At 43.1% G+C, this 72,089-nt stretch overlaps 1 protein-coding gene across 3 annotated transcripts; it reads left to right on the top strand.

Annotated features, from left to right (window-relative positions):
* Positions 1-429: 429 nt before the first annotated feature.
* On the top strand, positions 430-58,664 carry bahcc1a (BAH domain and coiled-coil containing 1a). 3 transcript variants are annotated; one of them, XM_030735705.1, is made up of 28 exons: positions 430-601; positions 26,405-26,587; positions 32,570-32,695; positions 32,863-35,130; positions 35,986-36,100; positions 36,206-36,405; positions 36,626-36,787; positions 38,420-38,703; positions 39,001-39,346; positions 40,208-41,152; positions 42,511-42,680; positions 42,871-43,007; positions 43,213-43,326; positions 45,837-45,942; positions 46,257-46,491; positions 46,585-46,758; positions 47,508-47,681; positions 47,910-48,199; positions 48,433-48,513; positions 48,970-49,093; positions 49,206-49,320; positions 49,890-49,965; positions 53,196-53,304; positions 53,390-53,506; positions 53,615-53,776; positions 54,805-56,048; positions 56,181-56,417; positions 57,449-58,664. In XM_030735705.1, exons 1-28 carry the CDS (start codon positions 430-432, stop codon positions 57,656-57,658), a joined length of 8,676 nt encoding a protein of 2,891 aa, XP_030591565.1. In that variant the 3' UTR covers positions 57,659-58,664. The 3 variants fall into 3 exon arrangements, with proteins under 3 accessions (XP_030591565.1, XP_030591567.1, XP_030591566.1); XM_030735707.1 differs by having other exon boundaries at positions 46,588-46,758; XM_030735706.1 differs by having other exon boundaries at positions 46,260-46,491.
* The last annotated feature ends 13,425 nt before the right edge of the window (positions 58,665-72,089 follow it).

Genomic DNA, 72,089 nt, shown 5'->3' on the forward strand with positions numbered 1-72,089 from the left:
GCTTTTGGTCGCCTCAGCAGCCGTTTGTGTCTGCGGTGACTTATATTCTGCAGTCAGTTTTAAGTCGAAAAGGATACTTTTCAGCAATGTTAAAAATATATATCCTTATTATGACAGGAAGGATATTTCAACAGAAATAAATCAAGCGGTACTGATGATGTGTTTTCTCTCATTTTTATAGTGCTCGACTGCAATAGTGTTTTGCATCGTGTTATCTTATATGGACTTTCAAATTTTTTCCATATAATGAACATTTTTTTGATTTCTCCACTGACAGAAAAGATGATTGGGGGCTACGTTTTTGGCTGGAGAAGCCTGCGATCGACTGAATGCAACACATAGACACGAGGGAAAGGATTATTATATGGGTTGCATTTGATTTTCCTGACCTGCCCTATCCGGATTTCGGATTACTAAACATTCTTCGGAATGGAAGGACGGGATTTCGCTGCTCCGGCGCACCTCCTTTCAGAGCGGGGCGCCCTGGTGCACCGAGCCGCCTCTCGGATCGCTCCCTCGGGCCACAGCTCTGTGCAGCACGCCGGTCACTTCCCGCCGGGGAAATACTACCCCTCACACATACCAATGGCTCCCCACTCAGGTTAGTCAAACATATTGTGTGTGTGTGTGTGTGTGTGTGTGTGTTTTTTCTTTTCCTCTGCACTCTTCACATTTTGTTGCGCCATAAAGCCAGCTATGCATTTATCAGCCTGAATACAAGACGGTGTCGAGCATGTATGGCGTCGTACAAAGCTGATTATTTTTGTGCACAAAAGAGAATAATAGAAGGAGCTTTCTGTTTTTAAAATATGGGCTGCTAAGGTGTGACTGTTTACAGGAATCCACTATGCAAATATCAGCTAATAAATCAAGAGGGATTTGATTTACACAAGGCCTTAAAGCAGGAATTCTGATTAAGCTGAATCAACATTTATCTCAAAGGTAATGACGACATCTTTGTTAAACAAATAGTGATTTGATAAGATGGGTAAATGCCATGTGTTTAAGAGCTGTTTTAGTTTGCACGTAGGAAGCTGGACAGAGCATGCTGACACTGATTTCTTGCTGGCTCGCGAGCTGAATCTGAAATGAGATTTTGTCACTTCACGTTAAATTGTAAAGTGTCACACTGATGCCATCACTTAACCAAAACCCTCGGCCATACCCACAGCCATAAGTACGGAATGGATGGATGAACAGGTCTGCGTGGGTTATAGCGTATGAAGGTTATAGGAAGGAAAGCAATACTAATCCTCCTCCTATATTGGGCTTTGAAGTGTCGGGGTGCAAATGTGTTCACAGTGCATGCATCAGGTTTAACAAGTGACTTGGGTTTCATGTGAACCCAAATGCGAATGTTTTACAAACGTAAGTATGCACATTTGTGTCTGCACAGAGCAGACAAAATTTACAGCCGAACAGAATTATCTCTAACAGCTGATATGTTTTACAAACACAATAAAAGCAAATCCTGCGCAGTCCTGCAGCCCCACAAAACCTCGGAAAACGCTCATATTTGCACGTTTGCTTGATTTGTGATCACTTTTTGTGGCCACATGTTCCGTTTTAAGCACACACGATGCTGGATTTAATTAAATATATAAAGGCAAATTTTCAGTTTAGAATAAGAAGATAATATAATTATATTGCACTGCTGTTTTAATGGATTGGATCACAAAATCCACGTTGCTGCTTTTATTTTGTCCACCCCATGTAAAACAAAAGCCATTTCAATAAGTCAAAACAGAGGCGTATTGATTGCATCAAACAGCTCCACTTCTGAAACAATCTCCTTTGAAAATATGTTAATGCAGTCCTTGAAAACACATGTTTATGATGCAGCTGAGAAGACTTGGGTTACTGGTAAGCAAAGGAATATTTAAATATTTGAACCCTTTAAAGTTATTTTATATACTCTATCTGCTAAAATTATAACGAGCTCAGTGTAGGTGGTAAAAAAAAATTCAGCATGCAAGTCACCCCTGAATATAATTTTGTGTGTGTGTGTCCTGAATTACATAATTTTATGTATTTCAGTTTATTTATGTTTGAGATATTTTAATAAACTCTTCCACTGCAGGCAGTATTGTAATGGGTTAACCAGATCCTAACCAAAATTCTGCATTCATTTGCAAAAATCCTACAAAACATGAGGCATAATTAGCCATTCAGGAGAATTCATGGGTGCTGTTCACCATTCATCTCTCATCATTCACGTGTGGTTTTGGCAGCAGTAACACACACACACACACACACACACACACACACACACACACACACACACACACACACACACACGCACACACACACAGTGCCTGCATCCATATGCCTTTAAAAAATTATTATTATTATTTTTTTTACTATTCCTTCTTACAGATGTTTTGTTGAGAGTACAAAGGCTCAGTGCTGGCTACAGGGCACAGGTGCGCCCCCCCCCACCACATTTAGTGTGTCTTTCGTAGTACTGTGCTACACACACGAAGACCTACCTTCCAAATGTCATCACTGTTCAATGAGCAACACAGGTGGTTTATTGTTCTCCTCAGTCTTGTCAGTAGCGCATGGGTGTGACAGCGGCGCAGTCTAATATCCTCGCGATCTGCAAAATGATTTTATTCTTTATATTTCAAGTATTTGATTGAATTAACATAAAAATAATTTGACATAATTTCAAAATTTTCTCTGGCCTCCATTAGAATGACTTTGTTATTGCACTCTGCTGACATACAGCATTTGATTTATTGTTTCAATAATATCTGAAAATGTCAAGCATGCCATAATGCAAATATGTGGATGAGACATGAAGCATAATTTAACAATTATTTATGGATTTTTTGTTTTCTTTAAATGGCAATTTGTGAAAACATTTCTGTTAAGACTGAAACACTATATGTGGTATCATTTATTATTTTTTATTAATACTATTATTATTATTGAGGAATGTAAAAAAAGAGCAAAAAATATTTGTCAACACCAAAAAAAAAATTATTATTTTTTTTAAATTTTGAACAAATTTAAGAAAGAACAGTGTTTTTTTTTTTAATGCAATTATTTTTCAAGTAAATTGTTTCCATTTTCCCCAAAACAGTAAAGCAAAGTCTTAATATCTAAGAACAGTTAGAAGCTTGTAGGGCGTCGAACCAAACCGTTCCAGACGCTTCTTCTTGACAGGCCAGGTCATTAGTGTCCCTTCAAGTGTCCTGCGTGCTGGCAACATTAGCACAACTGAGCGTGTTGTTTGCTGAGTGTGTTCAGTTTCTCTTCACTTTACCCCCGGGGACTAACTTGCACACTGGTTCACATGAATACTTTACAAAGAGCATGAATATTTCAGCGTTGATGTAAAAATGCATTCAAAGGCGAGTTTCTGATGTGGCTCCTTGAAAGGGCTCCTCTGACGTTGCGGAGGTATTTATTGTGAGCACTCCCTTCACCCTTGTTGCTAAAAAGAGTGATGGCAGTTGCAGCCCTCTCCACTTGCATTGTTCCAAACAGGGTTTTTGGAATTTCAGCATTTATTCTGGGAAAATTTCTTCTTTCTTTTCCACACGCTGGTAATTTTGGTTGCAGTCAGACAAGAACAAACGCACACTTCCACCTTCTTGTCCACTGAACCATGTTACTTTGAGCAGGTAGAGGTTCTGTCAGTTTGCATTTGCCTCTGTCCATCTTCACATACTACAAGCCAGTCATTTGTAATGCATGTCAGGTGGTCGATTTACAGTTTACACTTGCACTGCGTTCTGGGAATCTGACATTGGAGCAACTTCTCTCTGCCTGTACTTGCTGATACAGTTAGACACAGACCTGTAAACTCCTCTAATGCAGTTTAATTCAGCCAGTTCATTTACAAGGACTTTGAAATAGTAATTTTATCTTCCTCTGGCTCCGGTGCAGAGATGGTGACGGTCTTCACTTGGCTGTGAGGCCAAGATTCAGATGTTGGATAGTGTCAGAGCAGGAGACACAGTGGAGCTGTCTTTACTGCTGGCATTTATGGCTGTGGGCTCATCTTTCAGCCATATTGTTCTGATCAGTGTGCTCTGACTGAGGTGTGGCTGTGTGAAAGCAGCAGGGGGTTCAGAGGCTGTCCATGGCTGAGCTCTGCTTTAAACATCCCATGTAATCAAAGGTCATATTTGTGTCATCTCACTCGCTCAGTTGCCTCTTCCTTTGCATTTGCCCTGTCTCCCTTTCCATAGGCTGTCCTCTCTCTCTTTTCCCCTTCCATTTTCAGTCTCCTTTCTTTCCAGCAGGAAGACTCTTGTGTCTGGGAAGTGGTGGTCTTCCTGCCACTTCTGTTTTAGCCACCCTCCCTTGCCCCTGGGCCATTGTTGTAGACCACAGCTTTGTGTGTGTTTTACAGCTGCTGTTAAAGATAAAAAACAGTCCCTTCCACCCCCTTTATTGTTTTCTGGTAGGATGTCCCTGTCATTCCCTTGGTTTTTATGTCCTAGTTGGATATCTGAGCAGCACCCTCCTTCAAAGGTTAGCCATGCTGTCTGGCTTCTCCCATTTTTTTTCCCCCCCAAAGGAGAATAAATAACTTTACTGGGACTTTTATTGAACATCTCATTGCTGGACTGTCCCATGGGTCTGTGGATGCTGGGAAGAGGCTTCAAAGACAAACACAGGTGTTTGGTGGAGTTCGCAAGGGGCTGGTTACAACCGGGGTCTTTAAAACAATAAACTTCAGTGAGTGAGTGAAGGTTGTTTGTGGGAAAAGAGGTTTCTTCTTCTTGGCCTTGTAGTTCTAGTGTTTTGAACACTCACTGGGTTTGTACCCAGCTCCTGTTTGCCTTTACCCACTCCCCTTCCTCGTTGACCCCAGACAAGAGCAGTGGCTGGAGTGTGTTTCATGGTCAGTGTAATTATTTAGCAGCACAGCATCCAGCCTCGCTCAGGCCTGTCCCCAGTCTTTTCTCTGTAAGTCAAAACCTTTTGGGCTAGAGTGACTTCTGAGTGAACATAAATCTTGAATATATTGAGCATTACATTAAAAGGCTACTTGTACAGGAGCCACTGTGGTTGATGTACAGTGACAGAGCATGGGTCTTAGGCCAAGTTCCATTTGGCTTTATGTTGCAGCTCTGCAAAACAGAGTGAGAACCATGTCCTGTTGTTGGGCTCATTTGTGGATTGTTGTGTGATGACACAGTTCAGACATGCTGTCAGTGGAGTCCCCCTGAATAGTGGAGGTGTTGCTTGGCATCCTACACCTGGCTGAAATAGCACCTTGCCCTGTGCAGCTGCCATCTGTCACCTTCCCCCTGACGCTCTCCCTGGAAACCCAGCTGACTGGCAAGGGCAGTCAACTGTCTGTGAAAGGGTAAGCCCCTTACATATTTGCAGATACCTTTGCAAATATGTAACATGCACTTACCAGGTTTTAAGTGTATCTGTATCATTAAAAACGGAGATGAGAATTTTTCTCGCAAATGTTTTGTCACTAACAGCCTCTGGAATTCATTACACTCAGATAACTTGAACAGCTGATTTTAAAGTTGGAGGATTTAAATGTTGTTGCTCATCAGCAAAATTGTCCACAAAAAGTGAAAGCTTTGGGTGCCTGGGAGGAGGAAAGAAAAAAGGGATCTGGCTTTTGAAGAGGATTTTGGTTAGCTAGTGCCCATGTTGCCTCAGATACAGGCGCTTCAGTCAGGCCGCTACCCACACCACACCATGTGGCATGATGCCACAGAACCCCCGCTTCAAGCTTGGGGCGTGTACACAGGACAAGCACAAAGGAGTCCCGTGGGTGACAGTGACTAGCAGGGCAATACCTTCCTGTATTGGATTTCAGGGCACTCGATTTCAAAACTCTCTGGTCTATTTTAACATTCAATGTGAGGAAGTGAAAAGTTGAATTAAGAATCCAGCAAAGCTTTTGCTCACTTCCCACGATGAACACACAGACACACACAACAAAATTCATAAAAAAAAAAGTATTGTTGCAAGCTTAAATAGACTGATGTAGTTGTCCAAAGCCAACCACTGCTATTTTGTTTGTGATTCAGCTCTCTCTCTCTGGTTTATTTTTCCCCCCCTCCTGTCTCTCTGTTCCCCTTGTTCTCCCTCCCTCCTCCTCCTAGTATCAGGCTGCTTCTCATCAGGCAGCCCCAGGCCCACCTCAGCGCATGGCCGTATTGCATGTGACAGCTGTTAGACATTATTAACGGCTCAAGCAGAAAATCCAGATTACTGTTTTTTAATTTCAATTTTATTATTGTAATCGTTCAGTGAAAAGAACAAAAAAGGGCCGTTGCCCTATTGTTGTTAGCAGATTTGTGGTCAGTGACAATACTGCAAGCGCATGAGTGTTATGAATGTGTGTGTGGTTATGTTTGGGTTGGTGGGTGGGTTTGTGTGTGTGTGTGTGTGTGCGTGTCTCGGGCAGTGTTCTTCAGACAACTGCCCCTACCCTCCACCCCCACCCCCACTAGAGCCGAGGCACCCTGTGGTTGGCTGTGAGGCCTAGACAGGTGCATGGTTAACCCTCTAACGTCTGAGTCTGTCCCTGCTGGACCTGATGTTAGTTCTCCTGGCAGAATTTTATGCCCACGACGCAGCTCGTGTAGCGGTCCAAGTTTATGCTGCATTCATAGGAACCAGCACACTGCTCCCATGACTTGTTCTTTCTCCACACAAATTAGGAGTTTTGAAATATGACAGTTTTTCGGGCTCGCTGTGCAGGCTTCACTTTCTGCTTTAGCACTAACGTGTTGCAATGCTTGGAATTTATTTTGAAACAGTGGTGCAATTCATCAACTGATAGTGTTTCTCTTGAATTTGTCTTTATTTCTTTCACTTTATATGTTCTGTGTTTTGAGCTTCCCCATCTCAAATGACTGTAATCTATAAATAATAGTATATGGCAAATTGGTAGATAAACTTTATCCAAGATTCAGGGACTGCCAGTGAAAAGAAGCAGGTGTTTGTGATGTACAGTACTAGAATAATTATAATTTTATATATATATATATATATATATATGTAATATACACACACACGTCATATGCCTCTCAATAATGTGTCAGCCCTTTTGTGAGAAAACAAAGATTAACATCAGGAATTCCATTTTAATAAGTCTCTTGGGAACATCCAACCAGATGCCAAGTCCTCGATCCAAAAGGGACTTGTTGCACTTTCTGTCTCTCTTTCTTATTCTCTTTTCTTCCCCCTCTTGTCTTGCTCTCACTCTTGTATGGATATCGTGAACTTCGCCTGACATTGATCAGATACCCCCCCCCCTTCCTCCGCCTCTGCTTTTTGTTCAAATCATTCATTTTACACCATAAATTCTTTCATGCCTACACGTACGCTCTTTGATGATCCATGTCATACACTTTCTGCCCTTCCCCGCAGCCTCTCCACATCCTCCATTTCCCTCCTTCCCCTTTTACATTCATTGGCCCCACCCCACCCCACCACGACCACCACCTCACCCAGTTCCTTAAAGTGGATGGTTTTTTTGCCCTCTGCTTCTTTCATTTGGTTTATCTCCCCCCCTGCCCCCTCTGCCTGATGTGACCACTAGGCTACACTGCCTCCTCTCTCTGATACAGTATGCGTCCCGTGGATCTGGGGTAAATGACTGGCTTTGCAGCAACAGATGTGTGTATGTCTGCTCTCGCTGCTTGTATTAGATTCCTCTTCTTGCCATGCGTGCCCACTGACCTCCCCTCTGGCGTTAGTGAGTTAAGGTTACTTTGTTTGTTCGAGAAAGAGACAAAGACACACAGAAAGAGGAGTGCGACAGCAAGACTAGATGCACACTGTCAAATGCTGTCATACACTTACTGGTGCATTACAGACACATAAAACGCTAGCATGTGTACACACACACACACACACACACACTCACAATATAAGCACGTCACGCAGACTCTCACATTTTGCTTCCCAGGAGGCCGTGGGGCCAGTGGGACAGAGCAAGCTTGAGAGTCTGGTTCATCTGTTTACATCTAATTATAGAAACAGGACTATTTCTGCAACCACTACTCCAGCTTTTTTCATATTCTAGAGAGAGAGAGAGAGAGAAGGAGGGAGGGAAGGAAGGAGGGAGGGAGGGAGGGAGAGATGGGGAGAGGGAATAAAAGGAGAGAGGGAGAGAGAGAGAAGAAAGAGAAAAAACAAAGCCTTGACAGCCTTTTCTCACAATGGTGAGCGGTTATCTCATCCCCTCAGCACTGCTACAGTCTGCGGTGTCTCAGTACAGTACAACAGGACAGGGAGGGGGAGAGTGTCTTGTATTGTAAGCCCTCTCATCTTCATGTAACATGAATGTGCAAATTTATGAGAAACAAGCAGCAGCAAAACAAGGCAATGTTTATTTTTTTTTGTCCATTAGTCTTGGCAATCACCCCAGCAAAACGAGAATAAATTCTTCACCCATGCCCTGTGGGCTTTCACTTTGACCCAGCAGAAAGTGCTGTCCATCAAAACAGTCAAAACAAAAGGAAGTAAGAGTTGATGCTGGGGATTAACGTTGTATAAAATGTATCTAGTATTAAATGAAAGGGCCAGTGCTGTAGCTAATCCTCAAGCTTGGTGGCTGATATCCAGCAGAGTGGCTGCTGTTTGCCAGGGGGGCCTGGAGGGGGTGGGGAGAAGCTGCAAGGGTGACACTGGGCTTCCCGCCTGGGGATGCCAGGTGAGAGCCAGATCAGGCCAGGGTTGTGCTTTTTTTTTGAGGGGAGGTGGGCAGGTCGCAGCCTCTTGCAGGTGCTTTCATTGCAAAAAAAAGAAGGCGAAAAAAAAAAAGACGCCGAATGCACAGCCTGTGGGATGCAACCTGAGACAGGTTCTCCCCATCCCCCCACCCTAATACATAAACTACTACATAATGGAAATGCTTGCTTGCGTACACCTCACTGCCACCCCCCACTCCTTTTCCTTTATTCTCAGACGTGGCAGGTAAATTAATTGGCTGTGAGTGTGTAACATATATGCCGAGATAAAGGTGCGCTGTCTGGCCGAGGCGTAGCATAACGGCCGTGATGATAGCTCCATTGTGCTTATGTTGAAGGGGGTAGTTAGCGGCACAGCTAGCAGGGCCATTGCTGGAGGGCTGGATAGCCTCTGATTAATAGTGGGGAATGCTTTGAAGTGACACCCAAGTGCATCCGCTCACAGGCTAATGGCAATACCATCAGTATAGGGAGTGCTCCCTCTTCCTCAGTCTTCATTAGCTAAGTTTCCCCAGCACTGTCTTGCCACCCACGCCTTACATGCTTGCCTATTCTATAGACACCCTTTAGGAACACTTATGTTTTTATTCTTCCAGTTGTTTCACAGTTTCACTGTCATTTCTCATTCATTTTTGGTAAGGGGATTTTTTTATTTTCATTTTTTAAGGCAGAGAGGGAAAGTAGAGGCCTTTACTCACAGAGCTCCACCGCACAGGTGAACTGTGGCACAGCCTCTTAGGGCTCATGGGATTGATGTGGCACAAGTGGGACATGGTGGTGGACTGTTCCCAGGATCCACTTTGATCTGCCGTACTGACAGACAAGCTACAGCTGTGGATGTGTGTGTGTGGAGGAAGCTGTAGCAGGGAGGCAAGGTTGGGTCTGTCAGCTGTTGCAGTAAAGTAAACTATTAGTGGTGGGAGAAGGCAGCGTTTCCAGTGAAGAATTAGAACCAGTTCTAATTGCAGTGAGGTTGGGCTATGATTACATGCTGGCTAATGCACTGACAGACCTCTTACTTGGCTGGCTCTCAGAAAGCTGCTGAAATGGCTCGATGCCTTTTGGTTATACAGCATAATGGGAGGGTGTGTGAACACACTTGTGTAAGTGTGTTTGGTATGTGTGGGTGGCTGCCTGTGTGTATCTGTGATTAAACTTGCTTTTAAGGAGTGTTTTTTGTGCTTTTTGCATGTTTTTGCGAGTTTTTGCATACGTGTGTATGTGTGTGTGTGTGTGTGTGTGTGTGTGTGTGTCCGTGCGTGTGTGTGTGTTTTCCGTTTGATAACTGAGCTCTACTTGTTTCTTGAATGCCTGTCATTATTTGTAGTAGAGTCAACTTTTCTTTCCAAATCAAAACTCAGCTGGCACAACTGTCTCTGAACAGTACAGAAGAAGTGTGTTTTGTGTATGCCTGTGTTGTATTTGTGTGTGTGTGCGTATGCCCATGGGAAACAGCAATCAAAGGAGCCGTGTGGTGTAGAGATTGTATGAAAGGAGTGAGAGAGGAAACAGAGTGGCAGGCAGCTGAGAGGGCAGCATGTGGGGGTGGACGGGGGGCTGATGCAGGTGCCTAATTCTACCTCATCCCTGGGCATTTTATATTCCATCCATCTCTCTCTTCTCCACTTCTTTATGGGGCTGTTGGTTGATAAATCCACCTGCTTCAATTACATTGCTGATTAGCGGGTATGTCTGAATAATAGCAGACAGATGGATTTATACATTGTAAGTCTGTTGCTAAAGTAATCAGGTAGGGCTTTTAAGAAGCTGTGCTTATTTTTCACCTCATAATTTGAATTATAATTAGGATTTTGTGTGTGTGTGTGCGTATATTGCATGTGTGTATTTTTACTCTACCTCCTGCAAAAGCTTTGTTTTTTTTTTTTGCTCAGCAGTGAAGTGTTTAAAATCACATCATATTTCTTGCATATGGGCTGACAGTTATGGGAATATACCTGCTGTTTCTTCATCAGACCCTTAAGCCTGAGTTATCTGTCTTTTATCTAGGCAGAAGAAATACAGACACCATTGTGTTTTCTCCAGGGATCTGGAGGTCAGAGAAAACATTCAACACAGTCATAGGAATTTTCTTGTATGTATCTATGCTGATTACTTACTGGTTTAGTCATGGCTCATGTATAGACTGGGGTGTTTCAAGGATTACTCATGGGATCACATGAGAGGCCTACGGGAGGCATTTTCATACAGCAGGGCTTTTGGTAGTCAGCAGTGGACCCCAACTACAATAGTTCACTGCTGGCTACCAATCATAAATGTGTTGTGGATATGTTTATTTGTGTGTGGTTGTTAGGAAACAAAATGTGACGTATGTTTGAGTTATTTTGCTCATGTACAAGATCAGTAACCTGTTGACTAAGTAATAAAGTATGAGGAGAGAATTGGTCATCATTGGTCACAGAGTACTGCAAGACTAGAATCATCTGTACACATGGAAACTGGATGGATCAATACCACGCACATAGTGGTAAAGTGCGCAGCTGTGTGGGAAGCAGAGGATGGTTGAGAAGAGTGGAACATGTGAGGGTTCTGCAGATGTCTGTTATTTTAGAGACCAAATTTTCTTTAAGCTGTGAGGTCCACAGTGTATTAACTCTAGTGTGTGTGTGTGTGTGTGTGTGTGTGTGTGTGTGTGTGTGTGTGTGTGTGTGTGTGTGTGTGTGAGAGAGAGAGAGAGAGAGAGAGCGAGAGACTAAATGTGTGTATCCCCATTTGACAGATCTTATTTCAGAAAGTGGAGATGCTTTGAGGATCAATACTGACATGCTGTCTGCACTCGTACACATGCACAACACACATACACACACTTTTTTTGCGCTCACTGTCTCATCTGTCAGTTGTCACTTTTCTCCAGCTCCATGGGTTCTCTTTCTAGCCAGGCAGATGGCGAACACTCAGAATGAAAGCAGATCCTAAGTCCTTTTGGATCTCCATCAGTCTCTGGGACCATCCTGGGCAAGGCTCAAGTTTCTCAAGCACTGACTGAGCCTTCCCAGCTCTCCAGCCCAGCCGTATCGTCACCTTGCCTTAAACAGCGCACGTATGTTTTGTCTAACGGCAGTGCTTTTCAGCCTCGCATCCAGCAGTGGCCCGCATTAACTCTCACAAGCATTGAATCTAAAAGGCTGCTGACAGTTGCTCCCATTGCTTACTCACTTTTCTCCCCACCAATTCAGCAGATACCTAATCCCAGGGTGCCTCTGCCCCTCTCTTCCAAATTCTCACCAAGTGCGTAGCACTGCGCTGTATGCATGAAGCAAGTTTGTTGAAGAGCATATTTCCCACATTTGTCCATGCCTCTTACCTATAGCAGCAGCTGCACCAAACCGACCTGCACTCTGTGTGTTTTTATTTGAGAACAAGCAGGATTTATTACAGCAGGCTTGCTTGGACTCCTTTTGCTTTGAAGCCTGCTCCGCACCTAACTGTAAGTGATTTTTACGAGGCATGGTCCTGTGCCAATCAGCCAGGCTGCTGTGCCACAACCAGATTGGTGGGGAGCAATCCCATTCCAGCACACACCATCCAGGAGACTGTGCGGAGAAGAAGGGAGAAAGTGCGTGTTTTTTTGATTGTGCACACATGTTTGCGTAGGTTTGTATTTGTGAACATGTAAAGGGAGAATGGTGGTTAGAGCTAGGGGAAAAAAAGTTTGGCTTTTTTTTTTTTTTTTTTAAAAGGAGACCTTATACTGCCCCTGCCCACATCTTGTGATTTATGGGCTTGTGAAGGAAATCTCTCATTTGTCACTTTTCATCTCTTTTCTCCTTGTCATGCTTTTTTCTCACACTCTCAGTGGAATTCAGTTTTTCTCCAAATCTTTCACTGTTTCCACAAAGCATAGAAAGAGAGAATAAGGGAGAAAGGGAAGCGAAAAGGACAGCAGCCAGAAGGAAGCTGTGTTCCTTTTGCGATAGGTTAAAACCGTGTTGAATAAAAGCCTTGTCTTAGCGGATATGCTTTGAGTAAATATTCATAGGTGTTGACATGCCAGTGTAATGTATTGTGTTTGTGGTAAGCACGCATGTCATTATGCAGTGTATACTTTCTGCTTGTAAATAATTCAAAACACTTGTTATGGTGCTGTTCCTGCTGCACTGTGGTTTGAGCATCTTTGTTGACAATAATAAAAAGAGGAAAAAAAAATGTGTTTGCGTCTTTTGTGCAACGCTGTGTGGGGAACGCTGCTGGCCACAGGGCTGCGTGTAACCAGGTTTGCTGCTAATATCTGCTGGCGAGCACATTACCACACTGAGGTCACAGTCAGGTCAACTGCAGTCTGGAGCTTTTAGTGTTTGTGTGCATGTGAATGTACATTTATCATGTGTTTATGTGCACCTTACTCACTCAGGTGCTAGCTATAAATCTACCTCACCCTTTCCTGGCCTGGTGAGGACACAGCAGGAGAGGATGGGGTTTCACCTTTTTTTTTTTTTTTTTTTTTTCAAAGGAGGGGGGGGGGGGGGCAATGGGTTAGAAGGGAAGAACAGAAGAGAGATAAATGAGGGAGGGGGGGGTTAATGAGAGCCCTGACTCACATGATTATGGGACTGGCTGATAGAAATCAGGATCTTTCTCAACGAAGTCAATTAACCCCCTCCCCCTACTCTAATTATGCATGGATTGCTCCACTGGCTCTTTACTGATAGGACTGCTCAGCACAGCTCAATATGCAGACTCATGCTGCCTGAGTGTATAACGGGCTGTGTGTGTTGTGAGAAGCATTTGTCAAGCTTTTTTTTCACAATCTGCTAGCAGCCTGCTTTAAACTCAGGGTTTTTCAAAGCCATTTGTTACCCCCATTCTACTCTTCTTTCCTCACCTGCTGGGCAGACAGTCAGTACCAGGCAGTGCCAATAGGGGGCTCCACCCAGGAGTTTTCTGGTTATTAGCCTATTAGAAGCTAGATTATGGCTGAACTCTGTGGTCAGAGTAAATAAGCAATGTTGTAGAATGTCAACACGACCAGGCGGCTCCTTCACAGCACCCAGTGTTGACATAACTGCTCTCTTATCTGAGAGCAAAGCCCATCGCCACAATAGAAAGCTGTGCCAGATCAAATACAGTACGGGCTAGAAACCACACTCTCCAAAACACAAATCCATACTCACACAGTAGCTGTGAGGGAATGCGGTGTATGTGGTACTACAAGTCAAAGATGCTGCTGCGGCAATACAACACAAAACAATGCACAAAGTTGTGGTCCCAGCACAGGTTATTCAGTTTGTTAAGACTGTCTGGTTGTGATGTTAACCCATTAAAATATTGGGGTGTTTAGGGTGTGGACTCTGTTATTGGTCAACTTGGTAAAGAATCAAGGCGAGTCTGACAGTCATAAAACACACTTTGCCATTAAGCATCAGTGAATGAGCAGTTTAAGTTGCGCCTAACAGTTATGTCCAAAAAAAAAAAAAAAAAATGCAGAAGGAAATAAAAGAAGCAGGGGAGGGAGGAAACCGAAAGAAAGATGTCCATGTTTTGATTTTCAAACTCTGTGTTTAAGTACCTGTGTCACATTTGCAATCTCTCTGTGTCAAAACATTTCAGGAGACCTTCTTCCCCTCATTGCCTCACAGCACCCTAATAACTCTTCTTTAGTCTGCTTCCTTGTCGCCCCCCCCCCCCCCCCCCCCCCCCCCCCCCCTCTCCATTATGGCCTCTGCCAGATCTAGACTGAGCTTGGCTCACGCTGGCGTTGTGATAACCTGCTGAAAGCTGTTGCTCTCCTGTGAGTATTCAGACTCCCAGCTGAGGTTTCCCTGCATTACTTTTCCCTTGTGTTGCCTTCATTCAACCCCACAGCTATGATTTGCTTTCTTTGTTTTATATGTTCACCAAATCAATGCACTGGACAGATCTTACACATAAATTTTGTCTCTCTGAACCAGCATAGGTGCAGGTATGTTTTATGACCACCAAAGTTAAGCATAAATTAAAAAGAAGAATAGGTGTACTGTTCAAAGTGTAACAGTTACTCAGGGATATCGAGTTTTTATTTGAAACCTAAAACTGTGCCAGTATAGAACTATAAGGCATGGCCAGTTGGGAAAACTTGTTTTTTTCTTTTTTTTCCTTGTGGCCTTCTAACTTTTCAGTATTTAGTGGTATTTTTGTGTGACTTGTCAGTGAGTGTGTGTGATTGGAAAGATGTGCTAAGGCAAACCAAACAAGCAGCTGCAACACATCTGTTGGCTTCGAGGCTGCAAGCCTGTTGTAAGCCCACAAGGTCTGTTCCCCTCCTCGCTGCAATTTTTTTTTTTTTTTGTATATGACCCACAGAAAAATACAGAGCCAGGGGAGGATAACAGATGATCGCCCATACTGCCTCTCCTGTCCAGTGGACTAAGTGTGATCACTGCAAAGGTGATGGAAGACTGTGATGGTAGCCGCGCGGCCATCCGCACAGACTGCAATGAGTAGTTGCTCTAAGGGGGGGGGAATAAAAAAAATCCCCCTTCCTCCGCCGTGGTTTGACCTTGTATTTTGCCTTTTCCATGCTGAGCCGTTAAAGCCCATCAACCTAACCAGCTTGAGAGGAGACGAGGCTAAGGGCATGACAAATCAGGGGATAGGAGAGGCTTTTTTTTTTTTTAAAAATTGCTTCCCTGTTCTATGTTACACTTCATCTGCTCATGTTCGTGTGATGATGACCAACACTCTTCTGTACAGATTACAGGAAATGCTCCTAATTTTACTCATCTCTGCCTTTGTTGCTGCAGATGCTGAGCAGACACCGGCAGCAGCATTCCATAGATGACTGGTGTTGGGAGTTATCGGGAGATATAACTCAGCTTTAAAGCCCAGTTTGACTGTGTGATTTGGCTAAACTCATGTACATTTGAAAGTGCAGATGGCTAAAATGGAAGAGAAGGTGGTTATCTCTGTGAGCTAAGAAGGGTCTTGTCATTATGGCTGAGACGTTTGCTAACAAAAGAAGTCAACGAGATGCACATGCGATTATACAGTGTGCTCTTTACAAGGTGATGCTGTATAATGTTTGGCCTTGGCTACCCAGGTGCCTCGCTTCCCCTGTCTGTAGGTTATCAGAACAAAACTGCTTGCATTTGTCTTAGCCAAACGTTACAAGAATTAAACATTTCTCCTTTGTTCCCCTTGTGAACCAACTGCAAATTACATTCAGGGCTGCAGAAAGACCTTGGGCTGGCTGGTGCAGCAGTTCCCGGCTCTGTTATCTACACTGTTCTGCTCTGTTCCTCTGACAGGCTACATCAGAAAGAGAGAAGCCAGAGCAGGGAGCTGCCTTCTGTTTCTCTCACAGACATCAGGCTTTATCATATTACAGGACAATCCAAGAGAACTCGGAGGACAGCAGCAATGCAGCGTCTCCAACCAGGCCCCTAATGTCCAGGACTGCTCTGCATGACCTAAATGAGGTTCCAGGCTACAGACAGACAGACAGACAAAGGGAGGGAGAGAGGATGGGAGGACAAGGGAGGACAGGACATTCTGACAAGTCTTCATTGCCATTTGAATGCTGGGATGTTGATTTATGGGTGGCTCTGATATAGGGAGGGGCTAACCTGTGACTCCATAAAACAAGATGTTCATTACGCTCGCAGACCTCGTGAAAACTAATGGACGAACAAGAGCAGAGAAACGGAGCGCAAATGGGACAAGGGAGTGGGAGGAAAAGCGATTTAAAAAAGAAAAAAAAAAACTAGAAAATGAAGAGAAAGTGTTTCCATTTTGAAGCATGTGGCTGACGCCAACTGAGGGAAGAGACTGAGGTGATGAGGGAGGACAGAAATATGGAGCTGAGTAGCAGGGGGATGGAGGGAGCGCGATGGTGGGATGATGGAGAGGGTGTGAGGACGGAAAAGGAAAACTGAGAAGGGGAATGAGTGATGGGGCTCGAAGGAGCAAAGGGAAAAGAGGGGATGAAAGTGAAAAAGGGAAGACAGCAGGCAAAATTTGCCCCAATGAATTGAGCTGCTTGCAGATTTATGTGGTGTTGTGGTTATCATTATACATCAACCAAAGGAGATGGGGAGACTCGAGCAACGCGACGCCTATGTGTGTGTGCGTTTATCTGTGTATGCATTTCAGCACACTTTTATTCTCCCTCAGCATGATGCCCATGTCTCCTCCAAAGCAAACTAACTTCTGAATTTGACAGAACCCTCGCCTGTGGTGAGGTAACATCCACCCACATCCACACTACACTTTTCTAAAGCCTATCTACCTAGCACTGCTGGTTGAGAGAAGAGAGGATTAGACCACCCAGGACTGGGTAGTCAAAGCGCTGCTTTGATGTGGCACGAGCATATGTGCAGTGCATGGGTACAATCTCTGCTAAAACACACTCGCAAAACACAGTTTTACTGCCTCCTGTGCGGCATCATTACTCCTCGTCAGTGGAGCGGTGGGATGCTCAAAAAGAGAACGAGAGAGAGTGAGAGAGACACAGCCACCTCCTGTGCCAGGCAGTACCAGGCTGAAATACTGGAGCCGTATGGTCACCCCAAGGGAGGGGAAACCTGCCCAGTCTAACCACATCTCAATTAACCAATTAAGTTCAAAAGTTAACAGGGTACTAATTAGAGAGAATAGTGCTGAATCCTTGTTTTAATCTGTCTTTTTCCCCACTACGAGGCATGTCTGTGTCCGTGACCTGGCTGGCTGAGCTTTGCCTGCGTCGGCTGAAACATGGCACGCAAGCTGCCGTTAGTCACCCATCCATCTCCATGGCCAGAACATAAAACCAATGGATTTAGAAGGATCAGTCATCAGCTGTAAAACAAACCAGATCCAGAGCATTCCATCTGATCTTTCCAGTGGAACAGGAGGACCATGAAAAATCCCATTTTTGGATCTGGAGTTTTTAGAGACCTGTGAGAGAATATTCACAAATGAAGGATAGTTTCTAGTCATAGCTAACGTGGCTGTTTCCTGTTCATCCCACTTACATTTGTTCCTGCAGATGGGCCTTAATGGATGCCAAATGGGAGGTTTAGTGCCTCACTATTGGCCTGTTGGAGTCTCTTTTTAACACCATCATATTAAATGACTTGCATTTAGGACTCGAGGCTACAGCGTGCTCCTCTCGTTGACAATATGCCCCGGGCAGAAAGTGTTTGTAACACACTGCTAAAAGTATAAATTTTATCCCTGCATTAAAAAAAGGAGCAGAGGGTTGCTATATTGGCTGCTACCACCAATAAAAGATATGTGGGCTGTATGACACAATTGTAGTAGGGCTGCTTTGAGCCCTGGAGCCAACCGTGTTTGGAATCAGGCTGACAGCTAGATATAGAGAGAGGTGAGAAAGCATTCTTTGACTCTGCTAGTTTTCTAACAGAGAAATATTTTTGTTTGTTTTTGGGGTTTGGGGAAGTGGTGGTATTTAATGGCCCATACAATTCAAGCTCCTGAATGATTCGTTGGGTGATTAGCTGTGTGTGTGTGTGTGTGTGTGTGTGTGTGTGTGTGTGTGTGTGTGTGTGTGTGTGTGTGTGTGTGTGTGTGTGTGTGTGTGTGTGTGTGTGTGTGAGTGAGTGTGAGAAGACGATGGTGAAAGAAGTCTTGGATGTCAGAATGCAGTTTTAGGGGTGAAGGACTCCCTTGTTGTATGCTAGGCCCTGGAGGATTCCTCCCCTCTTCCTCTCTTCCTCCTCCTCCTCCCTTCTTCACCCCCTTAAACTCATCTCTTCCTCTGTGAGATCCACAATGCTGGGAAGAAATGTGTCATTAACAGGGGAGACCAAAATAATGTTTATGGGCTCAAGCAGCACTGAAATCATTTTCCATATCAGTGCAACTGCATGGGCCCTGTGGGGGAGTAAATCTGATTTTCTCCTCCCTGTGCCAATGGGAAACATCATGGGAAAGAAAACAGATTGGATTGTTAGAGAGATGGCCTGACGCAGCTGTGGGCGGCTCTTTTTGTGTTTGGGTGCGCTGCTGCTGCTGCTGCTGCTGCTGCTGTGTGTGTGTGTATATATCATAAAAAGAGGAAGACGGAAATGACTAGAGAAGGGAAGAGAACGAGAGAAGCCAAAATAAAAATGCGGATGTTAGCGTGAATACGTGGATGAGAGAATGAGATGGATGAGCACTGTGAGAACTATGGTAATTGCAATTTCATGCCTCGGGAATAAAGAGCTGGGATGCAACAAACGACCCTCGTGTAACAATGGGTCAGTTAACAAGCACACTCACCAGTTTGGTTTGGACACATAACAAATGGTACCCCCCCCGAGGAGGATGTAGCTGTCCTGTATAAGCCACAAGGAGCAAAGTACTTCTGACCCTGTGAGCTCTCAACAAAATGCGATGCCTTTTATGCCCATTCCATAAGAACTGCTTGCTTTATATCCATTTAACAAAGAGGAAAAAGGGAACAGGTTTTAATAAAACACGGAGGGCAGTTTAATAAACTAAAATGCTGATGGAAATAATTGTGTGCTTGGAGAGAAAACACTTCGTAATGAGAAAACTGCTTGAGTAACACGCACTTCCTGTTACATCACAAACACTTAAGTTCTCAGAGAAAGGACAGAAATGAGCAAAAGCAAAATGTAGTTATTTTTGTGTTGTGGTTTTCTTGTTATGTTCTATTAAATCTGTGTTGTGGGAATAGGTAAAGCGAGTGTGCATGTGTGGGTGAGTATAAAAGGAAGGTAATGGGCCTTGAGCTCATTTGTCCTGGCCTGGTGCTGTTGCTGTTTTGAATCTGTCCTCCCACCTTCCGTATCCCAGGCCAGGAATGTCTGCTTGTTCTCCACAGATGAAGCCAGTGACTCAGCAAACAACTGCACTTTCACATGGACCACAGCAGGGTCCAAGCGATGAGCCCAAACCTTTGCCTTAGGCCGTTAATATTTTAACAGCATTAAACAGTGAGTAGCATTAAATGTTAGCGCTGCACTTTACCCTTCATCGTGCTACTCTTACCCCAGTCTTTTCCTTCTCTGTAGCTTTCACCCACAATTTTCACTGCTTAGCTCAATCTCACTTTGGCAGTCAGAGATCTGATTGTTTCTTAAATGATGCTTCCTGGCCTGCTCCCCAGAAAATAGCCATGAAATTTCCAGTCTGTCCTCTTTATTTACTTTGCCCATAACACACATCTTCAGCAGGAACTCTTATCAGACATTGCTATCGCTTTTTGTTGGCCCCCTCCTTCCCCTCACACCATTGTTGGCGCAGCAGCTATGGGACTGGAGGGGGAGCTCCTTTTTCATTTAAAAAAGAAAAAAAGGGAAAAAGAGCTTTATGAATGATTAATTGTGGTAAAACTGAGATGCAGTACTCTGTGTGGAAGCCGCCACCTGCACGCATGTGGATTTGGATTTGGTTTTGCAACCTGCTGTACGAACAGTGAAAAAGGATGAGGACTCAAATAGATAAAGATCAACACTGGTGGCATGTGTGCACATTTGCTCCTGTTTTCTCTATAGCATGGCATGTGTGGATCCATTGTTATTTTCAGGCTCCCTGCCAAACTTGAACGAGCCAGTTGGTCTAATTTGTTTCGGATTAAAACCTCTTATCCATATCATGTCAACTTGTATACTGTATAAACAGCTGGGTGAAGTGTCCGGGGTGCTTCGGCTGACCTCCCCAAGCCAATTTTATTTGCATTGTACTCATGCAAAGAATTTCCAGAATCCCTTTTACGCTGTCATCACTTCAATAGTGAGAGAGTGGCTGACCACGAAGCCACTCTGAAAACACAGGCTGTCAACTTGAGCGAGACGACCACCATACGGATGTACAATCGCGTGCACAAACACAGACTCACATATGTTCAGCAACACACACACTCCCACACACTCTCCACTGATTTCAGTTTGAAAGTTTCTCACAGTTCCTCGCACTCTTATCAACTCTAAACTCTCACCCCTTTCCCCTCCTCTGGATGTTGCCTGTAGTAAAGAGGTTCTCACTCTCTTCCACCATCCATTCTTCTAACTGCTTCTCCTTCTCCCACCCCCACACTGACCACATCCACTACACTCACTCCACAGGCACGCAGTGTGGAGAGTGTTGGAGGCGTGCGCTGCTGGCACTTTCCCCCACCCCTGCACTGGGCCCAGGTCCAGGACTGGACTGCCTGCCTGCGCACTCTCTCTCTTTCTCTCCCTTCAATATACCACTGATCAGACCAGCCTCCTGCTGTAGTAACCCACTCCCCCAGCCCCACCATCCAGTCGCACACCAACTTAAAAAGAAAAAGTCAGGGGGTGGAAGTTTGTAAAGCAGGGGGCAAGTTAAGAAGAAGACGGGAAAGAAAAACTTGCTACAGTTGTTTCCGAAGTGAGGAAGAATTTGGCTACCAGTTGTGCTAATGTTTTCAAGATGACTTTGACTGTTTGAAGGAAATCCCCCCACTTTAGTAGCCATTTGAAATTCCTTCTGTGTTTTATTGTGAGGAAGTAGGTGCTGGGTTAGTCAGCGGCCCTCCAGGGTAGCAGTGCAGTCTGTCTGGGGCTGCTGGTGTGTACAGTTGCCCAATCCAATCTGTCTTATTGGAGGGTCAAAAACTAAGTTCTGTGTTTGAGTGAGAGTGTGTGTGTGTGTGTGTGTGTGTGTGTGTGGAAAGTCTGGTTGGCTTCTTCTTGGGCGTCTGAATTCCTGGGCAGAACATGGAACTACATTGGTAGGAAAGTCTGATGAGAAAGACACTGAAGTGGGAGTGAAACTCTCTTACCAACGAGCATCCTGCTCAGTATGTTTTTGTTTGGTAAGTAACTATTCAGATGTCTATTTCTTCATTGCTTTTACCAACTTTCATTGTGGGTTCTTTCCTCAACAAGTACTAAAGAGCCAAACTGCTAAAACTTTACAGCTAAACACAGAAATTCTTAATGTCTTAAATAAAAAACGTAGCTTACCAATACATGTTCTGGTGTCTCGTCTTGCTCTGTTAAACGGTGCCAGTAACAAGCAGCTCTTGGAAGAAGAAAATATATTTATTTTCTTTTAAATCACAACCTGATGTTGATTTCATTCATTTAAGACAAGGAGGGGAGTGTGTATTTTTTGTCAGAGGACATGACGGAGAGAGAGAGAGAGAGAGAGAGAGGAGAGAGAGAGAGAGAGAGAGAGAGGCAGTCTGTGAGCTATGATTATTTGGGGTGTGTTGAGGAACCTGGCTGCCACATGGCACTGACCACTCACTGAGCAACTTAAATTGCTTACTGACTCTGTGATATGCGCTTTTAGAAACTGGTGTTGTGTGTCTGTGTGTTTTTATTCCCTGGCATTTCTTCTTCTTCTTCTAGCCTCCTCTCTATCGCACTTGGCCATCACTGAGGTGTGGAGAGCAGGTTGATACAGTCACACCTGCAATTTTCTTTCTGTCTCTCTTCTGCTCTTGTCACCATCACTCTCCCCTCTCATTGTGCGTCTGGTGTCTTTGTCTGGACGGCACGTCCGTCCGTCCCTTCAGGCTGCGAGCTGCAAATAAAACGGAGAGCTTAAGACTACCTTGGCTCATTTTTCAAGAGCAGACTGAGAAATGTGATACGAGGTGAAATAATTGTACTTCTTCTTGGAGGCATACTTGTAGCTCCGTATGTGCGCCCTCACACGCTCATAAACACAAGTACGTGTGGATGGGTGTGTGCCTCATCAGGAGGATTTTGATCTCATTCCCAGCATTTAAAAGAACAATGTGTTGATGGGTGGGTGCTTGTTCTCTTAGACCCCCCCCCCCCCCCCCCCCCCCAAAAAAAAAAAAAATCATATCAATATCACTTTTTGGTCCATGTTTGTTCTGTTTGTCTTCTTGGATGGGTGTTCTGTTAACTGTAATTTCCCCAATGTGGGATCAATAAAGTATCATCATCATCATCATCATCATCACCACATGTAGATTAATCCCATTTACATTTTTTTATTATTACCCTGAGTTATGTGATGATGGGCAAAGATGATGAGTTAAAGATGATGGCACCTGCCTCCCCTCAACTTGATTGAAACTTGATTGTAACTGTGGCTTAGCTGGGGCTTCAAGGTAGACTGGCTGTTCTTGCTGAGCAGCATGCTGACCAACTGCATCTGCTCACTGCTGTTGTAATGGCTTGTACTCAGCCTCCTTGCCTCGAGCGCTGTTTCTTTCGTTCCCATGACAACTGGGCCTTCGTTCTCCCTGCTACGCCTCCCTGCCTGCTGCTCACTCCGTGCCGCCCTCAGGGGCCTGTTCCTGGGCCCACATTTACTGTGTGTGCATGCATGTGTATTTTTGTTGTTGTGCACAAACTGGTCTCCTTTACCCTACACACCAACGCCGGAGCAAAACAGTAGCACTAGCTAACAACACCTCCACCTCCGGAGGTGCTGCGGTATTTGTGTTTGTTTCTGTGTTAGCACATTTGAATATATGTGAAGATAACCATGTGAGTGAGAGTGCTGGGATGGGATGTTTAGATGTCAGGAAGGGAGGTGGGTTTCCCCTTATCCCAGTGTCCCCTTCTCCTTTAATTCCCTAATAGGATTAATCTCCATCTCTGTCAGGGATCGGTGCCGATTAGGATGCACATGACCCGATTTTCTTAAGAGCCCAAACAACTGCACTGCTGGCACCACTTAAGAACTGGAGAAATAAATAAACACAGTTTAGGAAAAAAAAAACAAAATCCAGGGGCTCAAAAACATAACTTTTACAAGGAGGTGGTGTAGCAACGGCTATGTCACTATTTATTACACCACTAAAACTGTAATAGTAAGTCCAGCAGTGGCGCCGTCATGCCTCAGACTTTTATTCCACTTGTTTTGCACTGCTTTGGTTGGCTTCCAAAGTAAAACTGCCCCAAAACCAAGGTAGACCAGCCCACTTTTATAACCTGTGTGCTTTCTCACCTCCACCTCTGATTCATTAGGATTTAAATAGGTTCAGGGAGGGCACTGTATTAACACCGTGTGAGTAGAGCTCATATTTTCTAAACAGTGGTATGAAAACACTTGAGAAAACTGCAAAAAAAAAAAAAAAAAAAATGTGTGGCATCGTGCACAGCATACTTTTCAGTAGGAGGCAGACATAACATTGAGAGAGAGGTCATTTAGTGTGACTGACAGGTTGAGGAGTCAGCCAACCACCAACTCTCACCTACTACAGTTCACATTAGAGCGGTGCTCTGTCCTTTACCAAATCAAAATGCCATGGCCAAACTGGACCACTGAAAGGTCTGATATGGTTGTGTTGTGGGAGGGGCTTGAGGTTTGATTTGATCCAAGACCCTTCTGAGGTTTTCATTCAGTCCTTTTCTCCCTGAACACAGGCTTCAACTTCAAAGATCTCCTTGCCCAACATCTACACATCCCCTTTTTATGTATTGTCCTTCTCCTTTCCTTGTCTTTCTGGCAGAGGCCCTCTCCTCAGTGTGTTAAGAGGGGCTTTGCAGCCTCTCCCTGTCACTCTGTCTCTCTCACCCTTTCTCCCTCTCTCTCTGAGGCAAGGCTGTTAATAATGCAGGAGGATTAGCAGATTTATGTGAGCCGGAGGCACTGAGGAAAGCTGGGGTTCCTGGGGGCGACAGGCAGAAGAAGGGGGGTGGGGGGGGGGCAATGCGTGTGCAGTATGGAGGGCGGTGACATACAGGAGCCCGACGTGTCTGGATGATGAAGGTTGGATATGTGCCTGGTGAGCATGCTGGCCATAATCCACCCACCCTGCACTCCACAGGGACAGAGTGATAGGAGGTGGCAGCGGAGGGGACAGAGGGGAATGGGGACTGATGCAGAGAAAAAGGAGAAAATAATGGATAGTGTAGTATGTGACCAGGCTACTTCACAATACCTCCCATCAGCATGTGCATTGCTTCTATAGCAGCCTTTTGCGACCATGTGATTCAGTATGTGTTATGTTTTTTTCCCTAATCATAGTGGATGTTCTCCCATTGTTTTCTGTAAGGATGTTTTGTTCCTAGAACTGCATCTCCAGCCTTAATTTTGCAGGCTTAGACTAAGATAACCTGATAATCCATAAAATCAACAGCAACAACAGAAATGAACCACAACACACTTTGCCTTCTTTATTTCCTTCTGTGATCAAATTTCAGAGGCCTCCGAGAGTCTCCGATGTGTCGCTGCGCACGCACGCACGCGCGAACACAAACACACACTGAGGATTGGTTTTAAGGTTGTTTTTTTCGAAGTAGAACTCTGTAAGGTTGGGGATTGTGGGGGATTTCCACCTGTCTGGGGTTGTGGTACCAAGTGTAATGGAGGTGTTTCTGTATGTATGTGAAAATGCGTGTTCATACCCATGTGTATGTGTGTGCGCGCCTCTGCGTGCTCCTGTGCTCTGGCCTATGAGCTATAGGCTATTCGGTGCAAGAGCGGGAAGCAGACTGATGGGTTTATCCCTGCTGTTTGCCCAGAGGATGTGCTCACTCACTGGCTGGCTGATTAAGGCTCCCACACAATTGTTCTCACACTCCCAGAAAGAAAAAAAAAAAAAAGGATCAATGCATGTTTGGACTGATTCATGCTTCAAGAAAATCAAATCACTCAGCATTCCTTGTGAGATCAGCTTGTCATAAGAGGCTGATAATGAATTTCAACTGTGTCGCTCTCCTCGTGTTTTGGTGCGCGCGATATACGATACACTAATGTGTGTCTGAGCAAGTATCTGCATGCGTGCTTTCATACAGGCAACTTCATACATATGCATGAGACTTCACGGTGGTGTGACTTGGGGGAAATGAATGTGCAAAGAGCTGGGCACCCAGGCCCCTCACTCAAGTGCACTGGCGGGCGCGTAATGGGAATGCAATTTAAGCAGTGGTTAATCAGTGTGTTTTCTCCAGCTTGCCCAGCAATGCATAATAGACAATCAGCCCCCAGTCATACGGGCGTTGCTACAAATGGTCAATTACTCATCATAGTCTTGTTAAACACACAGTTCAGCCAGCCAGGGACAGATTGCTCTGCTGGTGCCATTATTATGGTAAAGAACAAAGCAAAGCAATGCTATGTGTTAGAAAGAAACAGGGAAGGAGGGAGGGAAGGAAGAGACAATGAGGATTTGGAAGAGGCATGGTGTATTTCTGCACATCAAAATGGGACAGAGGAGGGGAAGAGAGGAGTGAAGACGGCTTTTGTAACAAAGCAGAAGGAAGGAAAAGGAGTGAAACACCGAAATGGAACCAGAGAAGAAAGAAGAGCACAAGATTGTCAGCGTCATGCAGAGAAAAAGCAAGACTGAAAGAAAACGAGACAGAGAGGAGGTGAAATGGAGCAAAGCAATAAAAGAGATTGAGGGCATGAAAGTGAGAGATGGAGAGCACAAGATAATGGAGGGAGGGAGAGAAATTGAGAAAGGGACACTGGGGAGCAGGAGCAAAAGTGTGTGAGAGCGAGAGGGAGAGAGCCTGAGAAAGTGTGTACTCAGCTGTGAGATGAGACCTCTGTCTGTCCATGGGGAGAGGTGGTGTGAGGGGAGAGAAAACGAGGGAAGAGGACTCTGCTGACAGTGAGGGGGAGGAGAGTCTCACACTTTCTCGCTCACACGCACACACACACACTCTCTCACTCATTCAACCTCTCCTGAGAGCAGTGATCATATTTGCCTGGCTTAATGATTCCACCTTAAAAAAAAAAAAGTGGGTCTCACACTTTTTTTAAATCTACATTGAGAATTTTTTTGGACACACTCATTGTCCCAGTGTACATGCACTCCTAATTCTAACCATTTTTCTCTCCTTACCTTTGTTTCTGTGGGAACGCAGGCAGTGGATTGATGGGCAATTCCTCCGCCTCCTTCATGGGGACCTTTCTGGCCAGTAGTCTGGGTTCCCCCCCTTCCCACCCGTCTCATCCCTCCCGGCCGCCCTCCTCGCCCTCTTCACCCTCTTTCCGAGGCGGACCCCACTCAAGCGCCTCGCAAATCTGGTTTCCCCATTCGCATGAAGGTACTTCAACTCACACATGTACACAAACACACGCCCACAGCCACAGCCCCTCATCTGACCGCACAGTCTGGATGAGGTGATATTTATGTCTTGGCAGGATTGGAGGCAGCTTTGCAGGGTGTATTGTTACTCTGATATTGTATATTTTTGTATCGTGCTAGGTTTCCACCAAAGTATGGCTTGTAATCGTCTAGGCTCCAACCCTTTTATTTGTGCACTAAAATAGGCCCATGCCCAGCATGTTTGGGATAGAGCACAGTGCCATGGTTTTCTGGTTACGGACATAGGGTTAAAAGTTCAGCCGCAGAATCTTGCGGTATTTGATTCATGTCAGCAGGAATGTCACTCAGGGCCCTCTGAAACAGCACATGCGAATGTGTGCCAGTAAAAAGTTGCAGTGACTGCAGAGCTTTCAGCTGGTGTCTCCATCATAGCTTTAATATGGTGGTTCCCACCCAAAAGTCAGAATTACCAAACCGATAATCGACACGTGTGCTGTGAAGGCACATGCAAAAATCCACACACACACACACACACAACCTTCAATGCCGCATGTTTCTGCATAGATACAGCCAGGAAGTCAGATAAGGATAAAACAGTGGGATTAATATGGTTGGGTATTTCAGGAATTAATTACACCCAGGATGACAGATAAACATAAGACCAGTCATCTTATTAATATATTAACGTAAGGTCTGCTTTTCTGTGTCTTCACTTCCATCACCTTCAGATTTACATCTTCACAATCTTTTGCTAATTACACAATGTGATGGCCACCTATTACCTAGTGAATCACAATCTTGGAAGTGGATGGACTCTTGCTATTTCAGCCCCCCTGGGTATCATTTTCTAAAAATAGCCAAGCTGCTTGACTGTGGGGGAAGCCTAGTGGGAATGTTTTTTTTTTTTTTAATTTGTGGTCACTCATCAGTGGCACCCCACTTGCGTGATATGTGTCCAGGGCTGATTACGTGGATTTCAGCTGAGATGCCGCTTGCTTATAAAGATTGTTAAGCCATATGATGTCTCCAAGCAACTTCCTCTGCCCCGCTCCAACCTTGCTCTGATGCCCTGGGCACCAGCCGCTGAATCAGTGGACAGCTGCTACAGTAGATTAAACTCTAGAGTTCTTCAAATAAGCAGGGAGAAAGAAAGAATAGATCCCAGTGAGATATTAGCTCCAGTGTCAACCCAGTCCAAAATATATTCCCTCCAAACTCATTTTGTAAGCATCAGTGTTTCTTTTATCTTGTACTTTCTAGGTTTCATTGTCAAACACTTTCTTCTTGTGGAAAAGTAAAATAATATTAAGAGTGATGAAGATAATGCCAGGCCTAATAAAAGTAATGGAGGTGATTATGACTAGGATTATTACTCAGTTGGCAATGGAGGCCATTATCTCTATTGCAGTTTAATTGCATATAACGCACTAAGAGCATGATTGAATCCAGACTGTTCATCAACCACATTCAGCTGTTCCCTCCTCAAGATAATTGCATATTGTCTTTTTCCTGTTTTGCATAAAAAGCAAGTCATCAAAATGAGCGGCACAATTACCCAGACTCTCGCCTTCTCTCTCCGGGTGTCAGCAGAACCCCACCAGCATCAGAGCAGGCATTGACTTGTGCTTGTGTCGGTGCATTAGTGTCTCGCTTGTAACCTCAAAGATGTGCTGTGTGGTTTCTTTCCCCCCCCCCTTTTTCTTCTTCTGTGTTTTTAAAGTGGCTGCTCGCATGCAAATCTAAGCACAGCCGTTCAAATTTGTATTTGAAAATGATTTTATGATTCGCATGTTTCTGGCATATACCTGTCATCGTGCAGAATGTCTTTGTTTCTGCTATTCCTCTGACACATTTTCTACAGATTAAAGAGCTGAAATCTATCATGTATCAAGCAGGCGATAGCAATTATCTCCTTTTGCTTGCTAACTAGTCACTTAGTGGGGATAAACAGTGGACTGTGGGTATATGAAGGAGGCTAATCACATTTATTTTTATTACCTTTATTCGGTAAATCAATTAAGAATTAATTCCTTTTTTTTTTTTTTAACTGATAATGTGGACTGTCATAAATGCTAATGGGGATCCTTTTATGATCAAATTGCCATTTTATGCTTGTGCTTTGCTTCTAACCCTAAAAATGTCCATGGAAATACCCCTACTCTGGCTACTAACAGAGAACTAAGAGTCATCACAGGGAATGAACTTTCAGTGCTCAGTTTCTCAAGTTTGCTAAATTAATCTGCCTTGGCACGGACAATAGTGTGGACACGCTCTCAGTCAGTTAGAAAGGGGCAGCAAAATCGTGCGTACACACTAAACTTGTGACATTTCTCCTATAAATGACATTGCTGATAAGGATAACTTTGGCAAAGGGGGTTTACACAAAAATCTTGTGTTGACTTTTGTTTAAAGATTTATGGTTTGGGGAAAAGGGAACACGTACAGCCAGTCTAACAAATTCTGGGATATTTCCGTAAGGTCACAGCAAACAGGACCTAAACCATTAGTGGCTTTCATGACGTCAGGATTTAACCCAGATTAAAGGAAGTTTTTGTTTCAGATTCTCAGCAGCAGCCATTGTATGCACCACAAGGAATTGTCTGTTTTTCCTCTGCTGAGCTGAGCTGTGAGCTCACTGTCATAGAGACAGAGTCTTAGTATATGACTATGGATGCAAGAAGACAGGATAAAACAAAACACAACAATAACAAGGGCAGATGCAGTGTAGTGGATGCTTTAATAAATGTAAAATATTTTCACAACACCTGTTAAAATAAATTAGGCCCGCTGTGCTTTTGAAAGTTGTATTTTCATGTTCTGAACTGTTTGAATAAACCCCTTTGAATCGACTGAGTGCAGGGACGAAAAAGAAAGAAAATTGACCAAATAAGGGGGGGGGGGGGAGAGACAAAACAAAAATAAAAAAAACTCCTCATAGTCCTGAGGCCAGCTGGTCACAGTCCAAATGACTTCTTAAGTTATGCCAAAAATAATCGCAATATCTTTGTCCACACATATAAACACATGTATGCACACGCACACACACACACACACACACACACACACACACACACAAAATTGCCCGCACACACCTGTCTAATCCACTTCTGTTTGATACGCCTTTCCAAGCCTATCATCAGTTGTCCATCTTTCCTTCTGTGAGCAGTTGCTTGCTTTTCCTTTTGTAGGATTTAAGCCGCACCCCCCCCCCCACTTCTCCTCTTCCATACTCCTGCTTCTTTCATTCTCTCTCTCTTGTGCCAGCCTGCATCCCTTCCTTTCAATTAGTCAAACCTGAAGAGATCCACCACAGCACTGCCCCTCCTCCGCCAAACATCTCTCGTCTCCTCTCCTCTTCTCCTCCCTTTCTGTGTCTTGATGGTTCTGTCACTTTTTCTCAATTAGCAGACCTGACAGGCAGCTCAGGCTGCTCCTCCTCTCCTCTTGGTCTGCCTGTGCCATGCTCTCTCTCTGTCCTTCTATCTTTCTATCTGATATGTTACACTTGTCTCCCTGGAGAAAATAGAATTCTCATTTATGTTATTTTGTCTTTTATCAAAAGTGGAGAAACCCTTATCAGTAACTGGATGTCTCCAAATAAGGTATAAGAGGACTAGTATTGTGCTAGAGAGAAACTGCGTCAAAACCAGCAGGAATAATTCTCCTCTGCCTCCAGGTACTGTTCTATATCTAACCCCCTTCTTTGTCCTCCCTGTTGGCCTGCTTCTCTCAACCCACCATGTTGTGAGAAATACCTTCAGAACTTCTGGAAATCCCTCCTTGGGATGCAGCTCTGTTTGTTCTGCCTCTCACCCCTGCTCTGCCGGTGGAAAGAAGGGCATGCGCTGTGAACTCCCCTCTGTCATTCACTTGCTGATGCTGGCTTGTTTATGTGTGAGCGTGTGGAGGGAGCGAAGGAGAGCGAGGTTGCTGTGCAGTCAGCAGACTGCACTAAGACCCTGCTCACGTCGCCTGCAGCAGCAGCAGCAGAAGTAGCAGCTTCCCTTGTCCTGGCCAGATTAATGGCTGAATGAGCTCTGCCGTGCCCAGCAGTCCCCCTCTTGCCGCCCCAATGGAGAGCATGCTGAAACTGAGCAGGCTGGCATTATCGGGCACAGCCAGACCACACTGTGAAAAGGGATTACGCCATCAATCGTCACGCTCACAAACAACATGCTGCCGCAGAAAAAAAAAAAAAAAACCCTCTCCCAGCTTGGATAAAGACTGGCAAACAGCTCTCTGCTTTTCTCTCTCGCAAAATCAGAGGAAAAAAATGACTTGCTTAAACAAAGCTTCCACCCCCCCGCCCCACCCCCCTTCAGCTGTAAATGAATTGGCATAATTGTGCGTGCTTATTAATCATGACAGCAAAGGAGGAGACAGAGACAAAAAGGGGGGGGGGGGGGGGAGACCCGAGGTAGAAACATAGGTGGAAGACCGAAAAAAGGAAAAGTGAGGGTATGTAATTATCACCCCTTTGCCCTCCTCAGAAACAAGCACCTCCTGTGTTATTGCAGGGCTGTTTGCCCCCTCTGCGCATTTCATTAATTAAGATGGGAGGATGCAGAGGCCGCACTGAGCAAAGGTCATTAAGCCCACCACAACACTCCTCCCTTGCCAGAGCTGGCTCACAGAACCGGCCCCATTGTTCCAACCAGCAGAAAGTGAGACATTCAACACTCAGAGCTGCTGTAAAATCCATGCACGCACGCACACGCACGCACACACACAAATAATGTGCATCTGTGCTTTCTGGGATCAGGTCACATGCTTTCCTAAATGTTTTCCTCTCTTTTTCCCCATAACCTTTTCATGCCATCTATGAGTTGTGTAGGAAAGTGAGGCTACAGGGGGAGACAGGTGCAATAGCTGGGAGAAAGAGATGTTAATCACCTAAACTTTGCTTTATGACCATGAGGTCATAGACCTGCCTGTCATGTGAATTGGGGAAAAAACATAAAATAACCATCTCTCTGTCTTTTGTCTCTGTTTTTTTTAAATTTTTTTTAAAAATTATTATTATTTATTTATTATTTTATTTTCCTTCCCCTTCTTTCCTTCTTTTCCTCAGTGGTTCACTCATGGTGATGTGAATATATGGTTGTTTTATTTTCCTTAGTTATTTCTGTAACTTGTATGTAGAATGATGACTTGGGTTTAATTGTGCTTTTTTAAGTATTAAATTACACGATGTGCTATAATGCTGCTGTCATTAAGGAATATCTTCACCAAAATGATCATTTTTTTGCGTCTTACAGCACCTCAGTTTTATCATTAACTCTTATTCTGTTCGTTGGGTGAAATAATTAATTACACGGTAGCATAGATGGGCTAATTTAATTCACATTGATGTGTTTAGATGCTATAGTTAACTCAAATGCAGTGAAAGTGGGTTGTCATAGTGATGCTTTTTTTTTTTTTTGCCATGATATTGCGATGGGCTTTCATCTCCATCCATCTTTTCTCTCCTCTACACTCAAAGTCCTTTGTGCTTTCCAGTGTCCCATTGCAAAATGAGTTTTTTGTTTGGTTGTGGTGTAAATGTCCTCCAGATGGGCTTGATGTAATAAGCCCAGGTGTACTGGCTTACAGGCCCAACATCCCAATGACCTCTTACCTCTGATGTAGGTCAGTAAAGGTTAGCCGCCCAGCTCTCTGTTCATTGAAAACAGAAGCTTCAAATCCATCCTTATCACCCCATTCAGATGGTTAAAGGTGCCGCTGCCAGTTCTAAGAGTGAGTTAAAGAAAGCACCATATGTTTCAAAGACAAATTTCATATATTACAGAAATCCCCAGGCTTGTCTATTATTGTTTTCATTCTAAACTCCAGCAGGAAAGGCAAACATGTGAGGCACAGCCAGTACTTATTTGCGTATGAACACCACCAGCTGCATTGGACCTGAAGGATTACACTGGATAACTGCATCTCTGTGATTGTTGTCCTTTCTTATCAACTCTCTCACTCTCTGCTATCTTAGCAGGTCCAGGGTATCCTCGATTCTCAGGGAGTCTGGCCCACACGTTCCTTCCTATGAGCCACTTGGATCACCATGCCAACAGTGGAGTTCTCTATGGGCAGCACCGTTTCTATGACACACAAAAAGGTGGGACGTGAGACTATTGAAAATAAATCACACAGAAATACGTGTAAATCAGCTGTAAGCAGTATAGTCTGGTATTAGATTCCATACAATACCAAGAGCATGCTAACTAACTCTTGTATGTGTATGTGCATAATTTATTTGTCTTTATTGGTCTTTTTGTCTTATAGAGAACTTCTACCTTCGGGGTCTCCCATCCCAGCCACCTCTCATCTCAGCCAATCACAGTCTGCCACCAATGTCCCGGGCAGGTTCAGGACACACTCAGGGGTCCTGCAGCAGAGACAGAGATCCAGGGGTAGGCACAGGGATGCATAAGGGTCTTAAAGAGGGTACTGTGGAAAGAGTAGTGGTAAATGTCAAGGACAAGGAGAGATCCAGTGGGAAGCAAGAGGCTAAGGAAAGACAGCAACAACAACAGCACCACAGCCACCAGCCACCCCAGCCAACACACCACCACCATTCTCACACCCATCAGCAGCACCCACACTATCCTCAGCACCCACTGCCCCTGGAGGAGGTAAATAGCCGGGCGCTGGAGAGGCATAAGGCATCACTCACGATGTACAGCAAAGAGCACCCTCAAAGTATGAGCAAGCCCCTCAGTGCTTGCTTGCACAATGGCAAGATGCAAAATGGAGATACAGTAACTGGAGCAGGGGCTAAGGTCTCAATGTCCAGCTGTGGTGGGGAGGACACAACCCTTCGGGCTATGGGCGGTGCAGGGAGCAGCCAGAACAGACATCTGGCGACTAGTGGCAGTAGCCGCTGCACCAAAGAGGGGGTAAGTGGGGAAATGAGGATCAGTGAACAACCTTCAGACTGTTTGGAAAGGGGTCAGGCACCACTTCACCACACTCTGCCCTACTCCGTACCCCCACCCTTACACATGGGTTCTGCTACTGGAGGAGCCCATTCACATCCTCATGCTCACCCCCATACTCATCCTCACCCAGGGGGCTTCCACTGTCTTCAGCTCCACCCCAGCCACGCACATCATTCCCACCACACACACCACCATCCAGACTTTTTCTGCCCACCACCACCTGCTCCTTTAGCCAACCCTGCCTCACACGAGAGGGGGCCAGTCAATGTGGGGCGAGAACCTAAAGTCATCGGGCCTACATTTGTGCCATCTGTGGCAGACATGGGTGATAAATCTAATGGGCCATTCCAGCTTAATAACCCTGACTGCCAGGGTGTGGGTAGTGGAGGAGGAGGCAGCAATGCCAAGGACAAGACAATAGAAAAAAATGGTGGAAGTGGGCACCACAACAATTGGCACAGAAAACAGCCACAGCAGCAACAGCAGCACCCATACAGAAAGACAGAGAAGGCTCCAGACTGGATGCAATCCCACCATCAACACCTTCAGCCCTCACAGCTTCCTCCCCAACAACAACAACAGCCACCACATTCTCAACAGCAGCACCAAGTTGTGCGATCACGGAGTGCTGAGTGTATCAACAGTGGTGTGGAAATGGATGTGTTCAGATCCTCGCTGCCCCAGGGGCCAAAGGCAGGGCACTCGGTTCCTCATTCTGTAAACACTTCTCCTTACAGAGACTGTTCCCATCCAGGACCCCCGCCCAACTCTTCCCCGCTTGGAAGTAAAAACATGGGGCAGCACAGTGGAACTGGAGCAGCCCATGGTCCTGGAGGTAGCTGCTCCTTACAGAGAGATGGCCAAAAGGTAGCCAGGATTCGCCACCAGCAGCATGGTCGACCTGGCCCAGATGCCCCCTCTGAGTTGAACCAGGGGAATAGTCAGGAGCTTAAAAGAAAGCTGGACATGTCTCCTTATGGTTATAGCAACAGCAATGGGCAGCACCACCACCAGCAGCCTCCAGTGCCACCCTGGAACATGAGGCCTCCCCATCACATGTCACAACCTGAGGAGGACCAGAGGAAGTCATATATGGAGTTAGGGAGCACTGGTGGGCAACACTCTCAACAGCAGCAACAGCAACAGCCGGGAATAAGCCTTCCTCCTCCACAGCCCCCTACTGCACCTCCCCTCAGCCAGCAACAGCAACAGCCACAGCAGCAACCTGATCCCCAGGGTCCAACTCAGGGAGAGAGCAGTGCCATGAAAAGCTTACTAAAGTACAGCAACCAGCAACAGCCACTGCTTGTCTCTCAAAAGAATCCATTTGGGGGGTTAGGAAATCTCAAATCAGGTCCATCTGGGGGGAGCTGTGCCTTGCAGGGCAACAAACAAACTCTGCCTTCCAGAAAGGGGACAGCCAATGACAGTGAGCGCCCTGATTATAATGGGCGGAGCCGGGACATGGGGGATACAGGTCATGGGGAAAGTGAGGTGCGGCAGCCGCCAGTGGGAATAGCTGTGGCGGTGGCCAGACAGAGGGAACCACCATGTCGTTCAGCTGAAAATCATCCCAACAGCCGACAGGGCAGGGTACATCCGTCTGTGAAAGGTAAGTGGTCCAGGTCACTGCCTCATGAGATGCAAAGAACAAACGTCTTATATTTCTTTCTGTGATTTGCCATATTGTGGTGATACAGTTTGGTGAATGCAGTTAAAAAGTTCTGAATAGTATAATTCTCACACTTACTAACAGCTGGGAGACACTCTAGTCTCCATGATCCTTTACAGCATAATATGGGCATAGTTAATTCTGTGAATAGCATTTAATACTGGGTTTAAATATAAATTTCCTCTGCAGTTGTCCCAAACAATGCCCGTCCAATTTTAACTTGGTTCTCTATTATTTAGCTTTCTTGTCACCCTTGACCAGACATTAGTGAATTAAAGTTTTATTACACCAGCATTTTTAAGCTTGTCTCTGAACCTGGTTTGGACCAAGCACAACAGCATGTGAACATAAATAAATGCACAATTTTTTAAAAAAAAACTTTGAATACGCAACATTAGTCAAAAAAATGGCCTACATCATGTTTCAGTTTTATTTAATAAATATCTGAATGTGTAATTATAAATATAATTAAAGCAATATTATGTCATCACACAGGCGTTTAAGAAATTACTAATAATTGTGGTCTTTAATCATTAAGCACATTTTATAATTCGCCCTTAATGTAGAGACTTAATTTCTGCTGAGTCCAAGACTTTTTTCCTAAATAAGACATTAATATGTTAATACTTGTTTGCAATTCATTCTTTTTGCAAGAATTCTGTCAATATGAAATTATTTAATACTTGAAATGTCTTCATTTGCAACTCGTGGCACGGTTTCAACAAGTGCTGAGAGACTTGGGATTTTGTTTGCAAAAATGAACCGTAATGGTGAAAGTTGATGTTTGCCTCACAGGGCAGCCCCGCTCCATGTATCTGTCAGATCCCAGCACCGAGGAAGAGAGGAAGAGACTGAGTGAGGAACAAATAGGTCTCACTTGCTTGGACAGAGAGAGGGATGCATATATCAGGTAAGTGTTTTTAAAGGTAGTGCTCAGCACTTAACAAATTCAAATCTTTCTGGTCAGAAACATTCTTATTTGCATTTCTTTATGATTGTACCATTCCGATGCCAGGGATAACAAAGAGAGGGTGGAATTTGCAAGGATCCACCCTTCCAGCAGCTGTCACGGAGACCTTACCTCTCATCTCATGGTCCCAGGCGGGACGTCCCTCCAGTCTGGCCAGTTAGGAGATCCTGCTGCACATTCTACTCACCATCATTGGATGCCAAGAACTGGAAGTCCATCCCTCTGGATGACAGGACATTCTTATGGTAAGAATCTACTAATACTCTGTTTAGGGAATTAAGATGCTAATATTTTACCTAAGGTATTTTGGTTAATGAACTTTCTCCTTTTATTGAAAAAAAAAAAAAATTAAGACCAAAACTAAGCGTTTCAGAATTAGATTAGATCAGCTGACATAGTATATTTGAAGTTTTTTTTTTTTTCTTATTTGGAATTGTGCAATCTAATCAGTATTTCTTTATAAAGCAGGTATAGGTCATACAACCCTACACCAGAATCTGCCCCCAGGTTTCTCTGCAGCCATGCCAGGCCCTCTGCAGCCAGTCCTGCCTCTGCCTCAAGATCCCTCTGCCCAGCTGGTGGTCCTGCCCTCTGAGCCCCCCACCCATCCTGCGACCCATCACCTGGGTATGCCATTATCTTGCCTTTTTCTCCATGAAGCCAAGACATTTTAAAAAGCCTAATTCGATAACCTAATGCATCTGCCAAGCACACACACACACACACACACACACACACACACACACACACACACACACACACACACACACACACACACACAAAACTATACTGGTACAGTATCTGTTTTATGCTTATGTTTTTGTAAATGTTCACTGTGTGTGTATGTATGAATGAATGGATGAATCAATGAATGAGGATCCCAGAAAGAGTAGCTAAGGGCTACAGCCGATGCTAATGGGAATCCTAATAAAACAACACAAACAGCACCACCCATACAAATTCCCATAAATTAGAGATGCACTAAATTTAGCACTTGTTCTCTCAGACCTTAAGTTATTTCAGTGTTCATATTGTCTTGGGCTAAGATAAGTTTGCAATCATGTGAAGGCTGCTGCATGCCAACTGCTTGGCCCAGGAGCAATGGCACTCTCAGTAGGTCAGGATGCTCACACAAAGCCATGTCACCCGTACAATACCTCAGCAGAGGAAGAGGAAGTGAACGAGGTGAAAAATCACTGCACCAAAGTCATTGTCGATGCGTGTTCAGTGAACAGGCTGTGAAATTTAATTGGCTCCCAGTCTTTGACGGTATGTTTCCTTCTGTGCGCCACAGGAGTTTCAGCTGAGAAGGGAAGTGCATCCACAGAAACTTTCCCACAGGAAATATTTTCATATCTGATTTTATGTGGCAAAATTCTTAGTGTGTCTTGCAAAAGGAGGTGAAAGATCAAATTAATTTAGATAATTAAAATTGTTAATGTCGAGTGTATAATACACTACTAATACAGATATTATAAAGATGCTCATTATGTAGTTCTATACAGTGTGGTCTTACTACTTTCCAAGAGGCACCTCTGTCATAGTACATCACCCATATCAGGTTGTGCATGTCCTTAAATCCACATAATGAGACAGGTTGTACACCCACACACATGGGAACCAGGCTTACTGCTGGGTCCTTTGCAGAACCCCTACTGTGGTTTGGCCGGGAAGGCGGGACTTTTTGGCATAAAGGCCACAACAAATGCTCTGACGAGAAAAACATGCATTTCCAGCACCGCATTTTGACCTCTAATCAACCTACGACCATTATATTCTGTTCACATTTCATCATTGTCATAACTTTTTTTTTTTTTCCCTTCAGCATTCCAAAATTCTCAGAGCAGTTCTTAAGAGACAGCTTTCTGTTCAGAGCGGGGGAGAGTGTGGGATTGCTTCTGCCTGGGGAGATGTTGTTCTGTGAAGTCAAAATCTATTTCTTTTTTAAAGGATACATGTTGTTGCTATAAAATGTGAATACAATGATTTTTGCAAAATGATCCATAATGGTTTCACTGTTTTGAAACAGTTGTGTGGGAGGTACATAATGATAAATATGGAGAGCACAACTGTTCTCTGTTTGCTAATGTATTCTAGTGCGTTGTGCCTAGCGTTGATGTCTATGAACCCAAAGAAAAGTGGTGAAGAATGTGTGTGTTCGTGTACGCATGTGTTTTTGTTCTAAGGTAGCCCCCCAACCCACCCCCCCCACCCCCCACCTCCATCACATTCCTCCTCCTTTTTTTTTTCTCTCATTAGATGTGATGGAGCAGCCAGGGCTGTGGCCCCCTGTGTACGGCGCCCGGGGCCCACCCTCCCACATGCAACATCCTGCTGTGTACTCCCGATCCCAGTTTCTACGGCAACAGGAGCTGTACGCTCTCCAGCAGCATCAACAGCTTCAGCATCAGCACCAGAGTCACCAGTCACAACCATCACAACTGCAGTCCCAACCTCAGCAGCAGCAGCAGCAGCAGCAACAACAGCAGCACAGAGCTGCACATAGCATGAACATGCAGCATCAAACCGTTCACAATACACAGGTGATTATAAAGTCAAAATATGCAAATGTACACACACACAAAAATCCAAATAAGACTTGAGAAGAGTAAGTGAGTCGTGGATCAGCTTAAAATTTCACATGACTTTTCAGCCTATTTTTAATTTGCATAATATTCTTTGAGAGATATGCTGACTTTCTTATGGGGGGGGGTATTGCTGAATATAGGTGAACAAGTAGCTTTTGCTGTCAACTAGATTGCAAGAACCATGTGGTTAATGTAGAAAATCACTTGTTCACTAAATTTAGATACGAAAATCATTTTGTATTAATACCACAGATACAGAAGAGAGCAGATGAACCCTCAGTTGAACTGGAGGAACTCATTTCAGAACCAAGAACATCTAAACCTGCCAAAGCCTACTCTTACAACCCACCACAGAGGAACACCTCACCCCCTGGGACCTGCACCGCTCACCTGTCCCCTTGTTGTCAGTCCCCTTCACTGCGGCAGCATCCCAAAAGCACTCCTTCAACACCCTGCCCCGCTCCTAGCCCTGTTGCAGCAGTACCTCATTCACCTGCCATTAGTCCTGCCCCACCTCAGATGCTAAAGGGTACTGAATCCCAGGACAAGACAGGAGAGGGACAGCCCCCACATGACTACCCAGAGTCTCTGGAGCCTGGTAAGTGCAAATGAGTGTCTAGAAAAATACAAAAATGTTCCTCAAAGTTTTCCAACTGCCTTTAATGCAATGTGTGCAGTGGTTTTAGTATGAGCAATATTCATCAGATTAGCGCCTGTCAAATAACATACTCACACTAACCAAGTAGTTACAGATATCACGTAAAATAAACCTGAAAAAGAACAGAAAACAATTCTAACATATAGTCAAATCTTCTACATCAAACTGATTGGTAATTGGAGTTGCCATTGTTCAGTGACCCCATTTTTTTCTGCTGGTGTTGTGGTAATATGTGTGGGTAGCTCTTTTGGCAAGGCCCTGATTGAATAAACACTGAAGAAAATGGCTGCCGGCTGTGCTGGGACTTTCCAGAACTGTTACCTTGGTAATGATTGAGAAACACCTCAGTAGCGGCCTTTACATCTCCTCCACCCCCACACGCCCGACACTCTCTTCATCATTATTAATGTCTGGCTAACGGCTCCTGCACGCCAGAGGAATTGTGTCAGTTTCTCTGATAAACTAAAGGTCTTGCCCACTTTAAATAACACACACACACACACACAGACAGTTACGTGTGGTAACTTCCTAGGGCTGGAAAATCAAGGGAGAGTGCAACTTCATTTCCATTCCCAGTTTTTTCACCCCATAGAACCCAGGTAGCAAGGGAGTTTAGTTTATCATGGGTATGATGGGTAATGCATAACACCTTTAAATTGATGGTTCCCATTACAAAAATAATGCTTTCAGTCAAGGTATCAAATATGTGATATTTTTCTGAGAGGAAGGTTTATCAGAATGGTTTGGAAGAAATAGCAAATTGATAAATATTAAATTGATAAATATTCTTTTCATCTCTAGACTTGCCTCCTGGATACACATACCCTACTATTGCCATGGACTACAGGAGTGGACCGTCCCCTCAGGATGTTCAGCTGGCTGAGCCAGCTGACCTGGAAGCAGTCCAAGTGGAGCCTGCTGAGCATGCTCCCCAGTCTCTGGCCACCCTAGGGGAGGACTTAGATTGTCAAGTGGTCGTCAGACCCCTCCCAGAGCCACTCCCACTCAAAGAAATGGAACATGAAGAGGAGAAAAGAGAGGTTGATGGAGTTTTGGAACAGAGGGATGAGGTGGAAATAACGGCAGTGACAGAAGCTAACTATGTCCACACAGAGGAGGAGCAAGCAGGGGAGCAGGGACAAACTACAGAAGAGGTGCTAGTTTGTCCACCAGTTGAGAGTACTGTGTGTGAGGCTCCTTCTTGCCCAGTCTCCATTTCAACAGAAGAACCTGATAGGCAAGACACTGTCATTACCTTGGAAGAAGAGGAGGATGATGAGGTGACGGGTGGGGAGATTCATGTGGAGTATGCTCAGAAGGTCAGCATGCCTGGAGAGCAAGAGCCAGAGCTGCCCGCCATCATCGAGCTTGATCCCACTTCTCCTGAGTCACAGTCCCCACCTAATGAAGGTGCAGAGGACAGAGAGCAACAGCACGAGAGCAAGATGACCCCTAATAACGCCTCAGTGGATTCTGTGTGTCTTTCCCCTGCCTCAGCTTCTGCCCCCAGCCCAAGTGAGGCATCTTTTTCTGTGCCCCACAAACCTCTTGTGCCCTGTTACTGGAGTCTGGAGCTGCTGATTGCTGCTGCTTTCTGCACAGATGTACCCCCATTTCCCTTGTTCTCATTTAGCATGCCATCAGTTGCCCCATCACAGTGCAACCCATACCAGGGTATCGAGCTTCTGAGTGAACTAGCAGATCTGGAGCTGCAGCAGCAAAAGCGCACTTGTGGAAAAAGCCAGGGTGAGAGACAAAGGATCCGCCATGACTCACACATATTCACATGCACACAGCAACACTTATATCAGCAGAATGCACTTCTTTCATAGTTTACTCTCCTTTTCCTCTATGTCCACCGAGACAAACTCCCACTCCCCCCTTAGGCCTAGCCTCCGTCACTCTGTGCTCCCTCCCAGATAGTCCTCTCTTCCCGCTGGTCTCATGAGCGTCTTGTGAATTCTAACACATCCCCAGAGAGGCTGTCTACATGCTTGCTTGCCGTTGCTCTTCTTTGGCATGTTAAAGCCACTTCTATTTCCTAAAAGGCTGTTTTAATGATGCAGGGCCTCAGGAGAGGGAGAAGAAGCACGAGGACAGGGCTGAACTACTAGCGAAGGGTGTACACCTTCCTCTCTCACTCCTTCCAGCTTTCCTTAGGGAACTGTCTCTGTCTCTCCATCCTGCAGCTGTTTGATCCACTCATGTGCACAAACGTGCACACACCCAAACACACACAACTGCAAATACGCACGCTTAAACTTAAAGGAGACACACCAGTTGGTTTCATTCTCTCACTAACATAACACTTTATACTGAAAGTTGGTGTGTAATCACAAAAGCAGTCATTGTTTTCAGCACCCTGGAGCATTGCCTGGCTAATTAGACCCCATTGTTTTAAAGTGGCTTTAAAAGCTTCCTTGTTTTTCAAAGCACCATGCATTTTTTTTTTAATTCATGCAAAAGGATGTTTTGTGTTTACCACAGCATCCTAATGCATTTAACTGCTCCCCAAAGAGGGTTCTATAAAAAGGGACTCATCTGATTCCAGATTCAGTGATGTCTTCGATATTTGATACTGTTGACAGCTCAGGGAAGTAGCACATGTCGGTTTAGAGTCACAACAACAGTTTTTTTACAAATACAAAACTAAAACAAGTAAGAAGATTCGGTATATTTTTCATTTATTCATGTTAAGATGTAAGACGGTGTTACCGCATAAATAAAATGTCATGTTTCTCTTAGTAACTAGGCTACAATCTCTGCTATTCAGCTTGTAGCTCAGTCCATTAATGGCAGATAGACTAGTTGGTGTCATAAGCAGATAGGCTACATAGGAAAAGCTCAGTCCAGATGGTCGGTGAGATATCAGCATATGGCGAGTCCAAAATAATATGACCTCTGAAAAGATATGCTGCTGATTTTTCATACTGTCCTAATCTGTTCAAATTTCTGCAGGAGAAAAAAAAAAAAAATCTTTCTCCCTTTGACATGAGTTTCCGTTCATAAATGTTAAGCAAACAAGCTTCATCTGCTGTGATGTTTCTGAATTAAAAATGTATAGATGCAATATGAACCTTTTTTTTCCCCCCTTCTTTAAACAGAGGAGGAATTACTCATGTTTGACCTCCAAAGCCTTGCTACCCTGGCCACAGCCCGTGCACTGGAGCTGGGCTCAGAGGAAAGCAGCAGTGTGAGTTCAGAGCGACAATTCCCAGCCCGCAGGATCCTCAATTTACGTAGGAAATGCACCTGGACACCTCGCAATGAACCAGTAAGACTATAAAAGTGTGCCCTTCTTGATGTTCCAAAATAAAAAGTTCCCAGAGTTGGAATGATTTTTCATTCAAATAAATATGGAGTACCTAATGAAGTTGTACTTGAAATGTTTCTTGGTTGCTTTTAATGTTAAAAACAAAACAAAACAAAACAAAAACAGAGCACTAATTTTGTGCGTTCTTCAGGTGTGCCCAGCCAAAGTCAGCATGGAAACAATGGATGGTCCTGAGCTTGCAATGCGTGTGAAGTTGGCTGAGCTACAACGGCGCTATAAAGAGAAGCAAAAGGAGCTTGCCAAACTCCAGAGGAAGCATGATCATCAGTGAGTATGACGCTGTCCTCCTTTACCTCCTCTGATTTCCACTCAATCACTTCCAAAGTAGTAAAAACATAAACACATTTCATTCACTTCTAGTTTCAAAGTGGATTCCTTTCAGTGCTTTACAACCTTCCAAGTTTAGATATGTGTAGTATCTTAAAGTTGGGCTGCCTGCATGTGTGTTGTTTACATCTGCGTGTGCCAGCAGGAAGGAAGAAACACCTCGCAGCCCAGCACGGCGAGGACCGGGGCGGCCGAGGAAGCGGAAACCCACCCTCACCACAGGTCCAGTGTCCTCATCTGAGGGCCAAAGAAAAGTCAAGTGAGTATCAGTTAGCCCATCTCCACTAGCTGGCTGTAGTCCAGTCATGCATGGTCTCTGGAGCATGATAAGCCCCTCTGTATCACTGCCATACAGGCACTGCCTCTCATTGGCATAAGCAGGAAATGGGAGAACCGCTGAACTATTCTAGGAAGTCAACTTGAACCTCTTCTAATCTAATCAACACTGGTGTTAATTGCATAACAGGGTAGTCTGTGTCAGCTGTGTTTTAGTCTGCTAGTACAGAATATTCATTCACACTTAATATATATATATGAATAAAGATTCACCTTAAATTTACGGGGCTGAAGTGCGTGTGTGTGGGTGTGTGACAGAGACTCCGAGCCATAAAAGTTAAGCTGACATTTTGAGTTTTCAGACAATGCTCATGTAGGTGAAAATGAAAAAAGGAAAAAGGAAAAGTTCATGGAGATGAACAGGAAAATTAAACTAAAGGAGGTGTAGTCAGTGTCAGCTTTTGTGAAAACACTGATACCACTCCTGTTCGGAAATTGTGGTGGGGTGCAAAGCTTTGAGGGAATCAAAGTTTGCTGTCAGGCTTCAGTTATCCTTGTCATCTGGGCTTGGAAAGTCTTCAGGCACTAAATGTTACCTAGCAGCATTCCCTTTCTGTCAATCTTCTTCCTTCTTTCCCCACTTTGGTTTCTGGACAACTGTCCACAGTGTTCCCAGCTGCCCCTTTGCAATGTCACCACCGCTCTCCTTTCACCCCTGTTCCCCTGCCCCCTCACCAGGCCTGTGCTGATCGGACACTAATGCTGAGTGACAGTGGCACCCAAATATAAGGCCTGGGCCCTAAAGTGAAGTGCGGTGGAGGGAAGGTGGGAGCCGATATGGGGTTACAGTCTCACAGTAGAGTAAACTGAAGTCTGTCTCTTTGTTGTATTTGAACTTGAACCACAGCTGAGACACTTATTTTTCTTAAAGGCTCCCAGGGTGTACACCCTTTTGTTTGTGATACGAGTGTGTGCAGTGCACAAGAGAATGACGTGATGCTTCTGAATGAGAAACAAGCAAGCAGGCCGAGGACTGTTTAGCCCCATGTAGCGTTACATGGCAGGGTTCTATGAAAGGATGTCCTGCACCTGCCAGTCATGCCACTACAAGACGCTGATGCTTTTGTCCTGATGGGGGTCAGTGGGTCAGTGGGTAGTAACCCAGCCTTTTTGGTATCTTGTGGCAGTGTTTGAGTGAGAGATACATTCAAACCTCCCAGTCAAACCTTCCAACTTGCAAATTTTATGCATCTATTTATTTAGAGATGGATGCAGCAGTGTGCTTATGAGCATTTAAGCAGACATTGTTTGTTTTGGTGCCTTCTTATGTTATTCCTGTGGGTAGAGCATTGGGGTCCTTTGTGGTGCTGCTTTGATTTAAGGAGGGTATGCTAGAGAGAACTGCTGCTTGTCAGTAAACCCCACTAATCAATTCTGTTTAATTAGTCACTGTACACTCAGCCCCACCAGCCCCCCCCACAGATGGGAGGGACTTTGTCACATCGTGTTTGTCAGCAGCGGGAGGCAAGCTGTAGCGGGATCTGCCTCACGGGGACAACTCACACTTCACTGGCACCTCTGTCACTCTCCTGTCAGTCAGTGGGCAGACAGTCCCACTGCCTGACAATCGCTTTCATTCTTCTCATGTGTTGCAGGTGCATGCTGAAAGACCCTGATTATGAGATTTACACACAATCAGCACCTACATACACTCTCTGAATTCACATGCCGCTGATGACACCTAAACAAAAAAAGCGCACGTGCATTTGATTTCAATGTGGTGGTGGTTGTTTGGTTTCAGGACTGTTCGTGCAACAATACGGAAACAGAACAAATATGCAGTACTTTATTTATCTACTTCAGATTTAATCGTTGCTTACTTTGTAAATGGAATGGTTTGCTAGGCTGTATGCATCCTAGGAGAGAGGAAGTTAATCTTTTGTTTGAGCATGGTCTGGCTCATGTCGGTGTGGTCTATGGGCAGTCTTCCAGAGGGAAATTCAAGGGCATTTGGAGTGGTTGGCCTGTGATGCTGCTCAGCGTAGGGAAAAGAGTGTGCCACAGTGATATGAAAATGCGACTAGAGAGCTATGAAATTCACTGAATACAATATGGCTGCACACAAATTCCAGTGCTTTCCAACCATTCACGGTATTCTTCAAAGCTATGCAGTCCTTCACGGGACAAACATTCTCCCTAGTTGAAGTATTAATGCTTCTAATACCAAACTGCCCTCAAACAATCCCAGGTTTCTTGTTAGACTTTTAGACTTTAATCTTTAAGTGAGTGTCTCAGACACTGGGCTCTTTTTGTCCTTTTTTGTCATTCTACTCATCAGACAGAAAAGGAAACGTTACCAGATCCCACAGAGAAGTGACTCAACTATGTTTTCCCACTGTGATGATATACCCCCTCTTTTTCTTTCAAATCACCACCACTCATTTCTAATGAATGCTTCTTCCTTTTTTTTTTTTTTTTTTTTTTGACTCGCAGGTCGATGGGGGGGTGCTTGCCTGAGGACCTTGGAGGGGGTGGAGACAACCAGCGAAGGAAGAAGAGGCTGTCCAGTCGAGGCTTTGAGCGACTCAGCAGCACACAGGTCAGGGTCCCTTCATCCTCCTCCCTTCTTTCCTGCATACAGCTAGAAATGAAAGAGGCCCCTCTTTGTTTCCTTGCATTTGATATGTTCCTTGTTGTACATTATATATTATTAGGTGCAACCCTCAGGAGTTAAATCCTCTGCTCTCCATATTAATGACTCTTTTTATTATTAGGGCTTCTCCCATTGCTTTTTCTTCTCTATACTTGATAAAAATAAAGGCTCGTTTCCTCTGACATTATGATGCTTTTGTTGCTGCTGTAACCAGGAGTGTAACTAGCGTTCACCAGCTCTGACATCTCTCTCTGTTGCAGCAGGTGAAAGCACAGGGCTGCAGAAAAAGCAGTCTACACAGCGTGCTCAACTCCAAGCTGTCTGGAGATGTGGCTCAGCTCAAACAAAAGGCCCAGGTTAAAAAGACTCTCTCAGGGACAGGCTCGAGGGACAAAGAAATTTCACTCTGCAACTCCAACCTTAAGCACGGACACAGAAGCCAGGGCACAAGCAAAGCAGACTCCAGGCGAGATTCTGGGGGACAAAGTGATACAGGTAGATAGTGGCAATCATTACAATGAAAGGGTCTCCACCTTCAACAATTAACCTTAGAGTTAACCAGTGATTTATTTTGTAAAACTTTCTTAGCAGCCAGTGGGGACAGTGTCCACCAAGAGAGCTGGACTGGACTGGTGCGCTGTGGACGGAAAAGGGGATTGACCACGCTGAGCCAGCCCAGGACAAAGGTTCACCGTGGCCAAAGACACGAAGCAATGGAGGAGGAAGAGAGCTCACCTGCAGAGAGTGACTCCTCTGATCAAGGTGAGGCAGTGAATACTGAACCTGGATACACACTGATAGGTATTCACACAGGTTCTCACTTTTGCAAAGTAAAGTAACAAAGTGAGCTGCAGATATCTAAATGGGTAGCTATGAAAATGTGACAGGAGTTTCTTGGTAGCTGAATGGACCTACAATTCTACAAATAAATACATACATATAACGTGAATAATAAAATCTAAACCTTGACATGCTATACTGCCTTTTGCTAATTTCTAAATAACTTCAAAACCAATCAGAGGTGAGTGAAGACAGATCGCGATGAATGTCTTGGCTGAGGTGTACATCGATATTCAACACCTCAGCGATCAGTTCTGTTGGCTGGTCTGGGCTGGACAGAGAGAGACACAGCTGTGGACACCTGGCTGTGAGAGATTTTCACACCCCTGGAGACCAGCAGACTGGGTCAAAGAGCCACTGCGAAAAAACAAAAAGGCAGCAGCAAACACAAAAAACTCCCTCATACTCTCCCTCTCTAGCATACACACTCGCACTAACATGTGGGTTCACACCAGGAAATACCACTGAGGCAAAGCAGTTCATATATCTTTCCTATGAACTGTTAAACTATTTACTTTAATACTAATGAAGTGCCCGTGGATTGATTGGGGGTGAGTTTAAGAACTTTACTGGTTGGTAATGACTTGGGGAGATGGATTTGATAAGCTATGCGAGTTTAAAAAAAAAAAATGCCCCTGCTGAGTATATGCTGTATTGTTTCCTTCCACTAGAAGATGAAGAAGAGGAAGGCAGTTGTGATACTGATGAAATTCAAGATTACAGAGCCCAACCCTTTAGAGATATCACACTGAGCTCCTCCATGATTGGTCCTAGTCCATCATCTGTTGTAAAACTGGAGGCAAACCAGAAAGCCCGGAACAAAAAACAGAGACAGGAGCTTTATGGTAAGACTTTCAATTCAATTCAGTTTTATTTTTACAGCGCCAAATTACAACAAACAGTTGCCTCAAGGCACTTTATATTGTAAGGTACAGACCATACAATAATTACTAAGACTGTCCTTTGAAAATAATTGATAAGTTAACAATAAGTTAGCATCTGTTTTACACGTGTCCTCCTTTTTTCCTCTTTCTAGCTTAGTCTAAATCTGTTTCTGTAATTGAACCAAACAGGATCACACAGTCTGTCTGGTGCAGAGGGGGAAGTCAAAGTCAGGAAGAAACCCAACTGTAGGTTGGGCATGGTTACAGCAGTTAAAAATCACCAAGACCACCAAGATCGACAGACCGAAGTAGCTAGAAAGACATGTGGGCCCAGGTCTAAGGAACCTCGGTGGGGCAGTCTTGGGACCAGAGGCAACCGCTACAGGAGGAGCATGGGGCTAGCTACCTTCCCCACCACCAGTGAGAGGCTAAAGCGGGCAACCCGCAAGAGCACCATGTTGAGAGGAGCAATCAATAAGGTAAATATTTCAAATAGACATTCCAATGAACCAATTTATGGAACCACCTATACTTAAAATATGACACAACAAAACTGAAGTCCAGTATGTTTCTTCAAATTTATAATTAATAGTCTCCAGTCACAATTTTGTGATCATTTATGTCCAAACTTTGCGTCCGCTATATCTTCATCTGTCCTTCCTGTGGCAACAACTTGACATTCATCTTACCATTCTCATGTTCACTTTAACAGAGGAGAAGTTGCTGGCCAATCGGGGCCTCGTCTCTGCAGAGTGAGGAGGGAAGCAGGGGACAAAGGAGCAAAGACCAACAGGTACTAGTAATGGTCAATTCCAAGCCCTGGTTTGAGAGCCACGTGCAAACCGAATCCAGCCAGAAGCTTTCATACATTTTGCTAACAATTCTGGTGATTTCTTGCTTTCCAACACTTGTCACTATAAGGACAGTTTCTGTAGAACTATTATATTATAAGTATTCAGTGTGTTTTACATATCTCAGCCTCCTGCTGAGTAATCTCTGTGGCCAAGATGATGTGTGTGTGTGTGGGTGGAGGGGCTCACACTTCTGTACTGTGAGAGAGTGAAAAAAGTAGTAAAATGACTACAGATAGGTAATGGTACAGGTTTTATGAAGTCCCCTGTGATTAACTGCTAGTTTGAGAAGCATGCTAAACAATGTCTTATCACACTTTCTATTTCCACATATATTATTTATCCGCCTTCGCAGTCATTTATGCTTCCTTTGATCCCTTCTGATATATTCTGTACAGCCAAAGGGACGAGCAGTGAGTCGTCTGTTGGAGAGCTTTGCTGCTGATGAGGGCTTTCAGATGGATGGCAGCAGCTTCTCAGAAGAAGAGGAGCACAGCAGCCATTCACACAAAAACCTTGAAGGTCTGAGATAATATTTGTATAATAGTGTTTAAGCAGCAGTTTGCATTAGTGAAGGTAAAAATAAAATCAATAAATTCAACCAAGATACATTGTTTGCTCTTTTTTTATGCAGTTCCTAACTGTGTCCTGACCAAAGAACTGTTAACGGATGGCCTGAAGGTGCTGATTTCCAAGGAGGATGAGCTTTTATACGCTGCCAGGGTCCACACTCTGGAGCTCCCAGACATGTAAGTGAATAGTCACTGTTTTTTTTTTGTTTTTTGTTTTAAATCCACTGTCCTTTGTTTGTTTTTTGTTTTTTTTATGTTGGCCTTAATCTAACCCAAGGATTTTTATTAATGTGAAATGCGTGTTTACATGCTCACACCTTTGCCTGACCTTTTGGTCAGTGGTAAAATGAAGTAAACCTTGTGTTAAGCAGCATTTCTATGCAGAAGCTGAGTTTCGGCTAAAGGCGGTGGAAAATCGAGTAGGCTAATACATCCTTTTAAATATATCTTGCAAACAAGGTTTATAGCTGTCAGCTGATAGTAAAAAGAGGGATTTTGCATGACTGGAACACAAGTTATCATCTGTAATTTTTACCTCCCATCATGTCTCTTCTTGCTTGGATAACAAACTCAGCATTATTCCATACCAAGCTTTGAGTATCAATACCATTCCTCTGGTGCAGGCAGCAAAGAGATGCTATAACAACAGCAGAGTGGGAGTAACATATGACATGGGAGCCAGGCAAGCATAATACAAGCGTCTGAAAATAGCTTCATCTTTTTTCTCTCTGCTGTGCTTTCCCTAGCTTTAGTGTTGTTGTTGATGGTGAAAGAGGAAACCGCCCGAGAATCTATTCATTGGAGCAACTGCTACAGGAAGCTGTAAGTTCACCTTGTTGCACTCTTTGTTAAAAGAGAGCCACGTCTCATCTTTGGCCACAACAATATATTCTTTCTTTGTACTATTTTCCTTTGCCTTCAAGCCTTTCTTTGGCTCTTTTAGTCATTTCGCTTTCTGTCTTTCAACTTCCCCTATTTTCTCTCAGGGTCATTCAGAGCATTAAACTTAAGTGAATATGAACAGATGGGCGGGATCTTTAGGTTTATGTGTGTGAGTATCTGTGAATGTCTGTTAAACTAAGCTCTTTGTGTGGGTTGGATAATCCCACCAAAACCAGGAAGCATTCATGATTTGGAGATTAAATGGGACATGATGCGTACATTACATCCCCTTTGCTGCCAAAATAAGAGCTGTTTAAAGGCTCAAATTAATGACACTGTATATGTATGAAAACCTGTTGTGATGCAAAAGTGGAGTTATAAAGCTATTATAATATTGCTATTTAGTTTAACTGCTCCTATACCTTTGGTGGTTCTTTACCAGGTCTGTATTCACAATAGCATCATACTGTTTACTGCAGTGGGGCAAATTTGTTCATGCTGGTCTCTATGCACTAATAACAACTGGGTCACCCAAAGCAGAGCTGTCATACCCACATCTTCTACAACAGTTTTCATTATTGCCAAACAGGGCACAGGACATTATGTTTGCACAAAATAGATATTCCAAAGATGAGGAGCCCTAAGCAGAGTTTAACTGGCACGATTGTGCTTTGGATCGTTCTCTTTTGCTGTCTTTCTAAGCAGAAGCTGTTAAGAAGTCACTAACTTTGCAGTGACTTCATCTTAAATGGGTTTGTTCTCATAGTTCACAAAAAGTTATAAAGGACAAAGTGGTGATTTTTTTTTTTTTTATTAATTTTTTAAAACTAAATGCAACTAAATTACCCAATGGTTATGGGCACATGCGGCATGTGTACATTTTCACCTTAAAACTCCCGACTTTAGATGAAAATGTGACCTTACATCCCAAAAACTAGTACATGCCCATGCTCCAGTACTGCCTGACCTGTTCGTGCAGTTGTCTGTGAAATTAAAAATGATGCATTGCTTTTATAAACGAGTTGTAGGTGACTGAAATGGGGGGGGGTCATTTTAGCCCATTGGTTAGGTGGTTGCTAGGCAACATTATGGTGTTACTGTATCTAATGTTTAATTCAGCTTTTGTGTATAGAAATGAGATGTTACAGTTGTGAAATTAAAATAAGATGCTTTCATAAGGTCTTATGTCATTTGCACCTGCTGCTAGGTGGTTGCTAGGCAACGTGATGCATCATAATATCTGGGATAGATAAGAGTCTTCAGCGGCCTAAGATATACTTGTGTGCCAAGTTGGGCTGCTTTAACTCTGATTGTGTAGGAAGAGTTTGAGGACAAAGAAACAAACACACACACAGACAGAGATTTTGTTTATTATATTTTGTGTATTTTATGTTTTTGTATTTTTTTTTTTCGAGGAACCATTTTTTTAAAATTTATTTAACTGAAAGCACTTTGGTTTGAAGTGTGCTATATAAATAAAATTTACTTACTACTATATTAAGATGACTTTTTTCTCCACTCTGGAAACACAAGCTTAAAGTTGAAATACCTTTCTGCCTATTTAGATTGTGTAGGTGTGAGATGGCCAGTTTTGGAGTTACTTGTTGTAAAGATGTCTACCTTCTCTTTGATATAATGGAACCAGAATGCATTTGGCCTCATGGTGCTCAATAAACAAACAAACAAACAAACAAAAAAATCAATGAATAAATGAATTAACAAAAAAAAAAAAAGAGAAAAAAGAAAAACACAGCAGCAATATCTTGTTCCAGAAATCATGACCTAGTTACTTAGAATAAATAAATTAAATAAAAACAAGAGCACTGCTGAGCGGGTGCCAACACTTTGCTGTTTTGGTTTCATAATGGGATTTGGGGGGTGGGTGTCAAAGTCCTCTTATAGTAAAATCAGTGAACAGGTGTGTAAAGTTTGATGGGTCTAGCTTGAATAATAAGCATCCATGGTGTAAATGTGAAGATCGTTGCTGAGATTGTTTGAGTTATCGCGTTCACAAGATTTTCAAAAAACTTGACCTCCGACTTTTACCCTTAGGTCAAGGTTGCCAAGGCTTGATTTTTAAGAGCTGCATTAACGGTGTGAATTTGAACATCCTGGAATTCTGGAGTTATGATCAATGTTAAAGTTTTTGTGGAACTTGACATCTGACCTTTACCCGAGGTGGCCAAAATTCAAAGTAGCTGCATCTATGGTGTGAATTTGAACATGCTAGGTCACATCCTTCTCGTGTTATCGCCTTCACAAGATTTCTGAAAAACTTGACCTCTGTCCCTTAGGTCAAGGCTGCTGAGATTTGCTAAAGATTTTTAGTAGATGCATCTATGGTGTGAATTTGAACATGCTAGGTCACATCTTTCTCGAGTTATAGCCAACGTTAAAGTTTTTGTGGAACAGGCGCAGCTGACGTCAAGGTTATGACAACGTCTCAACTTTTTCTTCGAAGCAGGCGAGCTAATAAATCCACAAACCTATCTGTGAGCAGATCAGTTTCTTCTTTTATTTTCCTTCCTCCACAAAGCCTTCTCATGGTGCCATTTTCTAACTTTCCTGGCAGTTCTATACCAAGTCGTTCTGGCAACACTGCTCTTATCTAAACACTCATCACACAGCAGCTGGTTCTAATTATGCCATACTTCCACTTTAGTGTCTTTAGATTTGTCCAAAAGCCATTCATTTGACTCTGACAGCAATACCCTGATACCCCCCCAAAACCCCTGACAGACACATACACACACACACATGCACACACTTACATCCACACCTCATCAGTCAAAGGGTCCCTTGCCATGGCAACAGTAAATGAAAGCAACCTGAAAGAGTCCCCAGTGAGTGGCGGATGCTGGGGCTGCCTGCATTGTTGGAGGGAGGATCTGGCAACCTGCAATCACAAGCCCTCTATTCAGGCCCTCTTTAGTATTACTCAGCAAGTCAGGATTTACTGCATCATGGCTTCCGTTCTTTTCAGCCCTGACTGGCACATTGGCATGAGATAAGTGCCGCTTGGAAACGTGGCACAGTGGCTGCCCAAGCACAATGCTCCATTGCTCTCACACTGTTTGTATGTGTGTGCTAGTGTGTGTATGCAAGCATGTCTGTGTGTGCATTGTGTGGAACCTGTAATGAATCTTAATTATGTTTTGGTCTGACTCCAGGTCCTGGATATACGTCCAGAGTCGGAGGCTGTGCTCAATGAAGGAACCAGAGTGTGCGCTTACTGGAGTGAACGCTCCCGCTGCTTATACCCAGGCTATGTCCGCAGAGGTGAGACATCAGTTACATACTAAACTGTATACATATACAGGCCCTTTTTATTACAGCTGACAAAGTGAATTTTTGCCACTTGCAGGTGGTTCATCTGATGAGGGAAAGCAAGGCGGAGTGATGGTAGAGTTTGATGATGGAGATCGAGGCAAGATTTCACTCCCCAACATCCGCCTCCTGCCTCCTGGATACCAAATTCACTGTGGGTTCCTCCTCTCTGAGTAACATAGAATTTGACCTTGCGTGTTAGGGTGTGCGGTATGTTAACTGTTAACTAAATGCTGATAATTTTCTGCTTTTTGGCCTTTAGGCGGGGAGTCATCTCCTGCACTGTTGGTTCCCAGTGGCTCAACAGCGAAGAGAACTTCCAGTCTGGAGCAGGCCCCTATCAGTGAGAGACCTTCAGACAGACTGAGCACTATCAACACTGTAACCACCACGCAAAGTCTGACTGTTATTAAGAGAAGACCAGGTGAGCATTAACCCCTGAAACCATGGTTACCTCAAATGTTATGTTAAAATAAAGTTAAGTAAAGTTATGTTAAAATAAACAACAATGCCTTGTCTACGTGCTTGTTTTAACAAAGTATTTAAACTCCGAAGCTTAAGCTAAACATTTAAGACTAGAATGGCCAACATTTCAAACCCTGGATGAGGATTTGGGGTAAAACAGTGCACTGTTTATTTGCAGGTCAGAAGCGATTCAATGAACTCCATTTTGTTGGTACACGTTGGTTGTTCTTGACTGCGTCACTGCTTGGCAATGTTAGCGCACAGCCGAGATTCTTGGTCTGCTTCACATATTTATCTATCAGTTTCCTCTAGCTAGCTGTAGGTCATGATATAGCAGCCTTCATATCAAAATGTCTGCAAACAATACCTGCTGATAACCAGGCATGCTGTGATTGTTGAGCACACACTGATTTCTATAGAGGTCAGAATGATGGTTCTAGGTATAAAAGGTCTTTTTGTTTTGTTTTTTCCCTTTTTTCCTCACACACCCCAGAATTCACTATGTGATGATTAAATCCATTTTAGGGAAAGTCATGAAATAAGAAATAATAGGGTTTTGTTGAGATGCCTGGTTTTAAATGCCAAAGGAGTCAAAATTACCCTTTTGGCGGTTCGAATGTTAAAGGTAAAGATGTGTCTTATTTTCTCATGGCAAAACACTCTTGATTTAAACTAGAATTTTAAGAGTTCTTGACAAGAATTCAATACACAGTCTGCAATGCAATGCAATACAGCAACCTTGAAAAAAATAGTTTGTGAAATGTGTATTGTTCACCTTTGGTTCATGCTTAGAACTGCAATCATTTCAACAATGTATTCTTGTGTTTGTATTTAGTTATTTTTGGTGTCATTTTAGACATTTTATTGAAAGGTATTTCTTCTATATGAAAGGTATATCTAATATACAATATATACAAATATGACACCCGTGTGCTGTCCTTTGTGATGTATTGTTAGAACATGTGATATATTTTTCTTTCATTCTAGGGAGGCCAAAGGGCTCTGGGAAAAAACAAAAGCAACAGCAAATTGAGAATGCGAATAAAAGTCCTTCACCTTTCTTGGGTTGGAGCTCATTGGCTAACACCAGAAAGAGAACGTCGGATAATCTATTTCAGTTCAACGGGGCACCCAAGAGGACCTTGAAAGGAAAGGAGGATGACCTGTTCTCTTTGACTCACACCCAGCCACAGGCTTCCATCCCAACCAAAGGCCTTTTCAGCAGCAGCTCCTTTGAGGTGGATTCCTTTAGAAGCATTGCAAATGGTTACTCCTCATTCTGTACCCAGTCTACGGGTCCAGGTTCAGGTTTATCTTTGGGTTCCAGAAGTGGGCTGTATGGTGAAAAGCGCAAGCAAGATGAACTGGTTATGCCAAGGGGCAAAAAGTCTGGACAAGAGTTCCTCATTAAGTTAGATCATGAAGGAGTGACGTCCCCCAAGACAAAGAACAGCAAGGCTCTGCTGTTGCGAGGGGGATCTTCCAGTGTGAGTGGTCTGCCCAGGACAGAAGCATATTCTCATCCAGTCCTGCTGGTTAAAGACAACAAAAAGGGAGCCTCCAGGGTAGAACTTCTCTTGAAAGGGACCACACCTCAAAGAAAGCCCTCCCCTTCTCTGCGTTTGGGGGAATATGGTGACTTGGGCTTCAGCTCTCACAGAGAATGTCACAGCTCCTACTCTGATCTGGATGATGAAGAGGAAGAAGAAGAGGAAGAGAGGAGGAGGGCTGCACTGGCTGCAGCCTCAGGAGGACTAAGGACAGCTGGTCGCTTCCTTTCCCGTCTTTCTGTCTCCTCCTCTTCCTCTGGTTCTTCAAGCTCCTCCTCTTCAGGCTCTCTTTCAAGTTCCAGCTTGTGTTCATCTGAAAATGATTCCTCCTACAGCTCAGAGGATGAGGATAGTTCAACACTGATGCTGCAGAGTTGTCTATCCTCCCACCGGGGGCTCCTACAACCATCAGAACCCTCGACATCTTCAAGGCCTCGCCAGCACGCCTTTGTGGCCAAAGCTATGGCTGTTTCCAATGCCAAAGGTGCCCCCTCTAACCAGGTCTCCAACAGCAAGTCCTTGAAGAGGAAAGAATGTGCAGGCTCCATCTCTAAACCAACTAAGGATTTTGTGAAGAAACCTAGGATGCTTCCAGATGAGACAACATTTATTCCAAGGCCCAAGATGTCTGCATTCCTTGCAGGAAGACAAATGTGGAGGTGGTCAGGAAACCCTACACAGGTGAGAATAGTCTGACAGTTAGTTTAACTTTTCTCTTGCAATATTAGCTCAATTAGATTACAGTACTTGTCACTTGAGGTCAACAATCGTTATTATCAAAAGGGGTTGGTCAAAGTGTCTGGTTTTTCACAGAGGCGAGGACTTAAGGGCAAAGCCAGGAAGCTTTTCTATAAGGCCATTGTGCGAGGCAGAGAAACAGTGAAAGTGGGAGACTGTGCTGTGTTCCTCTCAGCTGGACGCCCGAACCTCCCATATGTGGGTCAAATTGAGAACTTCTGGGAATCGTGGACTTCTAGAATGGTAGTCAAAGTCAAATGGTTCTACCACCCTGAAGAGACAAAGCTAGGCAAAAGGCATCGAGACGGCAAGGTAAGTTGTGATGATATCCGGTATACAAGACCCCCTTCCTAGTTGGAGCTTTTTGTATATTTCTCTCACTTGTGTTTCCAATCATCAAACAAATGTTAATATTGGACAAAGATAAGTAAATATAAAATGCAGTTTTTAAATGATGATTTCACTTAGGTTTGGACAGCTTTTTTCACTTATCTGCCCTACATGAAATAGTAATTGCCTGGTTTTTGAGTATGAATGGTCTGATTAGGGCCAAACCGTCTCAACTAGATTTAAGTCTGGACTTTGACTCTTTGACTAGGCTACTCCACAACTTTAAATTAGTTTTGTTTTTGTTTTGTCTTTTGAGCAGTGGTGGAATTGCTGGTGTGTTTCAGATCATTGTCCTGCTGCATAACCCAAGTAAGCTTGATCTTCAGGGCATGAACTGATTGCCGGAGATTCTCCTTCAGGATTTTCTGGTAGAGAGCAGAATTAATGGTTCCATCAATTATGGGAATTTTAAGTAACGGGATGCAAACCATCCAAAAAGTTGAGCTTTTGTCTCATCAGTCCACAGAATATTTTCCCAAGAGTCTTAGGGATTATCAAGATGTTTTTGGCAAATGTGAGACGATCCTTTGTATTCTTATTGGTTAGCAGTGGTTTTTGCCATGGAACTCTCCCATGGACGCCATTGTTACCCAATCTCTTTTTTAATTGCTGAATCATTAATACTGACCTTGAAGCAAGTGAAGCCTGCAGTTCTTTGGATGTTGTAATGTATTCTTTTGTGACCTATTAGATAAAATCATCATTTAAAAAAATGTATTTTGTATTTGCTCAGGTTATCTTTGTGTAATAAAACTGGTTTGATCTGAAACATTTAAATGCCAGAAATTTGCAAAAAAAACAAAAAAAAACAAACAAGAAATCAGTAAGGAGGGGGATTTTTTTTCTTTTCACATCACTGTATTTGTAGCTACATTTGTGACTTTTCAAATTATTATTCACTTTTTTTTGCTTTATGCATTTTCTGGAACTAACCCTCTTTTATTCCTATCCAGCATGCCCTTTATCAGTCGTGTCATGAGGATGAGAATGATGTCCAGACAATCTCTCACAAGTGCCAGGTGGTGAGCAGGGAGGAGTATGAGTGTCTGACTCACAATCAGAAGCCGAACAGTACCTCCCCAGATCTGTACTACCTGGCTGGGACGTACGACCCAACCACAGGTCAGTTGGTCACTGCTGAAGGTGTTTCCATCATATGCTGATCCTCCGTGGGGACACATTACTGAAGAATTTCTTCAGAGGAAGAATATAAGGTCATGACTTCACCTATGCGACCATTCAGTCTTGCAGAATGGCAAATGCTACTTGGGTTTGCTTCAAGGACCCATGGAGAAGATGCCAGCAACAAAGCAGGACTGATTGAGATCACACACTGGAGTCTGTTGGTGTCTAACATTTGAGAATTGAGGGCATGAGCATAGCTGGTTGATCCAGTCATTAAGAATAGCAGAAAGTCTGTGACTTTCTGGACATAACAAAATTCAGTAAGTGGCGTTTCAACCATCTAACTGATCTCTTTTAAAAAGATCCTTTGACAGCTTCACAACTGCTTTTAAAAACTCATGCTTCCAGCTCCTATCAAAAGGAGAGCTAAGATTGCAGTTGACTGTACAAAGTAACTTTAGGCTCAAGAGTCATTGTGGACCAAGTCTTTAAAGGTAGCCTTACCTGAGTGAATGGAAACAAAAGTGAGGCATGGGGCTCGCCCTGAGCCTCTTCATTCCAGGGAAGTTGAAAACATGTAAAAGGATGTAAAGTTGATGTCTGTAAATATTTTGAATTGTTCCTAATGAAGCCATACACTTCAGTACCTCTCACCTGTCTTAACTGTTCAGGTGTACATTGTACAGTTCAATTATTGTATTGTTGTCTGTTGTCTATATGTACATAAAAGCTATTTTATATAGGAGTTTATTATGTATATATGAAATGTACCTTTCCATGTTTGCAATTGATTTATTTTTATATGGGTCTAGAAAACATTACATTGTGGGTTTTTTTTTTTTTGTTGTTGTTTGTGTTTTTTTTTTGTTTGTTTTGTTTTTTTACTTAGGGAAGTCGAGATTGAAGATGTTAGTGTTGCACTGCATATACCCTGCTGAGAGAGACTGAAACAGAGCACAGACAAAGAAGGATTTAGCCCACAACAGGACAAGACTCACTTTCTAAGAGAAAGGTGTCATTCTGTTAAAAAAAAAAAAAAAAAAATTAGGTCAAGTGGCTTTTTGCGTAATTGTCTGTTATTTCACATTTTTGTTTGGCTATTTAAAAAAACAAAAACAAACAAACAAAAAAAAAAACACCTTTTTATTTATTTACCTCTCAGACGGTCATCATCACACAGCAGATCCGACTGGACTGCAGCCACGGGTCGAAAGTGATTTAAGATCAGTAATATGAGTGTAGCGTTATGGCACAATATTTGTGTGTGATGAGTGTCCTGACAATATAATCGTGTCCACACAAATAAATGTAAAACAATACTGGATCTATTAATGAAAATGTGTTAAATGTGCAATGCACTCATCAGTGCATAGTTTAGCATAATATGGCCTACAAAATACCAAAGTGTCTTTAATATCTTAATTTCTTTTATTTAAAATTTTAAGCACCTGTACTGAACACAAAAATCACTGGTAACTTATAGAATAATTGTCCTCCACTATGTGCAAATTTACTGGCTTTGCATTGTGACAATGGTTTCTTGCACATGTACCTGCAGTTTTGATTAGTACATAAATATGTACTAAAATACCACCTGGAGGTGGCACTATGAAGGTCAAGGTACTGCTAAGCAAAGAAGATGAGTACTGACAATTTGTTGAAATAAGTCCATTTTTAGTTTCATTAGCCATCTGTGTCTATTTTGTACAGCACACATACATACTCGATGCTAACTGTGAAGGACAATCAGATTCACAAAGCAATGGACATAGAGCAGGTTTACTCGATCTGGAAATTACTTAAGTTTATTTAATTTGTGCCAAGTACATTTTCTCTATTTTTGTCTTGTTTGATATGCAATCCTGAGTATTTTTTGCTCACAAAGTTTTATTTTGTTTGCCAACGTTTTATTTATTGTCAATGTTGCTGTTCATGCCAAGAGCGCTTTATGAGAATGTGACATTGTTTTTCTTGGTGTGATGTCGCATTTGCATTTCTTAAATAAAACTGGTCTTATAGAGGCCATCTAGTGAAAAAACAAATAAAAATAAAGCAACACTGGATTCTTCTCATCCAAAAACCTCTGTGAATTAATTCTGTTATTTTGGCTTTGTCCCATTCATTTTAATGTGCCTGCCATTTCCTGTCACCACACACTATATGGACTAGAAGTATGGGGGGGCACCTCTTAATCTTTGAATTCAGGTGTTTAAAAAAAAAAAAAAAAAAAAAAAAAAAGAAAAAGTAAACATGCAGCCTGCTTTTTGTGAAAGATCGAATTCAAAACTGAATTCAAACATAATAGGATGCTACTGTTGCAACAAGTGAGTTTGCGAAATTTCTTCCCTCCCAGATATTTTGCACTCAACCGAGCAGCAACTTTTCTCCATATAGTGTACGTTTAACCCAGTACTTTTTAATACATATTAGTTTTGACTTGATTTTGCCAAAAGTAAATATTATTACTTTCCATTCTTTAAACAGAAATTAAAAAAAAAAAAAAAAGTGGTAAAACTTCACTTTTAGTATGTGCGTACTATTACCGTGTTGGATTTGAAGGCTACTTATTACACCACCTGTCATATAACAAAAAAAATATTTTAGAAATCTGTCAAACACTTGTTTAAAACTAAAAAATTATATTGCTTTTTATTAGGCAAACTGAATTCACATTTTTAGGCCAAATTTGAGCCGCCACACTGGACTTCTCTGAGCAGCAAGAAAATAATCAAGCATAACATTTAACCACTAAAAGTAGTTTTTTCTGTTCAGGAATGCAAGTAAATAACTGTAATTTGGCATATTTATCAGAAAATAATTCAAAATTCAAAATATAATTTTGATTACAGATTTTGCATGCTGGTGTTTTAACCATTACAGAAACATAAAAAGTAATTTTGGTAATTACCAACACTGTTAATTTAGGGCAGTTGTGGCAGAAACCTTACACTGGATTGAGGTCTAATAAACTCATTAAGCACTGTAGAGCTGTCCTAGATAAGACACATTAATTAATTTGTCTTACATACAACATTACATTATTTTACAAACGTATCAAATGGGCACAATATTGAAACCAAACTATATTTTACCAAACCAACAAGTACAGATGTTCAGCATCCCCCAAATATCTAAGGTACATTTCATTAGAAGGAATAGGAAGGCAAAAAATTTGTTTTAAGGCAAATGAAGTAACTAGTGCAGGCAAAGCACTGTGTGCTCTGATCTGAGTAGGATTTGAATTAAAGATCACCAAAATAGATTCACAAAGTCAGTGTGTAATTTTTAACACAAGCTCGTGCTTGCCCTGCCCTTTCTGCTGCTGGTTACACCGTTTAGTTTTTACCTAACTCACATGACTTATTTGTACTTATGTATCTTCTAACTAGAAATTCCCCAGCCGCCACCACTTCTACATGGTGAAGGCAGCTCTTGTCATGTTGCATGTTATGTATATCACATACACCATTTACATGTCTCTGCTTGGCTCTGTTCTTTGTACCCCTTAGGGAGGTTTAATGTGCTCCCCTTAGAATACTGAGGCTACTTGGATTCATTTGCAAAGCACCATCAAGCACAAAGCCCCCTTTTCTGCCAAATTCTTTTATTTGTTCCAATAAATCCTTTGATGTAAGTGTCTCTGGCTGAACTAAGTTTATGTGAGCTTTGTGTTCCTTAGTAAATAGAGACAGATCTGTCACAGCATCAAATAAAGCCTAGTGGGTTTAGCTGCCGAGCTCTGTAAATATGATGTTGACTGATTCAGAGATAGATGTGTATTTGAATTTCTGTGATTTAAGATAGAGTATATTTGTCTATTTTCTTTTAAAAATGAATCGGTTCTTTGACAGTGTGTGTGGTGGGGGGTGGCAGACGGACATATGATCACCCCCAAAAATGACTAAAACTATAATTTTGTCCACCCTCCCCCCAGAAAGTTCATTAGTATCCAGAATGCTAATGATATCAAAATGTGTGTATGTGTAAATTCTGTGTAAGTGCTGCAATTTTTATATATAATGCTGTGGTATAGGATCTAGTTTTATAGATGATACACATAAAAATAAATAACAAATGTAAGATTTTATTCATCTTTCCCTGTTTTAATAAAAAATAAACAGATTTCTGAAAACATTTTCCATATAGGGTATATCAAACGAAGGACAGAAGTAAAGAAGGGTGCTCTCTAGTGGAATACAAAGCATGATACATCATATAAAATAAGTTTAAACCCCCCCACCCCCACCCCTCAGATTTTGATCTAAAAACACAGTCTAGTATCATGAATTTTAAATAGAGCATGAAATGCCAGCAGCAATATAGACCCATGTTCATTCAGCGCCTGAAGCAGCAGGTACATTCCTTTGTCCACCCACACCATCCATAACCTGCAGCATCTGTCCATTTGCATACATGCTTATTGGGTTTGACAAAGCCAATTTCTGTAACCTGAAACGGGGAAATAACCACTGACGAGGCCTGAAGGAGACACAATATGGGTCAGTGACCTTTCTCTGCAAGCCCAGGGGTCTTTTTTGTCCTGCGTGGAGCCTGAGCGCCACCGCCCCGCCCCCTAATGCCCAGGCAGGGGCTAATGGGTGCATCAGTCATCTCCAACAGTGGCCCACTGAACACAAACAGTTCTATTTACCACCACAACCTTTTGTGTTGACTATGGCCACTGCCCCGTGTCCAAGCCGTAGCCTTTCCTGCATCAGCAGCAGGAAAGGCTACGGGGGGTGAAAGGGACTCTCTTCACCACTCAAGCTGAGGGTTAAGAGTGGGTGTGTGGGAGTGTTAAGGTCATTATTATGTTTTGAGATAGTTTTGCTTCATTACTCCTCAGTACACATAAGACTCATTAGAGATCTAATAGGATAATTTGAGGCTTTAATTAAAATACTTTTGACAAATTATACTCTCTGAATTAAGCCAACTAAACATGTTGTATCTATGAGGAAGATAAATATCGCTAAAACACTTTGGTGCATTGGGCCACATTCCTCCAAGATTGCCTCAACTCTTCTGCTGCAACCCCGACTGTGTCCAGTGTGAGATCTGTTACCTCTCACAGACTGGTCTGCCTGCCTTACATTTCAGTGCCTGTCTGGTTCAGCTTGGTCAGCATCCAGACTGTGTTGCTCAATGTCAACAGGAGGAATGCTTTCCTGCACAAATATCTACACCTCATAAATGTCTCGCCCTCTGCTTGACCCTGTCTGGCCTCTGACTGTGACGGGGTTGAACAGGGGACAGACAGCCCGGTTTTGTGTGCATATGGGGGGTGGGGGGGTGTCGAGGTGAGGTCTTGGGTCTTAACGAGGTGCTGGGAGAAGACAGTAGGGCAAAAAGATCACTCAAGAACTTACTCCTTTTTTTGCGCTTTGTTTTAAACAATACTCTGATTATTCCTTTTGAACAAATCAGTTACGGAGCAGTTACAGCCATGGCAGAAAAACCTCAACCATACTGTGTGGAGAATTTACATAAATCCCATTCCTCAATGGTGAGAAGCAAAAGTACAGCCTCAGCCTGAGAAACATAAAACATCTTTGATATTTAATGACTCATGCATACAAGAAAAATATGTTGCAGGGTGCTGGATATATAAAAATGTAAATGCTTAATAAAATGAAAGGCTAGTCTGAGTCTCAGTATCTGATCGTAAACTAACCCCATAATTTGGTTTAGTAAGAGAACCTGTGTTCAAGTCCATCTGAAAAGCTGAAAATGTTAATATGTTAACAGATAAAGTTAAAATATCAGAGGTGATCTGAACACTGTTTGCAAATACCTACACATCTTCACAGGGATATGCTAGACTAATACACTGGCATATATATATATATATATATATATATATATATATATATATATATATATATATATATATATATATATATATATATATATATATATATATATATATATATATATATATGAATGACAAACTGAAGGGGAAAAAAAAAACAGTATAGAGTGTCAAAATAAGGGACTACATCACTGTGTGTTATCACAACACCTTCAAAGCACCTTGGCATTGATTCAAAAACTCTCCTAATAACTAAAGGAGGGAAGAACACCATTCCCTCTAAAGCTGTGGCTTGATGATTGTGGTGTAGAGAGCTGTCTAACGTGTCAGTCCAGACTGCCCGATAGCTGTTCAACTAGGTTGAGATGTGATGACTTTGAAGGCCAAAGCAAACCATTCACATAATTTCCCAACCCATCAAACCATTCAGTGACTTCTTCTGTCCAAAAGATGGGGAATATGTCATTCTTGAAGAGACTCCTCCCATGAGGATAGAAATATTCTTCACAGGATAAAGGTGATCACACAGAACACCTTTGTATTGATCTGCTTTCTTCTAAAGGGACAAGTGGACCCAATCCAGGTCATGCAACCATGCAAAATGGCACTAGATCTCCTGGAGGACATCCAGTGTCTCTAGTGGCCCCTCATAGAGGGGTCAACAGTTCAGATTTTGCCTTTATTTTGTCACCTGTCTTTCTGCCAACACGCAGTAAAGTCACTAACTGTGTTGTGTGTTGCCTACTGTGGCTCAGTTCCAGCCTTGCCACCCCTAATCCATTTCTCTGTTGCTCATTATTAGTGGCTTGTAAAGATTCTGTATCAGCTATGCTAAAAGAGCTTTTCACAGTATTACATGGGATTACTGTTGCTCCTCACTAAATATGTTGTGTACAAACTCTGCTGTAATATTACCAACATGTTTACATGGTAGAGACAAAATAACTGCATGACTCATTCCCAGGGTCTCCCCCTCTTTTCGTTCATGATTTGGGCTGCGTCTTTTATCTCAGAATCATTTCTCTCTTCCCTTTCTTTTCTTCGGTTGTGTGATGCAGCTCACGTTTGTGTGTTCATAACTGAGTGAACAAGGAGAAAAGCTCAGGAACGAAGGATTCCTGTGAATATACAATGGCTGTCAAGGGTTAAAAAGAGCATTTATTTAACTATATGTGTGAAACACTGTCATGTGTTCACAACTGTGAGTGCAGTGCAGTTACTCAGCGTGCCATCAGCAGTTGCAGTTTTTAAACAGGTCTCTGAATCCAATATACCAGATATTTTTCTGACTCAATTTTTTTTGCATATGACCTAGCTATGAAACAAACAAACAAACAAACAAACAAAAAGAAAATGACAGCAGTTCTGCATTCAGCTGAGCCTGCACCAGCACCCTCTGCACAGTCTGAGGAACTACAGCAGAGTTCATTTGTCGCTCCCAAGTCAACCTCAACACTTGAATCAGCTATCATGTAAGGATGGAGTGTCCCTTTTGTCACATTATGAAACGATACTGTGCCAACAGCCGCAGTTGTTCTCTCACTGTCCGCAGTACTCTGCTGACCTAACAATAGCAGGAAAAATTATAGCCTGTCATAAAAAAGGGGCCAGGCGCCTTCTTGTACTATCCTACTTGCAAATACAGGACAGCTGGAAAAGCTCTATATCTCATAAATAACAAAGGAAGACCTTTGACCACCTTAAGTGATTAATGAGCTACTAGCGTAATTAATGAATTGCATCCTAAATCAAATCAAATTACAGGAAAAGTCAAAATGCAACCAACATGTTAGTATTTAGATTTCAAATATGGAAAGCTGGGAGCAATCTCCAAGATAGCCACTTCATTGGGTACACATATTCAACTGCTTGTTCATGTAAATATCTAATCACCCAATCACATGGCAGCAACTCAGTTCATTTAGGCATGTGGACATGGTCGAGATGACCTGCTGAAGTTCAAACTGAGCATCAGAATGTGGAAGAAATGTGATTTAAGTGACTTGGAACATGGCATGATTGCTGGTGCCAGACGGGCTGGTCTGAGTATTTTAGAAAGTGCTGACCTGCTGGGATTTTCCCACACAACCATCTACAGCATTCACAGAGAATAGTCCAAAAAAGAGAAAATATCCAGTGAGCGGCAGTTCTTTGGGTGAAAATGCTTCGTTGATGTCAGAGATTGGGGAGAATGACCAGATTACTTCAAGTTGATAGGAAGGCAACAGTAACTCAAATAACCACACGTTACAACCAAGGTATGCAGACGAGCAACTCTGAATGTACAGCACATCAAACCTTGAAGCAGATGGGCTACAGCAGCAGATAACCACACCAGATGCCACTGAGGAAACTGAGGCTACACTTTGCATATGTTAACCAAAACTGGACGACAGAAGATTGGAGAAAGTGTCGCCTGGTCTGGTTTAATTTCTCCTGCGACATTCACATGGTAGGGTCAGAATTTGGCATAAGCAAAATGAAAACATGGATCTTGCCTGCTTTGTATCAAAGGTTCAGTCAGGTAGCAAAAAGATGGGATATATTTTATTAGCACACTTTGGCACCCTGAGAACCAACTGAGCATTGTTTAAATGTCACAGCCTACCTAGGTATTGCTGCTGACCATGTCCATCTATTCATGACATCATATCCATGTTTTGATAGCTGCTTCTAGCAGGATAACGTGCCATGTTGCACAACTCAAATGAGTTTTCTGTACTGAATCCATCGTGTCACTATAGACCATAATCTCTGAGGAATGTTTCCAGCACCTTGTATTGTTGAATCTATGCTACAAAGAACTGTTCTGAAGGCAAATATGGGGTCCAACCAGGTACTAGCAAGCTGTACCTAATTATCCGACTGATAAGTTTGTGATTCTTGTCTTAACACTTGTGATTTTTTTGCTTCCCATCAAAATGAAAATATACAGGTCAGAAACTGCATTGGAACTGAGGCCTAATAGAGCATTATAGTCTGCTTTTTTCATGATACACCCTCCTTTTTCCACACCTTCTTGTGTAGTGGTGTTTGTGCATTCCTGTGATGACAACCCCTCCATCTAGTTCTCTTGGGTGTTTACCCCCTTTCACGGTAGCAGAGAAGCAGCTCCCACCATCCCTTCTCTGTTTACTTTGCTCTTCTCCTCTATTTACTCTGTGCTCCAGCGCCCTGGCTCACCACGCTCAAAACAGCTGTTCCATTATGGAGAGAGCAGGCGCTCCAACCGCACAGTGCTGCCACACAGCTCTCTTTGATGGCCCACCCTGGTCGCTACCATGATGACTGCCTGGCTCCGCTGGCACGCCTGCCATTGTTGCCATAAAGCTCAGTCTCCTTCAATGCCAGAATGGCTTCTGGGCATAGAGTCAGGCAGGGCAACTGTCAGAGATTGTCTTCAAACCGCAAGACAAATTTGCCAAGTTCAGCTCTTGATTAAGTGTCTCCGTATGGATGCAGTTTTGTGGTGGTTCAAACAAGAAATCATATCCAGATGATATACAATAAACTGGCCCAGCCATCTCCAAAGTGAAACAGGGGTCTTTATAGCATATACATATACAATAAATATACAACATATACAACACAAACTGTATTTTCATAATTTTGACACATTTTCTTCAGGTGCTCTATGTACAGTATACTGCTCCTACATGACATCATCTATAGTGACTCCCATAGTGCACAATAATCCTTCCTTCTTTACCCAGCTTGCTGTCAGGTTAACGGAAGACCATTGTATATCTGACTGCCTTAGGGACATTATACTATGAATCTCAAGTGAATTACTTTTACCCTTCGCATGTTCTTTTTCCTGCTGATGTGCACAGCTGGTGCTGAATCAGGAGACAGGAAACCTAGAAGAAAGGCCACCAAGCACCCACAGGCTCCCAGTGGACTACTGCAGTGCCCCGTGGCTACAGGGACAGGAGACACTCCATTCATCACAATACAATAGCAACTGCCCAGGGCCAGTGGAATATGAGCATGCCTGGTCTATAAAATATGTTCCTTCACATGTGTGCGAGTGCCAACACGTGAACTACAGTCAGTGGATGTGTTCATCTCGCCTCCTGTCATGTTGTGTTTATGCACTTTTATGATTTCATGTGTCTTATTTAGCCCAGCATGCACGGCATCTCTGTAAATATCAAATGATTATCATCAAGAATAAAGTAAGTTATATAGAAACACCTGTACATCAAAGGGTCTTAGTTCTTACTCCCTCCCTGACTTAATGGTGCAGGCGGTGTATTGTTAGATCCCATATACCTCCACCTTCCTGCATCCGTACTGTCCCATTTTTGTTTGCGGAATTTATATGGTGCAACAACTTGACATCAACATGCATATTTGTGCAGAGAGGTGGTGACAAGCCTGCCAGTACAGCACTGGGGGAAAAATGCAGAAGAAACTGGAAAGAAAGCAAGACTGAGAGAGAAAAGTCTCCCCTATAACTGGGATGCAGGTGGCCAAAACAACTGTTATCCTCCTCCAAATTCACCACACACTTCTCAGGGTGATGATGACACATGGGTGCAGCAGTTTAAGCTGCTGCACACACACTGCACACGCACACACACACACACACACACACACACACACACACACACCCTCTTTCTTCCACCTAGTCTAGCTCTATTATAGTCTCAACTACGATGAAAAGGGATATCAGTGTGTATAATAGCACAAGTGGCGAGTGAGCATATTAAAGTGAAAGACTTAGAGAGAAAGAGAGCATGCCCGTGTGTATGTATAAAAATGCCTGTCATAGCAGGATATAAAAGAATTCTGCCCAGCTGCCAGGCCTCCAGTGCTGGTTGCCAGAGCCCTTAAACACATCCATGTCCTTCACTGGATGGCTCTGCTCTTCTCTCCTCCTCATTTATATCTAGCACTTTAAAAATATACAATCTGCTTAGATACTACGCACTCATAAGCTCCATGACTGGCACTTGGACATCTTATCAACATGAGTTGGAGCCCCTGGGCAACTAAGCCAGGCTTTGATCAGACATTTTGGAGACATCTCTCATTTTCTTCAAACAAATCCAGTGGGGTTGGTGAGCTAAATTCGAAACAAACTCAAAGCACTAAATGTACCTTGTGATGGAGGAAACAGAGACATATCCATATATGGCCTGTTTAATAAAGAGCAAAAACAATCATTATGCATGTGTGAGTGAGGAAGAAAATCAGGGGGGAAAAAAAAGTGTCAAAGTGAGGTAAGAACAAAAAAAAGGCAAAAAGAAATTCTGTCAGGAAGAGGAGAGAGAAGAGCACAGCGTGCATGGGCCACACTATGAGATCAGCTGACAAACATCTCTCCAACCCTGGCAGGGGCAAATCAGCATCTATCACCTGAATGGCCTGAGGTAGTTGTTATGTATAGAGAACCAATTTCAACTTATATTTTTTTCTTGAATTTTAGCAGTGCTACCTGTCAGTGGGAGAGGCACAGAAAGTGGGTGAATGAAAGAAGACGACAGAGAAGTCGGGCTCAGGGTCCACGGCTGAACGGTAGGAGAGAAAGTGAAAGAAAAAGAGAAAGAGAAAGATGTGGACAAGAAAGAAAATGAAACCTAAATGGACCAATTCAGCTGGCGGAGCCACACAGAGTATTCACCTGAGGGTAGTCTCATGCCCTGTTTGTGTCTCCATGGAGACAGCCCTCCTGAGTGTGTGCTTCTGTACAGACTGACAGTAGTTCAGTAAGCTACTCTCACTATTGATTTCCACACAATTTCCTCATTAAAATTGGTGAAAAGAAAAAAACAAAGCCAGTCTGTCTTAAAGCCTGACCTCTGCTGCACATGGAACTGATTTTGATGACTGCAGAGAGCTGCTGTACATTTGCTTTAATGTTGAGATGAATTTATTTGAATCCCCCCTCCCCTAATCTATGGATCGATGGATGTGGACAGTTTACTGAGTTCTGCACAACAGCTCTGATCATATGAACAGTGGTGAAATGTAACAACGTACATTGACTAAAGTAGTACAGTAGTAGGAGATACTTACTTATTCTCTATGCCAGTTTCTACTTCTCCACCACTATATCTCACTGGCAAATATTAACTTATTTACATTAGTCTGAAGTATTTAGGTACAAAGTACTTTATTATTAGCCCAAAGGTTATATTCATATATACATGTCCAACTTAAATATACGGTCATGATAAAAAAAGTACACCCTCTTTCCTACACCCAATCAGGACATAATAAAAAAAAATCTGGTCCTCAGCAAGTCTTAAAATGAGATCTGTACAATCTCAGATGAACTACAAAACATGACATATTACAGTGTGTCATAACTTAATTATTTAACAAAAATTCAACCAAAAACTCAGAAGCAGTTTGTGAAAAACTAAATACACCCTTACTGCTCCCCCAGGTATTAAGAGGGGAAGTTGCAGACAGCTGCTGCTAATCACATGCACTTTATCATCAGCAAGTGTGAGCACTTCTATAAAAGCAGGCATTTTGGCAGTTTGCGAGTCCGCAGCATTCAGGTGTGTGTTAACACAATGCCAAGAAGCAAAGACAGAACAATAATATAAAAGAAGTAATTCTTGCTGCCCAGCAATCTGGGAAAGGCTATGAGGCCATTTCCAAACAATTTGAAGTCCATCATTCTACAGTAGGAAAGATTATTCAGTTCAGAGTGAATTTCAAAATGTAACTTCCTCTAAGATTTGCATATTTTTAATTAACATTTTCAATGCAGGACTTTTACTTGTAACAGAGTACTTGTACTCTCGTATTACTGTTTTTAATGAACTCAAGGATATAAAATGGCAAAACAAAACAAAACAAAACAAAACAAAAACAACAACAACAAAAAACTCAGCATTTTCTCTAGCCTGGGAAATCTATAGCTTTGAATATAGGGTTTAAAGACAAAGCAGGCTAAAGACTTAACATCTTACAGTCTGGTGCCTTAAGATATAAATCCATCTATAGTATGCAACATATCAATTTCTTCTACATAGTTAAAAGCTCTGAGGCAGTCTTAAAGCAGTGGACAAAAACTCCACAAAAACCTTTCAGCATATTTCAATTTAGTTGAGAGGGAACTAGACTCCTGCACCTCCTCTGGGCTCTGTTTTCAGGCCTTAGAGAATCTAGCCCCTGTTGGGAGACTTCAGCCAATCACATGATCCTCTAAGAGCATATCAGGTGTATTGGATAATGAGCAAACAAAAAAAAAAAGAAAAAAATCCACCTAGGAAGTAAGAAGCAGTTAGCAGACCATTGTATCTTGGAAAAGTGGGATCTGAATCCAGGTGGAGGTCTGTCAATCTCTCTTCAAACTGTGCCTTTTATTTTTCTGCCAACTGCAGCTTTAATAGCAAAGCTTTTTTTGTCATCCCCACCCAGCTTTACGCCGTCTGCCATTACGATATGAACAAGATCAGAGGTTCAATATGGCCTTTATCTTGGGTCTGTTGGCCAGTGTCAGCTTACAGGCCCCACTCTGTACACACCGCACATTATGGAAGTTTTAATAGGTGATCAGCGCAGCTGTTGCCGGCACAGCGTTGATTTACTGTGGCTAAGAGAGGGCTTAATGACTATAGAGGCAGACAGCTCTTAACCCTTTGATGTGCAGTGGATAATGTAGCTGGATCAGGTAGCCCCCCCTGGGAAAGATGCATGTACACTCATGCGCTGACATAAGAATACACTAGCAGAAAAGGCCTTTGGAATATAATTACACTGTCTAAAAGCTCCCTAATAAGAGACTGCTAACCTCGTACTCTTAGTAGCTTACTGCTGTTGAAAACTTAAAACACATGGGTTTGACTTGTGCTACCAGTCTAGGCATGATCCGTGGTCTATGAACACAGAAGCGCACACACACACAAAAAAAAAAAAAGACATCCACATGCAGTTGTGGGGCTTGCTTACAGGTGGTCCATGCTCATGGAAATGCAAGCTTACTCAGCCCACACAGCCCCAGCAGAGAGCAGTTGAAGGACTTACGCAGAAGCTCGCACTATTCAGAGCATGCAACATCCATCTCTGGGGTCAAACGGCACAAATTCTGTTTACACCTCTAAGACACCAATATCCTCTCTTTTATAGTGTTTAATATCGCAGCTGGATAAACAACAGGGACTGGGCTTGTCAAACAGTCATGAGATAGATTAAACATCTGGTGACTTATAGCTAAGAGCCTTAAGTAATGTTTTCAGCTCTGTGAGAATGAACTTAAACCTGTGATACTTTGTGGTAAATGCAAATATCATGAGCAGGTATTGTTTTTAATCGCAATCATAATCTTTAAGTTAGGATGCCAACTTCCCGCTTGTTTTTTTGTTTTTTTTTTCCTCCAGCCCACAGATCCCAGACCTGCTCATATAGAATCCAAACAATGTATGTTTATCTAAAAGTTTCTCCACGAGCTACAAATTCTAATGAAACCAAATGGGGAATGGCCCGGTTCTAAACATTACCCTGATTATTGTGTGATGAATAAAAATGCTGGAACAGATGTGACACGATCTGCTAGAGAGAAATTGTGTCACCATATTGGAATTGATGGAGTTGCTGGGATTATAAAACTTGTCAACGTGTGGTTTTACAGAAGGGAACTTCTTCCCTTATTAGCAAACCCAGAAAAGTATAAATCCTGGCTAAAAGGGAAAGAA

The sequence above is a fragment of the Archocentrus centrarchus genome, chromosome 8, assembly GCF_007364275.1.
Source record: "Archocentrus centrarchus isolate MPI-CPG fArcCen1 chromosome 8, fArcCen1, whole genome shotgun sequence".
NCBI classification, from domain to species: Eukaryota; Metazoa; Chordata; class Actinopteri; order Cichliformes; family Cichlidae; genus Archocentrus; species Archocentrus centrarchus.

Coding starts and splice junctions, on each gene's coding strand:
- bahcc1a (XM_030735705.1), top strand. CDS start 430: ATGGAAGGACGGGATTTCGCTGCTCCGGCGCACCTCCTTTCAGAGCGG. Junction 32,696..32,862: donor TTTCTATGACACACAAAAAG/GTGGGACGTGAG, acceptor TTTGTCTTATAG/AGAACTTCTACCTTCGGGGT. Junction 36,406..36,625: donor GATGACAGGACATTCTTATG/GTAAGAATCTAC, acceptor TTCTTTATAAAG/CAGGTATAGGTCATACAACC.